The following is a 72,089-nucleotide window of genomic DNA, read 5'->3' on the forward strand; positions in this document are numbered from 1 at the left end:
TCAAATTGAGCAGGTAATTTATTACTAGTTAAAGAAGCTGTGCCTAGATGGGAACCACCCATCTGAAAGATTATCACCTCCCTCTTCCCCTGAGTCAGTCTGGGCCATGGAGGAGTAAAGACATCCAGGGAAAGCAGGAGGAGCAGGGACAAGCAGAGTGAGGAGAAGCAGGGTTCTATGAGAGGGAAAATGTATTTGTCTTGCATTTTCTCTTTAATTTTTTCAAGTTTCTTCTGGTTATCCAAATAATTTTTAAATTTCCTCTTGGAATGGTTAGAATTATATTCATCCCATAAATATCAGCAACTCTTTTACTGGGATAGACCCCCCTTCTAAGAACCTCTGCAAAACCAAAGAATTGTCCTCTGGCTAGTGCAGGACTGGAATCTCATATGTATTCCAATCCCAAATGCAACAGACAGATATTAACTGTTTTAAAAAGAGACCAGCAGGCAACATTACTGGCTTCCCATCTTTTCCAATCATCCAATGATCATGATGAGATTTTGGAGCCTATTTTTCCCATAATTATTCAAAAGTAAAATCTTGAATTTGGGTGGTTTGTTTAGATAGTATTCCAAAAGAACAGAGGGCTAGGAGGAAGAGTATTTATAATTTAGGGTCTTTTACCTGACTGTTGTGCAGCCAAGACTTTCAGCTGATCTGTTCAAATCAGGAACTACCAGACTCATCCCATTCTTATCAAAATTGCTAAAGAAATATAATTAAAAATTTCTCCCAACACAAAAATCTATTCACAAAGGTAGAAGACAAAAGAATTTTATTACTGAATAATCATAAAAGAAGAATGTGCTGTGCACTATAGAAGTCTGCTAAGAGATTACAAAGCCAGAAAGAAACCTCACCCTTTTATAAAGCTGACTGGATACAACTCATTACATACATGTTCTCAAGTTAAACAATAACTAAACCTTAAGTAAGAGGACTTGACATCATCATTTATCATAGTTTACCCTAAATTCATCCGGTAACTGGGATGAACATCTGTGTTAATTGAAGCTTCTCATATATATATGAAAGGAGGTAGTTTTGCAACTTGGAGCAAGGCACCCATAGAAGTAGTTAGGCTCCTACCCTCCTACAGAAACTGAGAAATTGGGAGTGCAAACACCCTGGAAGGGTACACTTCAAAGAGATAACTCCAAGGTTCCTTGAGAAAGATATTGTAGAGGTGTAAAACTGCCAAAAGGCTTTTTAAAAGGTTCATATTCATCCCAAAGGGATGGATAAAGCATTTACAGTTATAAGTTTACAAAAGAAAATGTTCTAAGAAAAAGAAGTGGGGGTATCTATCATTTTTTTAAAGAGAATACTAATCCTCTTTTCATTTCTATCTGCTCTTACTCTTACCACTTCTAGGTAATATTGTACTGCAGGTCTTAGGGCAACTAAGAAAGAAAATGGAGTAAGTGGCATATGATAGGAAATAAAGAGGTAATGCTATTGCTATATGCAGATAGTTTGACCTTGTAGGCAGAAAATGCTCAGGGACTCATTGAAAAATATTAGACCCAATAAATGAGCTCAGTAAAGTTAAGGATACAGGATCAATAACATAAATATCAATGGAACTTGTATACATTAGCAATGAGCAATCCAAATACAAAGTTAAGACAACAGACTCATTTGCAATAGCATCAAAAGAAAAAATTCTTAAGAGTGAATTTAACAAAAGAAGTGTAATACTTCTACAACAAAAACTGAAAGATTTGTACAAGACTTGCCCAATGAAAATGTCTTTGAAAGATTTTTGAAGATCTAGATAAATGGAAAGTTAGCTAGATGACAAAAATAAAATTCCAGCCCCCTCTCCCTACAGAAACACCAATTTTAACAACAATCCATAGATGAAAAACCAATATCTGCATTGCATTGTGGAAGTCACTGGACGAGAGAAAGAGAAAAGGGCAGACATATATTTGCATGTCAAATGGTGGAAAATCTGAAAAAATTCAGGGAAATTTTACCTTAGTGAAATTTCTAGGCATTCAGTGGTGTGGAGCATGTCAAGATATCCCTTCTATATGTTTGAAGTGACAGTGACGGATATGGATGCTGTTGCAAAGAGACACAACAGAGTGACTAACACTTTCACTTTTCACTTGGAGCAGTCCTACTTTGGCAGGACTACTTCTTGTAAGCCAGTTCCTTAAAAATCAGTTAATCTCTGGAGTTTATGCATTTTTTAAATGGGATGGGGTAACAATTTTATACATTTACAGGCAATTATACCTCTATCATTTATTAAGTTAACGTCAAAACTTTTAGTGACTTCAGTTCAGTTCAGTTCAGTTCAGTTCAGTCGCTCAGTCATGTCCGACTCTTTGCGATCCCATGAATCGCAGCACGCCAGGAACACCTCATTTATCACTGAACAATATTCCATTGTATAGATGTGCCACATTTTGCTTATCCATTTACCTACTGAAAGCTATCTTGGTTAATTCTAATTTTGGAAGTAATAAACCTGTTATATTTTTATGCTGGCTTTTGTGTTAATGTAAGCTTTTAAATAAGTTGAGTAATCACCTAGGAAAGCAATGGCTAGATTGTATAAGACTATGTTTCTTTGTAAGACATTGCCAAAGCTTGCCAAGTATCTTCAACTTTAATTTACTTAACAAATACATTAAACTCATGATCCAATACAAATGTTCATTCAACACTCATTGAGTTGAAAAACAACATGCCAGTTTTCGGCACTGGATTCATAGTAGTGTGTAAAGTAGATAAAATTCCAAGCTCTGAATGTAGTTTATATTCTATTGAGGAATACAAAATAATGAGACCACATTAAAATATTTTGTATGCTAAATGATACCTTGACAAAAAATTGAAACATTAAAGTGGGATAAAGTTAACACAAAAGGAAAAACTATGGAGACAATAAAAAGATCAGGGGTTGGGGTGGAGATGGAAGGATGAAAAGACAGCACAGAGGACTTACAGTAGTGAAAATACTCACTACATGGTACCATAATGATGGATAAATGTCATCGACACATGTCTAAACCCATATGATACACAATACCAAGAGGGACATGTAATGTAATTGATAGACTTTTATGACGTGTCAACGTAGGTTCATCAACTGTAACATATATGCCACTCTGCTGGGGGATGCTGATAACAGGAAGGTGTACGTGAGGGGGAGGAAATGGGAAATCTCTGCACTTTCCCCTCAGTTTTGCTATGAATCTAAAACTGCTCTAAAAAAATTATCTTAATTTCATTTTTAAAAGCTGCCAGAAGACTGATTCAATCTTTAGTACACATATGTACTAGTCTGCCAAGGCTGCTGCCTTGGTCCATTGGGGCTGCTATAACAAACTACTAACAGACTGGATAGCTTATAAACAACGGAACTTTATTTTACACAGTTTTGGAGGTCGGGAAGTCCAAGACCAATGCAGGAGCATGGCTGCATTCTGGTGAGAGCAGTCTTCCTGGTTAACAGATGGCACCCTCTCATTGTGTTCTCATGGGCTGGAAGGGCTGGGGAGCTCTGTGGGATCCCATTCATGAGCATTCCACTCTCCAGACATAATCACCTCCCAATGACCCCACCTTCTAACACCATCACACTGGAGATGATGTCAACATATGAATTTAGGGGTGGGAGGAGGGGACACAAACATTCAGCTGCCAAAACGAAGTACCACCACAGATGAGGTGACTTAGTGCAACTTTATTTGACTCAGTTTTGGAAACGGGAAGTCCAAGGTCAAGGTGTGGGTAGGTTTGTTTTCCCAAGGCCTCTCTCCTTGGCTTGCAGATGGCTGCCTTCTGTGTTCTTGCATGCCCTTTTCTTTATGCATACTTATCTCTGGTGTCTCTTTCTCTTCTTATAAGGATACCAGTCATGTTGGATTAGGGCCCACCCTTAAGATCTCATTTCACTTTACCATTTTAAAGGCCCTATATCCAAAACAGTCACATTGGGATAGATTTGGGGGAAAAACAATTCAGTCCATGATAATATACAACTGATTATAAATATTTTTCACAAAACACTATTTACCAGTATCTCTAATGAATTCTGATATTATGTTTTATTTCATTTCTTTAAAAATATTAGCTCTGATTCACTGATTTCACAGTTCCTTCATAGGCCAATGTGGTTGCTTAGTAATGTGTTACCTAGACTAGGCTCAACTACATTTCCGAGTTCCCTTTTCTGTATGTTTTCCATTGGGGTGGGCCATAAAAGATATTCTTGTATAAGACTTGGAGACTGTAAGTGATGTAATAGCCATTTTGTATCTTCCACATGCTGCTACTGATCTACTGACCACCTCACTGGCATGAGATGCCACTAGAACTATGACCATTCCACAAAGGTCCTTTGGCATCTCTGATGCTCGCACCAGATATGTGCGATCCCCTCACTGACTGAGGGACCCAGCTTCTGAAGGACACCATACCAAGGCCAGAGGCAATAACAACTGTCTCCAGGTTTAGCACCTCCTTGTCGGCAATACTGATGGTTGTGAGTTCTCATTTGTTTTTGCTCTCTTTCATGTCACATCCATCTCCTTTCCCTCATTGTCTGCCCTGAGCACTTTAGTCAAAATGTCTTCATCAGGCATGGAGACAAACTCATAGACACCGCTTAACCAGTTCTCACAGTTGTAGAAAGCCAAAGCCCTGTAATAAATCCCTTTAGACATACACATTCCTCTTATGGTTCTATGTCTCTAATTAAATCCTCCTGAATCACAAATGTGTACCAAATTGGGTGTTGCTTCACCAGGGTTTAATTCCTGGGTTGGGAAGATCCCCTGGAAAAGGAAATGGCAACCCACTCCAGTATTCTTGCCTGGAGAATCTCATGGACAGAAGAGCCTGGTGGGCTACAGTCCATGGGGTCGCAAGAGTCAGACATGACTTAGCAGCTAAACCACCACCAATCTGATTAGAGTCAGATTTAAAACCATTAAAGATCCTGTTTCAGTTTTAAAGGGGCACTGATAGTGCATGATGTGCAGTGGCAATACAGTTACTGAAATGATTACCTCTAGGTATCTATTATCATGTGCCTATAGAAAGCAAGTTGTTGGGAATGCAAGATTTTCTCTCCTAGGTATTTTAGTGAACCAAAGGAGTATGAAACTGGTTGTTTATTCTAAATGTGTTGGACAATGTTGGGAAACACCATGAGAAGCTCAGGAATTTAAATTCCCAGCTCAAGATCCACAAACAGACCCTAAAGCTTCAATGACAATTCTGTAAGCACCTCATCCCCTAAAGCTGCAGGGCTGAGATTTATGGAAAGAAATCCAGTGACAAATCTGTTGGGTGACCTAATTACTATGTACATTGAATTTCCAACCTTACATGGTCTCATTAAAATTAGGGCACTGATTAGTAAAGAATCCTGAAAACTGGGATGGGGAAATAACAGATTTCAGTGGAGCTGAATCTTCAATGCCTATAAATATTTTAAATATATCTATCAGGCAGTAACATTAGGTACTAGGTTCTTAGCAGATAGGCCATAGCATTAAGGTTTTAATAATCCACTGTGAAGCACCATCATTACTTCCAAGCTAAGAACAAGCTACACTGGATCATTAAACAGAGAAGTAGTGGCAATGATCACTTGTTCTCTAGATAGGTATTTACAATGGTTTCAATTGAGGTATATGGTACACTGCTGCTGCTGCTGCTGCTAAGTCACTTCAGTCGTGTCCGACTCTGTGTGACCCCATAGACGGCAGCTCACCAGGCTCCGCCGTCCCTAGGATTCTCCAGGCAAGAATACTGGAGTGGGTTGCCATTTCCTTCTCCAGTGCATGAAAGGGAAAAGGGAAAGTGAAGTCGCTCAGTCGTGTCCGACTCTTAGCGACCCCATGGACTGTAGCCTACCAGGCTCCTCCATCCATGGGATTTTCCAGGCAAGAGTCCTGGAGTGGGGTGCCATTGCCTTCTCCGATATGGTACACTAGGGTCCCCTTTTGTCAATCCAATTTGTAAGTGCCAAAAATTTAATTTTATTATTCTTTGGATCAGAGCATCCATGCTTTCTATGGGATTATGCTAAAATGAAGTCAGTGGGTGTTATGACCGTGCGAAACTTAAGACAATAGTTCTGTTGGTTAAGATGAAACATCCTATTTGTTCCTAAATGACTCAGTCTCTCTGGGTTGCTATAATAAAATACAATGGACCAGGTGACTTATAAACAACAAAAGTTTATTTCTCACAGTTCAAGAGGCTGGGAAGTCCAAGATCATGGCACTGGAAGATTCCTTGTTTGGTGAGGACTACTTCCTGTTCACAGAAGGTTGTCTTTTCCTAAGTTCCCACATGGTGGAAGAAGCAATGGAATTTTCTGGAGTCTCTATTTTAAGAGCACTAACCCCATTCATGAGGACTCTGTTCTCCTAACTGAATCACTCCCAAAAGCCCCGCCACCAAATACCATCATACTGGCAGTTAGATTTCAACATGAATTTTGGAGGGATATACATATTCAGTATAGCACTGTATTTTACATTCAATAACACCTCTAAGATTTTAGAGGGTAACATGATTAAATTTAAGGGGGTGCCCAGGTATAACTATAACTTGAGCCCCATATTAAGGCTATGAAAATTTACCAATGGTACACTTCAGCATTAAAGTTAATATTCAAGTTAATTTGGAAGGTACAAAAGCCAATCACAGCACCCTTTTATCTTTTGTTGTACAAATGATTTTAGTATATTCTGGATTTCTAATTGAGTCAAACTGTGGATATAATTTATATAATATTGTACAGAAACTACATCTCAATTTCAAAAACAAACTATGGACCTATATTTCAGTTATTTTGTTGTTTACTCTCCCCATATCTGAGTCTCTGCCTTCCTCCCTTCATTCTTTCTTTCCATTTCTTTTCTTTCTGTGGTTACTTGCTACACTTCAGGAGGGTTCTCTTTACTCTGATCAAATTTATAAATTTCTTTCTTCAGGAAAGGGCTACGGGTCTGCTCCATGGCAATGGTTGCTTCACATGGTGCAAGGATCCCAGGCTTAAGCTGCATTTGAATTAACCTCTTTGCTGCACCACAGGATAGGAGTTTTGTATTCTAACCATGAGCACAGACCTTTTTTTTGTTTGTTTGTTTAATAAAAAAGACACAACAGGTGGTGCAGCAAAAGTATGCTGGGCCCATAACCCAGAGAGGTTGGCTGACTTAACATCCTCTGTCTGCAATGGCTGTCTTTTTTTCTGCCATGCAGGTTTCTTTCTCTCTTATTTCTCTCATACAAATTTCCTCAGTTATTCTGGACTTCTAGCCATGTACATTATCCATGATGTGGACATTCTGGGTAGTTAGAAGGGAAAGTGCCACAGTCCAGCAGCCAGCCTCACAGGTAGCTCAGATACCACCTGCCAAACAGACTGAACCCCATGGCAAGTCACCCTGGGGGCACAGCCAATGAACAATTCTCTTAGAGACAAGAGCCTCTTAGAGTGGGAAGAGATAGCAACATCCAAAAAAGAACACAGAGCAGAGCAGGCCGAAGTGCAAGCCTGCCAGCAGTTGGTGGTTCCATCCCAAGCAGCCTCTGCCACATCACGGAACCTGTTAGACAAGAGCAATTAGCTAAGTGACCAGGTGACCTGTCTTAGATGGACAATCCTGTTCATGCCCAGCTGTACTAACTGCCTCCTAGTCACTCTGTTGGTGGCAGGATTCATGCCGTGGGGTAATGCAATAGCTGAACATGTGACACCTTACACTGGACAGATGAGATCTACATAAGCTTACTAGTTATGTCTATTCACAGGCCAGGGGAGAGGACACCACACACCATCCAGGGTCACACAGGTTATCATGCTTGGGAACAAAGGAAAAACCAGGGTTGTGGGAAATGGCTCTCTAGTATCCAGAGGGTGCAGTGAGGTTTCTGTGAGAAGATGGGAATGGTTTTTCAGAATAATTTTGTGGGCTGTAGGAAAGTGAAACTTGCCACTGAGGGAAAACCAAGAACTACACGTCCACCTGGTCCCCCAGATAAGGAAGGAGGACTGTCTGACTACAGTGACCTGGGGGAGAATAGGGAGGGAAACCTGCAGTTAGGCCATTAGAGGTCTTCTTAGTTTCAGATGTGAAGAGACTCTATTACATTGGGCCTTAATTTCAAGCCACAATTGCTATAAAGTATTCTGAAGATTATAAAAACAACCCAAATGTTCATTAGTGATTATTATAGATGCAGGGCAGAAACATATGTTCCTTGCTGAAACAAGATGTTATAATGAGAGGTAAGTAATTTAAGGTAATTTCAAAATAAGATAATAAGGCTTAGAAAAGCAGAAAGCTATAATGGAAAATACACCTTAGTGGTTGACAATATATGATTTATAAGAATGCATTCCCTACCCCCACAATGGAAAAACCTGGTACTGAATCATGTGAATTTCAAATTCTGTAAATATATAAGAAAGTAATATGTGGCAGGGTTGTTTATTTAACACACTCCATTTTTTTGAGCAGTTTTAGGGTTACAGAACAAATGAGCAGAAAGCACAGAGTTCCTATGTACCCCTTTACCTCTACCTCCCTCCACACTTTCCCCTTATTAATACCATGCATTAGTGTGGAACATGTTATAACTGATGAACCAATACTGATACATTTTTACAACTAAAGTCCATGGTTTACATTAGGGTTGACCCGTTGTGTTTTACACTTTGTAGGTGTGTTTTACACGTTGTAGGTTTTGACAAATGAATGACATGTATCCACCATTGTAATATCCTACAGGATGGTTTCACTGTCCTAAAAATTATCTGTAATCCACCAATTCATCCCTCTGTCCCTCACCCTGAACACCTGGAAACCACTGCTTTTTTTTAGTGTCTCCACAGTTTTGCCTTTATCAGAATCCGTTATGGCTGGAATTACACAGTATAAAACCTTTTCAGGTTGACTTGTCTCATTTAGCCATATGCATCTAAGGTTCTTCTGTATCTCTGTTACTTGATAGCTCATTTCTTTTAATCACCTGACTGAGCATCATATTTGGTAACCTTTCTGTAATTGCTATCTAGTGTCAGGGGAATATTTTGTTGCTGATTCTCTGAAATTTTCTACATAGACAATCATGTTATCTGTGAACATCAATAGTTTATCTCTTCCTTCCAAATCTGTGTACCTTTTATTTCCCTTACTTATCTTGCTGCATTAGCTGGGACTTCCTGAAGGTTGCTGAAAAGGTATGGTTACAGGGGACCTCCTTGCCTTGCTCTTTATCTTACTGGGAAAACATCTAGTTTCTCACCATTAAGTATGATGTTAGCTATAGGATTTTTATAGATATTCTTTTACCAAGTTGAGGGAACTTGGTAAAAAGTTCCTGTATTCCTCACTTACTGAGTTTTTTTATTTATCATGAATAGATGTTAAGATTTTTTGAAATGTTTTTCTGCATCTACTGATCATATAATATTTCTTCTTTAGCCTGTTGATATGATGGGCTACATTAATTATGCAATGTTGGACTAGCCTTGCATACCTGGATAAATCCCACTTGATCATGTAATTCTTTTTATACACTGTTGGATTCAATTTGCAAGCATATTGTTGAAGATTTTTATATCTATTCATGAGATCCTGGTCTGTACCTTGGCTTTCTTGTAATGTCTTTCTATGGCTTTACAACTAGGGTAATGCTGGCCTCAAAGAATAAGTAAAAGCTCTGCTTTTACATTCTGTAAGATACTGTAGGGAAGTGATACTATTTCTTCCTTAATTTGGTAGAATTCATCAGAAAAACATCTGGGCCTAATACTTTCTGCTTTGGAAGATTAAAAATTGATTCAATTTCTTGAGACATGCCTATTTAGACTTATCCTTCTGTGAGTTTTGGCAGATTGTTTCTTTGAAGGAATTGGCCCATTTCATTTAGGTTATCAAATCCGTGGGTACGGAGTTGTCCATAACATTCCTTTATAACCCTTTTGATCCCAAGGGGATCAGCAGTTATGGCTCCCTTTCATTCCTGATGTTAGCAATTTGTATCTTATCTTTTTCCAGCTAACCTGACTAGAGATTATCAATTTTATTGACCTGCTCTAAGAACCAGCTTTTGGTTTTATTGATTTTTCTCTATTGGTTTCCTGTTTTCAATTACTCTGATATCTGCCTAAGTTCTCATTATTCTTTTGTTTTTTTTTACAACTTGGACTTAATTTGCTCTTCTTTTTCTGCTGCTGCTGCTGCTGCTGCTAAGTTGCTTTAGTCGTGTCCGACTCTGTGCAACCCCATAGACGGCAGCCCATCAGGCTCCTTCGTCCCTGGGATTCTCCAGGCAAGAATATTGGAGTGGGTTGCCATTTCCTTCTCCAGTGCATGAAAGTGAAAAGTGAAAGTGAAGTAGCTCAGTCGTGTCTGACTCTTCGCGACCCCATGGGCTGTAGCCTACCAGGCTCCTCTGTCCATGGGATTTCCCAGGCAAGAGTCCTGGAGTTGGGTACCATTGCCTTCTCCCTTCTTTTTCTAGTTTCCTACAATGGAAGCTTAGACTCTGTGTATAATCTAAGATTACTAGATCTTATCATCTTAGGTCTTAATGTAATTGTTGACATAATCTGATCATGTAATTTAGTATATCACCCCTACCCTATCAATAAAAGCACTGCTCTAGTTCCATTCTGCCATGCGCCAGCCTCAGTCCTCCTCCTCGCAGAGTCAACAGTCATTAAGGGCCCAGATCTCAGGGTACATCAGACCCTTGAATTTACAGTCTCATTTATAGCCCTGAGTGTTGTCTAGTCTGAGACTTCCTTCCTGGACCCCGTCTTGGAAAGCAGCTGCTTACCCAGGGACTGGATAAACTTAGGCTGAAGGCTAGAGTATTTACATATGTATACTCAAGGCACATCATGGTCTACAATGAGCTATGGGTGAAAGAGAAGGGGCAATGGGACTAGGGCCTAGATATCCCAATGCAGAGAATACATTTTATTGAACGTTTAGTTATTTTGATTTATAAGTTTTAAAAGGTTAGACATGAGCTTTGTGGGCTTCCTTTTAAACTGCTGCTCCAGGCCTTATACATAAGGGAGATGTGCCTAATGTTATAACAACTGCTAAACTAGGAGTATCTATTTTTCTATTCACAATTATGTTATGTTCCATTTTGTGTAAGAAACATATATTTTATGTAATGTACATACCTAAGTCCTGTGAACTTAAGGGATGCTTCACTGGTGTTTAATGCTTCTCCCCTAATTGTTTAATCTATCTCTGCTTTTAAAAAGATTCATATTTAAATGGTTGCCAGGATTAGGGTAGCACAAAGGCTATGATTATTATTAATAATTAATATTTATTAACTTCCTGTGGTGAAATCCTGATTCCTTTGTAATCTTCATGTAATACAGACTCCAGATTCCTTTTTGATTTTATAACCTGTGTTGAAGGTTACTCAAATATATAAACCACAAAATTTCATAGAAATGCACAGACAAACATAAAGATTACATGTAAACACTAGTGAAATCTGAATAAAGTCTGTATCTGACTTAGTAGTAGGGTACCATCAATTTCCTGTTAGGGCTATAAATATGTTATGGTTATGTAACACTGTTATTAGAATATGTTATAGTTATGTAACTATTATTAGAAAAAGCTTTGTAAAGGGCACATCAGAATTTTATGCACTACTGCTACTGCAATTTCTCTTGAGCCTATTTTACTATTCTTTTTAGTTTTTAAAGCTTTACATTGCACAATATGCATCTATAAATTACAATCTGCTGTTTCCTAAAAATAACCATAGCATCAAAACCAAAATACAAATTTTAGCTTTTGATGTTACATTACCTCTAAAGAAAATCTTCAATCCGTAAGTCTCAAATGGACAGATTTCTCCCCTATATAAATTCTGAAATAATCTAGTATTTTTGTTAGAACTTCATAAAATCAAAATCTGTGAGGTTTTATGCCAGTACATGACATTCAGTGGAATATTGTCTCTTAACAAGACTGCCCTATACTTGTTGCAGTCTAGAAATTGGTCCTATGTCATTACTTTGGAGTAAAATAAGGCCAGTTGTGTGGATGAAGGTTACTAAACATTCAGGGTATCAACAGAGGCTTCTCCATAGTGTGAATTCTCTAAAATGGAGTAGGTGCTGAATTGTGGCTCAACATTTCTAATATTCACTTCAATCATAAGGTTTTTCTCCTATGTGTGTTCGCTGATGTACAATAAGGTTTGACTTCTGAGAAAAGGTTTTCTGACATGTGTTACATTCATAGGGCTTCTCCCCTGTGTGTGACCTCTGATGTTTAGTGAGGTCTGATTTACGGTAAAAAATTTTCCCACATTCATTACATTGACAAGACTTCTCTCCTGTGTGAGCCCTGTGATGTACTGTGAGTGATGATTTGTGACTGAAGGATTTCCCACATTCATTACATTCATAGGGCTTTTCTCCTGTATGCTTCCTCTGATGCAGAGTAAGTCCTGACTTCACACAAAAAGATTTTCCACATTCGTTACATTTATAGGGCTTTTCTTCTATATGTGTTCTTTGATGTACAATTAGAGCTGACTTATGGCAGAAAGCCTTTCCACACTCACTGCATTCATAGGGTTTCTCCCCTATGTGAATTCTCTGGTGCTGAGTGAGCTGTGACTTCTGGCAGAAGGTTTTCCCACATTCGTTGCACTCATAGGGCTTCTCCCCTGTATGTGTTCTATTATGTTTAGTTAGGTATGATTTATTATAGAATATTTTTCCACATTCATGACATTCATAGGGTTTCTCCCCTGTATGGATTCTATAGTGTTGAGATAGGGTTGACTTATGGCTGAAAAATTTCCCACACTCAGGGCACGCAAAGGGTTTCTCCCCTGTGTGAGTTCTCTGATGTACTGTGAGGTCAGCCTTCAGGCAGAAGGTTTTCCCACATTCGTAACATTCATAAGGTTTCAAACCTGTATGAATTATCTGATGCCTGGTGAGTACTGACTTGTGGTAGAAAGTTTTCCCACATGCATTACATTCATAGGGTTTATCTCCTATGTGAGTTCTCTGATGTTGTGTAAGATGTGACTTCTGACAGAAAGACTTCCCACACTCAGGACATTCAAAGGGTTTCTCGCCTGTATGAGTTCTCTGATGTACTGTAAGGTGTGAATTCATACAGAAAGATTTCCCACATTCATAACATTCATAGGGTTTTAGTCCTGTGTGTGTTCTCTGATGTTTAGTGAGGTCTGACTTCTGATAAAAAGTTTTCCCACATGCATTACACTGATAGGGTTTCTCCCCTGTATGTGTTCTCTGGTGTAATGTGAGGGCTGACTTGTGGCCGAAGGCTTTCCCACATTCACTGCATTCATACGGTTTCTCCCCTGTGTGTGACCTCTGATGTTTGGTGAGGTTTGATTTCTCCCAGAAAGTTTTTCCACACTCATTACATTGAAAATGTTTCTCTCCTGTGTGAATCCTCTGATGTCGAGTGAGGTGTGACTTCTCCCAAAAAGCTTTCCCACATTCATTACATTCAAAGTGCTTCCCTCCTTTATGAGTTTTCTGAAGCTGTGAGAGGTAGAACTTCCTCCTGAAATTATTCCCACTTTCACCATATTCACAGTGTTTCAAATATGCCCCATGATGTTTTAAAAGGGAGGACTTCACACATAAGGATTTCCCACAATCACCAAATTCACAGTGATTTTCCTTTGAGGGAGTTATCTGATGGAACAAGAAGGATGAGCTATCACAGAATCTTCTCCCATATTCATCATATGCACAGTCATTCTCTTCAGTGATCTCTGTCTTGTATGTATTGAATACTACCTTTTCATTGAAGGTTTCTTGATATATGTTATATTCAAAATTTTGCTCTAAAGTTTGAATCTTCTCAAGCTGAACAGAATCCTCATTATGACTGACAATTTTTCCACTTTTAAAAAATTCATTTTTTTCTCTAGTATGAGTTTTCTCATGTTTAATATTGAGTAGCAATTTTCCACAGGCATTAAATTCATCAGTCTTTTTTCCTACAGAGTTTTTCTTATCAATAACCAATTCTGAAATATAGTTGAAGCTCATTCCACATAAGCCACACTGACAGAGTATTTTTCTGTAAGGAAAAGAATCTGTGTCCAACTCAAGTGACTTTCCTAGTACATTACCTTGTTCTTTAGTCAGCCTTTCGTTATTGATCAATACAACTTCCCATACATGTTTAGGCTTGTTTTCTTGGATCCTTTCTTTCATGTGATCAGTTTTCCAGACTTCTAGAAACAAGAAAAATTTATCTCACCATGTGAAAATTAACACATTTCTTATGGAATGAGACCTACCTATAAATGCCCTACATTGCTGGTAGCTGAAAAAGGAAGAGTAAACTGTTCTTAGAAAGCAAACATTTGGTTTCGAGGTCTGAGGAATAAGAGCAACTCTTTAAATCTGAATCTCTCCATGAATTCTCCAAAAAACTTATGGATCAATATAAGGAGAGCAAATAAAATTACCAACAACACATTACTTGGGCACAACTACGGAATACTACTAACTTCAAATCACCATTAAGTAAATAAATAAATATTCAAATACAAAAGAAACTGAGATAGAGTTTCAATTTTCATGGGTATGCAGAAAGTCAGTCGAAGACTGACTCTTTGCATATCACATATTACCATGTGTTATAAATACATGTAAAAGACAAGACAGAGAACTCAGAGATGATTAAACACAAATATCACAGTAATCCAAGTCTATGCCCAAATCAGTAATGCTGAAGAAGCTGAAGTTGAACAGTTCTACGAAGACCTACAAGACATTCTAAAACTAACACCCAAAAAAGATGTCCTGTTCATTATAGGGGACTGGAATGCAAAAGTAGCAAGTCAAGAGATTCCTGGAGTAACAGGCAAATTTGGTCTTAGAATACAAAATGAAGCAGGGCAAAGGATAACAGAATTTTGCCAAGGGAACGCACTGGTCACAGCAAACACCCTCTTCCAACAACACAAGAGAAGACTACAAATGGACATCGCCAGATGGTCAGTACCAAAATCAGACTGATTATATTCTTTGCAGCCAAAGATGGAGAAGCTCTATACAGTCAGAAAAAGCAAGACTGGAGGGTGCCTGTGGATCAGATCATGAATTCCTTATTGCCAAATTCAGAGTTAAATTGAAGAAAGTAGGGAAAACCACTAGACCATTCAGGTATGATGTAAATCAAATCCTTTATGATTATACAGTGGAAGTGACAAATAGATTCAAAGGATTAGATCTGATAGACAGAGTGCCTGAAGAACTATGAACAGAGGTTCGTGACATTGTACAGGAGGCAGTGATCAAGACCATCCTCAAGAAAAAGAAATGCAAAAAGGCAAAATGGTTGTCTGAGGAGGCCTTACAAATAGCTGATAAGAGAAGTGAAAGGAAAAGGAGAAAAAGAAAGATATACGCACTTGCATGTAGAGTTCCAAAGAACAGCATAGAGAGACAAGAAAGCCTTCCTCAGTGATCAATGCAAAGAAATAGAAGAAAACAACAGAATGGAAAAGACTAGAGATCTCTTTGAGAAAATCAGAGATACCAAGGGAACATTTCATGCAAAGATGAGCACAATAAAGGACAGAAACAGTATGGGCCTAACAGAAGCAGAAGGTATTAAGAAGAGGTGGCAAGAATACAAAGAAGAACTATATATAAAAAAAGATAACCATGATGGTGTGATCACTCACTTAGAGCCTGATATCCTGGAGTGCAAAGTCAAGTGGGCCTTAGGAAGCATCACTACGAACAAAGATAATGGAGGTGATGGAATTCCAGATGAGCTATTTCAAATCCTAAAACATGATGCTGTGAAAGTGCTGCACTCAACATGCCAGCAAATTTGGAAAACTCAGGAACGGCCCAAGGACTGGAAAAGGTCAGTTTTCATTCCAAACACAAAGAAAGGCAGTGCCAAAGAATTTTCAAACTACTGCACAATTGCACTCATTTCAATTGCACAATTTCATTGCCGCAAAGTAATGCTCAAAATTCTGCAAGCTAGGCTTCGAAGGACCTGAACTGAGAACTTCCAGATGTTGAAGCTGGATTTAGAAGAGGCAGAGGAACCAGAGATCAAATTGCCAACATCTGCTGGATCATAGAAAAAGCAAGAGAATTCCAGAAAAACATCTACTTCTGCTTCATTGACTATGCTAAAGACTTTGACTGTGTGGATCACAACAAACTGTGGAAAATTCTTAAGGAGATGGGAATAACAGACCATCTCACCTGCTTCCTGAGAAATCTGTATGCAGGTCAAGAAGCAACAGTTAGAACCGGACATGGAACAACAGACTGGTTCCAAATTGGGAAAGGAGTACGTCAAGACTGTATATTGTCACCCTACTTATTTACCTTATAGGCAGAGTATATCATGTGAAATGCCAGGATGGATGAAGCACAAGCTGGAAACAACACTGCTGGGGGAAGTATCAATAAGCTCAGATATACCACCCTAATGGCAGAAAGCAAAGAAAAACTAAAGAGCTTCTTGATGAAGGTAAAAATGGAGAGTGAAAAAGCTGGCTTAAAACTCAACATTCAAAAAACTAAGATCATGGCATCCGGTCCCATCACTTCATGGCAAACAGATGGGGAAACAATGGAAACAGTGACAGACTTTCTTTTCTTGGGCTCCAAAATCACTGCAGATGGTGACTGCAGCCATGAAATTAAAAGATGCTTGATCCTTAGAAGAAAAACTATGGTAAACCTAGACAGTGTATTAAAAAGCAGAGACATTACTTTGCCAACAAAGGTCTGTATAGTCAAAGCTATGGTTTTTCCAGGAGTCATGTACAAATATGACAGTTGGGACCATAAAGAAGGCTGAGCACCAAATAATTGATGCTTTTGAACTGTGGTTTTGGAGAAGACTCTTGAGAGTCCCTTGGCCTGCAAGGAGATCAAACCTGTCAATTCTAAAGGAAATCAACGCTGAATATTTACTGGAGTGACTGATGCTAAAGCTGAAGCTCCGATACTTTGGCCACCTGATGTGAAGAGCCAACCCACTGGAAAAGACCATGATGCTGGGAAAGATGGAAGACAGGAGACGGAAACAACAAAGGATCACACAGTTAGACAGCATCACCAACTCATTGTACATGAGTTTGAGCAAGCTCCAGGAGATGGTGAAGGACAGGGAAACCTGGCATGCTGCAGCCCACGGGGTTGCAAATTGTGGAACACAACTGAGAGACTGAACAACAACAAAATTTTATTAAGGTATGTCTTAGGACTATTCTAGGTACGTTTTCCCAGGTTTCCACTGGTCTCTTTGAATATGTGAAATAGGTCTTCATTCACTTTTGCAGTTTTCTTAGATCAGAAGTTAAAGAAACAGAAAGACACAAATTGAACAAATTAAGTCAAAAGGCTGGTTCTTTGAAAAAATTCACAAAAAAGGCAAATCACTGACTGATCTAATCAACAAACAAGTGGGAGAAATCGCAACTACACAAAATAAGAAATGATAAGGGAGAAGCAATCATTGAAACAAGGTGTATTATCTTAAAAGGCTATTTTTGCACAACTTGCTACAAACACATTTGGAAAAGAATAATAAATAATTTCTTGGGAAAATACAACTTATCAAAATATACCCTGGTAGAGACAGAAAATATAAACAGAAAAATTTCCACATAAGCAGCAGAAAATAGCAAGTTTGTCTAAGCAGTAGAATGAGCACCTCTAAAATTTTAATCTACATTCACAAAGTGTTGAAGTTTTGTAACCATGCTTTATCTTTCTCTATATAAAGCCTTCTTAACCATTAACTATTTTAAATTCAAATATCATGACCCATTACTCCAAATATGTCAGCATTCTATCCTCTAAGAATAAAAACATGGTCACATTCAAGGAAATTATACCTGGTAATATATTATATGTTATAAAGGCCATTCAAGAAGAGCAGCATCTCTGAAAATATAACATGCTTTTCACCTATATAAATCCCTTTCTTTCACTGTAAAATTCTCCAAAGGCAGAGTGTTTAATGAAATTGGTTTAATCAAAAATTTTTCTTTAAAAAATTTCCATACATTCTGAAATTTATCGATATGTTTCTTTGACTTGTTTTTTTCACTGTTTCCTAAATTCATCCATACTGTTGCACATAGATATATATCAAAAAGACCACTGTGAAAATATACCGTAATTTACATACTGATTCCCCTATTTGATGGATAGTCTGGTTGACTATCTAGTTTTTCTGTTATTATGAACAATACAGACATTCCTCTACACATCTGGTAACTACTTGGAAGTGTCTCTAAAGCAGTGCTACTCAAAAGAGGAGAGTTGCGTATGAATGCCAGTCAATATGATGTATGTAACAACTAGATGATAAGATAAATACACAGAGGGCAACCATTTAGAAACTTTCAGCTAGTCAATTACTCTAAGAAAGCCTCTTGGGACTTAAAATTGGAGTTGTTCTGAATCTACAGATCTTTTTAATGAGAAAAACGTTAACAATATTGAGCACTTGGATAATGACCATGTATAAAAGTATATATGTCAAGACATGAGACTATCTCTCTCCATTTATTTAGGTATTAAATTGCTCTCTGCAATGGTCTATAATGTTCAGTGAGGTCTTTAACATCTTTGCTAGATAGGGCAGCAAAAAAATATTTTTCATGCTATTGCAAATAAAACTGATCTTTGTATGCTGACTTTTCTCTTGCAACCTACATGCACTTAAAAGTTCTAGCCATTTTTTTATGATTCTACATAATTATCTTTTTGTGAATAGACAGTTCTACTTCTTTTTCCACTACTGCCTCCTTTTCTTTTTCTTTCTGATTGTACTAGCCAGATTACATTATGTTATTGAGTATAAGTGGACTACTTGTCTTGTTCCTGATATTGTTTAGGAAATTATTCAGTTTTAAAATATTAAGCACAACATTATCTGGTTTTCAATAAAAGGCCTTTTGTCTTATTTTCATTTGAGAGCCTTAATCTGAAATGAAAGCTGAATTTTGTTAAATGTTTTTCCTATATCTGTTGAAATTATCATACAAGCTTTTCTTTTATTTTTTTTTTTTAACATAAGTTTCCATGTTACTCTTTCCATACATTTCACCCGATCCTCCCCTCTCCCCATGTCCATAAGTCTATTCTCTGTCTGTTTCTCCACTGTTGCCCTGTAAATAAATTCTTAAGTACCATTTTTCTAGATTCCATATATATGTGTTAGAATACAGTATTTATCTTTCTCTTTCACTTCACTCTGTATAGTAGGTTTTAGGTTCATCCACCTCATTAGAACTGACTCAAATATGTTCCTTTTTATGGCAGAGTAATATTCTATTGTGTATATATACCACAACTTCTTTATCCATTCATCTGCCAATGGACATCTAGGTTGTTTCCATGTTCTAGCTATTGTAAATAATGCTGCAATGAACAATGGGATACATGTGTCTCTTTCAATTTTGGTTTCCTCAGGGTATATGCCTAGGATTGGGATTGCTGGGTCATATGGTGGTTTTATTCCTAGTTCTTTAAGGAATCTCCAAATGGTCTTCCATAGTAGCTGTATCAATTTACATTCCCACCAACAGTGCAAGAGGGTTCCCTTTTCTCCACACCCTCTCCAACATTTATTCTTTGTCGATTTTTTGATGAGGGCCATTTTAACCAGTGTGAGGTGATTGTAGTTTTGATTTGCATTTCTCTAATAATGTGTGATGTTGAGCATTTTTCATGCATTTGTTAGCCATCTGTATCTCTTCTTTGGAGAAATGTCTGTTTAGGTCTTTTCTCCACTTTTTGATTGGGTTATTTGTTTTTCTGGTATTGACTTAGTTGTATGAGCTGCTGGTATATTTTGGAAATTAATTCTTTGTCAGTTGTTTCATTTGCTATTATTTTCTCCCATTCTTGAGGGCTGTCTTTTCACCTTGCTTATAGTTTCCTTTGCTGTGCAAAAGCTTTTAAGTTTAATCAGGTCCCACTTATTTACTTTTTTTTTTTTTAATAAAAAAAACTTTTGTTTTTATTTCCATTACTCTAGGAGGTAGGTCATAGAGGATCTTGCTGTGATTTATGTCATCGAGTGTTCTGCCTATGTTTTCCTCTAAGAGTTTTATAGTTTCTGGTCTTACATTTAGGCCTGTAATCCATTTTTAATTTATCTTTGTGTACGGTGTAAAATTCTTTTACATGTAGCTGTCCAGTTTTCCCAGCACTATTGAAGAGACTGTCTTTGCCCCATTGTATATTCTTGCCTCCTTTTTCAAAAATCAGGTACCCGTAGGTGCATGGGTTTATTTCTGGGCTTTCTATCTTGTTTCATTGGTCAATATTTCTGTTTTTGTGCTAGTACCATACTGTCTTGATGACTGTAGCTTTGTAGTATAGTCTGAAGTCAGGAAGCTTGATTCCTCCAGCTCCATTCTTCTTTCTCAAGACTGCTTTGGCTATTCAGGGTCTTTTGTGTTTCCATATGAATTGTGAAATTTTTTATTCTAGTTCTGTGAAAAATGTCATTGGTAATCTGATATGGATTGCATTAAATCTGTAGATTGCATTTGGTAGTATAGTCATTTTCACAATATTGATTCTTCCTACCCAGGAACATGGAATATCTCTCCATCTGTTTATGTCATCTTTGATTTCTTTCATTAGTGTCTTATAATTTTTTTTGCATGCACATTTCTTTCATCTCTTTAGGTAAGTTTATTCCTAGATATTTAATTCTTTTTGTTGCAATGGTCAGAGAAGGCAATGGCACCCCACTCCAGTACTCTTGCCTGGAAAATCCCACGGAAGGAGAAGCCTGGTAGGCTGCAGTCCATGGGGTCGGTAAGAGTTGGACACGACTGAGCGACTTCACTTTTCACTTTTCCCTTTCATGCACTGGAGAAGGAAATGGCAACCCACGCCAGTATTCTTGCCTGGAGAATCCCAGGGACGGTGGAGCCTGGTGGGCTGCTGTCTATGGGGTCGCACAGAGTCAGACACGACTGAAGCGACTTAGCAGCAGCAGTTGCAATGGTGAACGAACTGATTTCTTAATAGCTCTTTCTGATTTTTCACTTTTAGTATATAGAAATGCAAGTGATTTCTGTGTATTGATTTTGTATCCTGCAACTTTGCTAAATTCACTGATTAGTTCTAGTAATTTTCTGATACTATCTTTAGAGTTTTCTATGTACAGTATCATGTTATCTGCAAACAGTGAGGGCTTTACTTCTTCTTTTCTGATCTGGATTCCTTTTATTTCTTTTTCTTCTCTGATTGCTTTAACTAGGATTTCCAGAACTATGTTGAATAACAGTGGTGAAAGTGGACACCCTTGTGTTGTTCCTGATCTTAGGGGGAATACTTTCAGTTCTTCACCATTGAGAATAATGTTGGCTGTAGACTTATCATATATACGGGCTGCCCTTGTGGCTCAGCTGGTAAAGAATCTGCCTGCAATGCGGGAGACCTGGGTTTGATCCCTGGGTTGGGAAGATCCCCTGGAGAAGGGAAAGGCTACCCACTCCAGTATTCTGGACTGGAGAATTCCATGGACTGTATAGTCCATGGGGTTGCAAAGAGTCAGACATGACTGAGAGACTTTCAGTTTCACTTTCACTATCACATATATGGCGTTTACTATGTTGAGGTAGGTTCCTTCTATGCCCATTTTTTGAAGAGTTTTAATCATAAATAGGTGCTGAATTTTGTCAAAAGCCTTTTCTGCATATATTGAGATAATCATATGGTTTTTATCTTTCAATCTGTTCGTATGGTGTATTACATTGATTGACTTCTGTATATTGAAGAATCCTTGCATCCCTGGAATAAACCCAACTTGATCATGGTATATGAGCTTCTAATGTGTTGCTGAATTTTGTTTGCTAAAATTTTGTTGAGGATTTTTACATCTATGTTCATCAGTGATACTGGCCTGTAGTTTTCTTTTTTGTGTTGTGTTTGTCTGGTTTTGGAATCAGGGTGATGGTGGCCTCTTAGAATGAGTTTGGAAGTGTTCCTTCCTCTGCAATTTTTTGAATGAGTTTTAGAAGGATAGGCATTAGCTCTTCTTTAAATGTTTGATAGAATTCTCCTGTGAAGCCACCATTTGGTACTGGGCTTTTGTTTTTTGGGAGATTTTTGAGAACAGCTTCCATTTCAGTGCTTGCAATTGGGTTGTTCATAATTTCTATTTCTTCCTGGTTCAGTCTTGGAAGATTGAACCTTCCTAAGAATCTATCCATTTCTTCCAGGTTATCCATTTTATTGCCATATAATTGTTCATAATAGTCTCTTATAATCCTTTGAATTTCTGCATCGTCTGTTGTAACCTCTTTTTCATTTCTAATTTTGTTGATTTGATTCTTCTCTTTTTTCCTTAATGAGTCTGGCTAAGGGTTTGTCAATTTTGTTTAACTTCTCAAAGAACCAGCCTTTAGTTTTATTAATCTTTATTACTGCTTTTTTCATTTATTTCTGCTTGGATCTTTATGATTACTTTCCTTCTACTAATTTTGGGGTTTTCTTCTTTTTCTTTTTCCAGTTGCGTTAGGTATAATGTTAGGTTATCTATTTGATGTTTTTCTTGTTTCTTGAGGTAGGATTGTATTGCTAGAAACTTCCCTCTTAGACCTGCTTTTGCTGCATCCCAAAGGTTTTGAGTTGTTGTGCTTTCATTGTCATTTGTTTCTAGAAATCTTTTGATTTCCCTTTTGATTTCTTCAGTAAACTGTTATTTTAGAAACATGTTGTTTAATCTCCATGTGTTTGTGTTTCTTACAGTTTTTTTCTTGTAATTTATACCTAGTCTCATAGTGTTGTGGTCAGAGAAGATGCTTGATACAATTTCAATTTTCTTAAATTTACTGAGGTTTGATTCATGACCCAAGATGTGGTCTATCCTGGAGAATGTTCCATGTGCACTTGAGAAGGTGTATTCTTCTGCATTTGGATGTAATGTCCCGAAGATATCAATGAGATCCATCTCATCTAATGTATCATTAGAGATTTGTGTTTCTTTATTAATTTTATGTTTTGGTGTGAGTCGGGTGTTAAAGTCTCCTACTATTATCGTGTTACTGTCAATTTCTCCTTTTATGTCTGTTAGTGTTTTCTTATGTATTGAGGTGCTCCTATGTTGGGTGCATAGATATTTACAATTGTTATGTCTTCCTCTTGGATGATCCCTTGGTCATTTTGTAGTGTCCTTCCTTATCTCTTGTAATCTTCTTTATTTTGAGGTTTATTTTGTCTGATATGAGGATTGCTACTCCACCTTTCTTTTGCTTCCCATTTGCATGGAATATATTTTTCCATCCTCTCACCTTCGGTGTATATGTGTCTTGAGGTCTGAAGTGGGTTTCTTGTAGACAGCATATATATGGGTCTTGTTTTTGTATCCATTCAGCCCATCTATGTCTTTTGGTTGGAGCATTTAATCCATTTACATTTAAAGTAATTATTGATATATATGTTCCTGTTGCCATTTTCTAATTGTTTGGGGTTCATTTTGTAGATCTTTTTTCTTCTGGTGTATTTCTTGACTATGTAAGTAAGTCCTTTAACATTTGTTGTAAAGCTGGTTTGGTGGTACTGAATTCTTTTTTGCTTGTCTGAAAACCTTTTTATTCCTCCATCAATTTTGAATGAGGTCTTTGCTGGGTACAGTAATCTTGGTTGTAGATTTTTTCCCTTTCAGTACTTTAAATATATCCTGCCATTCCCTTTTGGCCTGGAGAGTTTCTGCTGAAAGATCAGCTGTCAAGCATATGTTACCTGTTGCTTTTCCCTTGCTGCTTTTAATAGTCTTTGTGTTTAGTCTTTGTTAGTTTGATTACTGTGTCTTGGCGTGTTTCTCCTTGGGTTTATCCTGTTTGGGACTCTTTGTGCGTCTTGTAACTTGATTGACTATCCTTTTCCATGTTGGGGAAATTTTCAACTATAATCTCTTCAAAAAATTTCTCATACCCTTTCTTCTTCTCTTCTTCTGGGACCCCTATAATTCAAATGTTGGTGCATTTGATATGGTCCCAAAGGTCTCTGTGACTGTCCTCAGCTCTTTTCATTCTTTTTTACTTTACCCTGCTCTTCAGAAGTTATTTCCACTATTTCATCTTACAGCTCACTGATTCATTCTTCCGCTTCAGACAGTCTGCTATTAATTCCTTCTAGGGTACTTTCAATTTCAGTAATTGTGCTGTTTGTCTCTGTACGTTTATTCTTTAATTATTCTAGGTCTTTGTTAATTAATTCTTGTAATTTCTCCATTTTGTTTTCAAGGTTTTCAATCGTCTTTACTATCATTATTCTGAATTCTTTTTCAGGTAGTTTGCCTATTTCTTCTTCATTTATTTGGACCTCTGTGTTTTTAGTTTGTTCCTTCATTTGTATAGTATTTCTCTACCTTTTCATTATATTTTTTTTAACTTATTGTGTTTGAGGTCTTCCTTTCCCAGGCTTCAAGGTTGAATTCTTTCTTCCTTTTGGTTTCTGCCCTCCTAAGGTTGGTCCAGAGGTTTGTGTAAGCTAGGGTGAGATTTGTGCTGATTTTTTGTTTGTTTGTTTGTTTTTCCTCTGATGGGCAAGGCTGAGTGAGGTGGTAATCCTGTCTGCTGATGATTGGGTTTGTATTTTTGTTTTGTTTGTTGTTTAGATGAGGCGTCTTGCACAGGGTGCTACTGGTGGTTGGCTGATGCTGGGTCTTGTATTCAAGTGGTTTCCGTTCTGTGAGTTCTTACTATTTGATACTCCCTAGGGTTAGTTCTCTGGTAGTCTAGGGTCTTGGGAGTCAGTGCTCCCACTCTAAAGGCTCAGGGCTTGATCTCTTTCAGGAAAACTTTATTGATCCACAAATCTGACACTTGAAAATTCATGCTGCTGTTATGGCTCACAGATGATGTCAGGCTCTGTACAACAGAATTCTCCAAATAAAAGTCTTTCTTGGCCAGTAGGAAGTAAACAATCAAGAAACAGAGATCAGCTGAGATCTGCCTCATCTGAGCTTCAGAATAAACAGCAAACACAGTACAATAGTCCTATGGTCTCTTTGATAAGCTTTCCTATCTTCACCAAGTATCTGGAAATTTCATGATACAGTGAAGGCAGTGCTCAGATGAATATTTACAGCTATTAACACCTGTGGCACAGGAGGGCTCCCCAGCTCCTACTCCCTGAATCCTTTTCCTCCTCCACCCCTCCTCTTTCTCTCTCCCTCAGTCTCTGCCAGGCGTGCGTGGTGCCAGTTGGGCCTGACCTGACCAGAAAGAGAACAGGGTGGGAGGAGGTGGTGGCGGCGGTGACCACCGGCCACCGAAATTGCTTCCTTAATTTCTCTTTTTGATAGCCTGTTGTTAGTGTATAGAAATGCAACAAATTTTTATTAATTTTGTATCCTGCAACTTTACCAAATTCCTTGACGAGCTCTAATAACTTTTTGGCAGCACCTTTAGAATTTTCTATGTATAGTATTATGTCATCTGCAAACAATGATAGTTTTACTTCTTCCTTTCCAATTTACAGTCTTTGTATTTCTTTTCTTTTGTCTGACTGCTATGACTAGGACTTCCAATACTATGTTGAATAAAAGTGGTGAGAGAGTGAGCATCCCTGTCTTGTTCCTGATCTTAGAGGAAATGCTTTTAGCTTTTTACCACTGAATAATGATGTTAGCTGTTGCTTTATCATCTATGACCCTCTATACACACTCTGCTGAGAGTTTTACTGTAAATGGATGTAGAATTTTGTCAAAAGCATTCTGCACCAAATGAAATAAACATATCTCTATAATGTTTTGCAACAGTTTGAGAAGGGTAAATGTTAACTCCTCTCTTAAACAGTTTGCAGTATTCACCTGTGAAGTCATCTGGTCCTGGACTTTTGCTTTTTAAGATTTAAAAAAAAAATACTGATTCAATTTCATTACTGGTAGGTACAAAATATTATCTAAAGTATTTATTTGTTTTTAAATTATAAGACATACAAAGAAACAGGAAATTTCCACCTATACTGGGGAAACAGCAAACAACAGAAACTGTTTGTGAGAGGATCCAGATATGGGACTTAGCAGACCTTACAGCAGCTATTATAAATATGTTCAAAAACTACCAAGCTTAAGGAAGTAAATATTAGTATGAAGGCAGATCATCACATACAGAGTTAGAATAAAGAGACAAATAAAAATTCTAGATTTTAAAATTATAATAACTGCAACCGAAATTCACTGGAAGGATTCAATAGTAGATTGATGCTTACAGGAAGAAGAATTAGTGAAAGTGAAGATAGCTCAACCAACAAAATGCAATCTAAGGAACAGAGAGAGAAAAAATAAAGAATAAAGCCTCAAATAAGTGAAGGACACCACTAACTGCATTAACATTCACAATGGAAGTACCAGAAGGAAAGGAAAAAGACCAAGGAGCAAAAAAAGTATTCAATGAAATGATGGCAAAAATTTGGCAAATGTAAAGAAAAACATTAATCTGCAAATTCAACAAGATGAACTCCAAGTGGGATAAACACAGAGATGCATCATAGCAAAAATATTTAAGAAACAAAGACAAAACTTTAAAAGCAACAAGAGAAACACAACTATTAGCATACAAGGAACTCCAATAAGATTAACACTTGACTTCTCATCTGAAACAACCGAGTCCAGGACGTGGATGACATGTTCAATGTGCTGGAGGATAATATGTTCTAGTTCTAACTTTTTAGCGGAACCTCCATACTGTTTTCCATAGTGGTTAAACCAATTTACATCTTAACCAACGGTGTACAAGTGTTCCCTTTTCTCCACATCCTCGCCAACATGTTATTATCTCTTATCTTCTTGCTGCCAGCCATTCCAACTGGTGTGATGTGATATCTCACTGTGCTTTTGATTTGCATTTCCCTGATGATTAGTGATGCTATCTTTTCAGGTACCCGTGGCATTAAAAATGCTATTTCTATAACTCATTAAGATGCATTATTTTTCCATTACTATACTCTCAGCTCTTACGAGTACAGCAGGTACTCAAAAATTATTTGAGTCAAAAAAATGAGTGTATGAAAGAATAGCTAACAGCAGCATGAATACAGAGCAATGGAGAGTGTAAGCTGAGTAACTGAAACTGCTTTGAGAATCACAGAGTAACCAAGGAAAACAACAATAAAATGAGTTGGGCGAAAATTGGATTATTGGCAAATATAAGAATGATAAATATTCAAAAGGTGAATCAAAAAAAGAACATTTTTAATAAGAGTGGTATCTGGAGACTTCATTCAAAAAATAGTATTTTAAGTCACTTCTAAGTATTAGGACCTCTAAAGTGGTATTCTTAAAAAAAAAAATTTCAAAGTTGTCAACCTCTAGACTAATCAGAGGAAGATAATAAATTCCCTGATGTTCACTTGTTCAATACACATTAACTCACCTGAGAAGCTTCGGCTTGGGAATTCTTCCTCCAATATCCATGGCTCTTCTCCTTGCTCCAGCCTGAAGATCACCTCTGGTTTGGTAATACAATACCCTGTCAAAGTGAAATAATTTATGATGTGGACTGGGTGGCTTAGATTTCAGGGCCTCTGAAACAGGAGAAAGCTTCTAGAGCTGCTCAACGAAGGTGCCATTGAACATTTCACTGGAGAAGCAAACACAAGTATCTTCCTGGTGCCCCAAAGCGTCCTAAAAACATTGAGTCTTAAATTCCAATCTTAAATATCATTAAACTTCACCTGATGTCCATAAGCTTCTTAATTAAAAGAATTTTTTTGTTACAACTTTGTGGCCAAAATGAGCCCTACAAAGAGGGTCTGATTTAATACACACATGCATGTATTATTACTTTATGCTTTAGTCCATTTGGGCTGTTGTAACAGAATACCATAGACCAGGTGGCTTTAAAAACAGAAATTTACTTCTCACAGTCTGGAAGCTGGGAACTCGGAGATCAAGGTGCCAGCATGGTCAGAATCTGGTGCAGCCTCTCTTCCTGGTTTGCAGATAGCTACCCTTTTGCTGTGTCCTCACAAGGTGGAAAACACCAAAAGATCCCTTTTCTTCTCCTGTTTTTATAAATGCATTAATCCCACCATGAGGATCTAATAATTCAATCTAACCCTACTTGAGGATTGGGGTTTAAAAGAATTTTTAAATGCCATTTAGAATTACATAATAAACCAACCTTACCCACTGAGACAAGGTTCCTGTAGTTCTCCAGCATTACATCTCTATACAAGGACCTTTGAGTTGAGTCCAGGTGCTGCCACTCCTCCTGGGTAAAGCCCACAGTCACATCCTTAAAGGATACTGATCCCTGGAATTTTTGTTCAATCTGAAATATTCAGAATTAAGATGAGATGGAAAAGATGTATGGAAGCAAATCCCTACCATGATTATTATTTACAGATTATCAAACTGGTTTGCAAAATGTTCCTTTTGCTTTATACTCTGGGAGAACAAGAGAAATCATAGTAGAAATATTCTGTAAGCCAATTTGCATTAATTATTAATTCTCAAGTTTCCACAATGGATCTAGAACTATTCTAGTTCTTGGAACTATTAAGATTAGCAAAAACCATCCTATATTCCAGAAGCATATAATCTGGTAAGAAAACATGCAGTAATATGTTACAAGTACTGTGGTTAAAGTACACACTCAATAGATTAATGTAAATAAGAAGCAAAACTACTTCTGTTTTCAGCTTCACTGAGGAAGAACAGCTATTGAATAAAGAGTAACACCATGTTCTTCATGAATATAGGGCCACTGCACAAGCAAAGGCTAGGGCCCTCTAACATCCTCAGCAAATGAGTAACAAGGCAGACAGCACAGGAGTTGAGATAAGAAAAAAGCCCACAGAGGTACTCAAGGAATGCACTATAGAGTAACTTTAGACCAGCAGACTCCAAAGTATGTGATCACTTTCCACCTTAAAGAATACTTTTGAACACTACACAAGTTTGTCTACAACCACAGAAATAAACTAACAAGAAATTTATTACAAACTTTATTCTTATTTATACTTAAGAATGTAGGTAAAATCTAGTATGCTATTTCACTACAATACATATCTTAGGTTCTAATTCTTCCATTCAGAGACAATAATTAGGATGTGCAGCAGATGACACAGGAGAAGATAGTCAACTAAATTGTTTTTGATGTCATCCAGAGTGGAAAAAAAAAAAAAGAAGAAGAAGGGCATGTCAACCTACTCCAGCAGAGAAGCCTGGCAGGCTACAGTTCACGGGATCGCAAAGAGTTAGATACGACTGAGCACCTAACACAACACGAGTGCATGTCTCTACTTTAGGCATCATTGTTGCAGAGACAGAGCTGCCAAAGGAGAGATTCAACAGTGTACTGAAAATACATGACTAAGTTTTTATTTCAGACCAATTCTGTTTTTAAAAAGGAAATGGAAAGCAAAAGGACAAAACAACCCACTTACATAAACTTGAAACTTAGATGCAAATAGTGAAGTGCAAGCCTCTCAAGTTGTGTGCAACACTTTGCAACCCCATGGACTGTACAGTCCATGGAATTCTCCAGACCAGAATACTGGAGTGGGTAGCCTTTCCCTTCTCCAGGGGATCTTCCCAACCCAGGGACTGAACCCAGGTCTCCTGTGTCTCCTGAATTGCAGGCAGATTCTTTACCATCTGAGCCACAAGGAATCTCAAAAGGTTTAGAGATTAGATGCAAGTTCAACATAACACAGAATATTAAAATTTTTAAAGGTACAACAAACAGCAGGTATGAAAAATATAAGTCTTTACAAAAAATATATGAAGGAAAATAAGAAGACCAAATAAATAGAAGGATGTAAGAAATTCCTGGATAGACAGGCTCAGTATTATAAAAATATCAATTCTCTCCATGCTGATATAAAAATTCACAGCAATTGCAAAAAAAATTCCAGACAAGCTAATTCTAAAATATGTGAAAATGCAAAGGGTAAAAATACACAAAACAATCTTAAAGAAAAATTAAGCCATAAGGAGTACCATACATCAAGTAGAATATATTATCAATGTATCATAATTAAAATATTGTGATACAGAAACAAGAATTTTCAAATGCATCAATAGAATGGAAGAGTCCAAAATCTATGTATGTCACTAGATTTTTGACAAGGGAAACAGGACAATCATTTCAATAAATAGTGTGTTTAATTATAGTGAGCATTTACTGCTATCTTAACTGTAAACATAAATCCATTTTAGACAGTATACAGATCTAAATTTGAAAAGTAAAACAATAAGAATATTAGCAAATACCATAAAAAATAACTTCATGACACTAAGAATAAGCAAAGACTTCTTAAATAGGATGCAAATCACATTAATAATTCTACAATATTAAGATCCTACCCTTACCAAAAGACAGAAAGAAAATAAAAGTAGAACACAAAGTGGAAAGTGACATTTGGAACACATATATCTGACAAAGAAGTCCTATCTCTAATACAGAAAGACTTTTTTTTAATTAAAGAGGACAAAAATGCAGGCCATCTTGGTAACAAACCTGACAGCAAATCTCTCAATAGAAACTATGAAAGTGAGAAGACACTGGATAAAAATTTGAATGGGCAACTTGCAAATAAGAAAATAAAAATGGAATGTCATTTTAAAAGAGCTAGGAAAAATGTCACCAGAAAATTCTAAATCCAGAAATAATATTCTTCTAAAATGAATATATTTTCCACATAAAGGTTGAAAAAATTATCAGTAATACACACAAGTCAAGAAATACTACAGTAAGGAAAATGATATCTGATGGAAACACAAAACTTCAGGAAGAAATAAAGAAAACTGAAAATGGAATTTAAAGTAACAAATAATGTCTTTTGGAATCTATGAAAAACACTGAAAGTAAAATACATCAAAACACTAGTAACAGGATAATTAAAGTTAAACTGCTTAAAGATTCTGGTACTGTCTGTTGAAGAGGTAAAGCACTAACTTAAGGTAAATGAAAGTAAGAATTTTGTAAAGGAAAAGTTCAACTCCTCTGTTTTACTCTACTTAGATCACCAAATTAGTGGGAGCTTTTCCCATCCCAAGCAATTAACTCAATTCTGACACTACAGCATCAGGTTCCAGGCTCAGTTCCATGTGACACCATTCCTACTTCAGAAACCAACTGCAAACCCAGTGTATCTAACCACTGGATAAAAATCAAGGCTCCCACACCCTCTTTGTTCAGTTCAACAATCTGACAGAGTGGCTCACAAAACACAGAAAAATAATTTACTTACTAGATTAATGGGTTAATATAAAAGGATACAACTCAGAAACATCCAGATGCAAGAGATACACAAAGCAAGGATGGGTAAAAGGGTACAAAACTTTCATGCTCTCTCAGAGTTCACTACCTTCCCAATAATACCTCCACATGTTCAACAACCTAGAAGCTCTCTGAATCCCGTAAGTTCACAGATTTTTATATGGAGATTACATTACATATGCAAGACTGATCAAATCAGTGGTCAACGGTGGCTAATTCAGCCTCCAGCCACTCACTCCTCCTCAGAGGTTGGGAGGTGGGGCTGAGAATTCCAACCCTCTAATCATATGGTTGGTTCTCCTGGTACTCAGTACCTCATTCTTAGAGACATTTCAAAAGTCATTTCATAAACATAAACTCAGGTATGTTTGAAACAAACAACACCATCTTAATTATTCTGGAGCTATTTTAGGAACTAGGAAGAAAATATTATAACAACAGATTTCCCTATAGCTTGTATCACTTAAGATACTATTAGTTTTAGGAGCTAAGTTAAGAAACCCTGTAGGAGAATCAACATACATATTTATTATAATAACAATATCACAAATGAAAATTGTAGTATCTAGAGTAAAAACTAAAAAAATATGAAACTATATAACTTAAAAGCTACTAGATGCAAAAAGAAAAATGCCTATCAAAAGGAGAATGGGGAAGATGGCAGAGGAGTAAGATGGGGACATCACCAGCCTCCCCACAAATACATCAAAAACTCATCAAGATGTGGAACAACTCCTACAAAGCATCCTCTAGGTGACAGCAGAAGAGCCCAGTCTCACAGAGGGACAGGCTAAGCTCCCTGAAATGAGGTAGAAGAAAGGATGGAGACATAAAAAGGGAAAAGACCGGGACCTCCCTCGTGGCCCAGTGACTAAGATGCTGTGCTCCCAATGCAGGGGGCCCGGGTTCCAATCCCTGGTCCAGGAACTAGATCCCACATGCTGCAATTAAAATATCCCTCGAGCAGTCAAATAAATAACAATAATTTTTTTTTTTTTAAAGGAAAAGACAGAGAACTTCTGGGCAGGAGCTTATGCCCCTAGGGAGGGAGGGAGCCCTGAAACAGCAAAGTCCCGGTGCACAGGGAAACATCCCTCATAGGGGGGCCCAAGGGCAAGCTTCAAAGTTTGGGAAAACTAGGCAAAGCAGGGACTTAGAAGGCAGTAAACAGAGAAAACTGCTCTTCTCAGCCTGTTAACAGCTCATTGACTGTGGCCCCAAACAGACAGCAAGCTTGGGGAACCGAGGGTGGTGCGGCATACAAGCCCAGCCAGCACACAGCCCTTGCAGCACAGAGGGCTGGCTCACATAGCTGAGTATGATGAGATGGACAAACTCAGCCAGTGCACACAGCCCTTGAAGCAGAGGGCGGGCCCACATGGCCTAGTGTGACGTGGCAGACAAACACAGCTGGCGCAGAGTGGGACCAGGGCACCGATAGATGGGAGGAATACAAACTTCGGCAAGTGTACACAACCCTCCTGTCACAGCTGAAAGGACACATAACACTCGTGACAGAGAGGGCAAGGGGGTGAGATGAAACAAGTGCACATAAAACCCCGCAACGCAGGGTACACCCACGGGAACTGAGACAAGTGCACACAAGGAAGCAAAGGGCAGGCCTGGGGAGCCAAAACAAGTGCACACAAGCCCCGTGACACAGATGGTAAGCTCAGGGGCCGGAGGGAAGCCCACACAAGTCACCGTGATGTAGAAGGCACAAGAAAAGATCCACACAAGCACCTACCTAGCAAGCTTAACCAGCAACGCAGGGCAGGACAGGGGAACAGAAGCACCATTTCATGATCTCAGGGACAGGTAAGGGGCTGGTGACACTGCATATATGCTGAGAGGGTCACTTTGAAGCAGCTGCAGAAATACACGCACCTAACACCATGAAAGCTAGAACGACTGCCCAAAGGCATACTGAACCCACAGACACTCCAAAACCTACTACTGGACACTTCAGAGAGATGAGATCCAGCTCCATCAATTGTAACATAAGCACAAGCTTCCCCAACCAGGAAAACATCACAGGACACTAACCCAACCCCATCCAGAGGGCCAGACTCCATAACCAAGAACTACAACCTTGAGAACCTTTTTAAAATGTTTCTTTTTTCTTTTTCTCTTATAAATCACACTGTTTATTCTCCCAACGTATCTCCACCATCATACTAGCCTTTAGCAGTGCTGTGGAGTTTTCCTCTCTTTTTCTTGTTATAGAAATGAAAAAAATCATTTTAAGATTCTTCCTTTTTATAAACCACAGTGTTTATTCCCCATCATATTTCTACCTTCACATTAGCCTTTTGCGGTGCTGTGGAGTTTTCCTTGTTACAGAAAAAAATTCATTTAAAGATTTTTTTCTTTTTTTCTTATAAATCACACAGTTTATTCCCCCTACATATTTCTACCTCCAAAAGATAAATATTGGTTGGGTGGTTTGGAGCTTTCCTCTTTGTGTTTGTCAAAAAAAAGAAAGAAAAAAATTCATTTTAAGATCTTTTTTTTCTTTTTCTCCTCTTTCACTTTTTTTTTTTATTGATAAGTGTTTTGGATTTTGTTTTTTATATATTCCACTGTTTTTCCTATAGTTCTATACCAGCTATAACTATTCCTGAATATATATAAATCTTTTCCACATATGTCTATTCATCTTTCTTTTCTATTTTTCTTTTCTCTCTTTTTTAAATCTCATTTCCACCTCCTTCTTTTCTCTTTTCCCTTTCTTCTATTTTTTCTCTCTTTTTTTCTTATTCTCCCTTTTTTCCTTCCCTCTCTCTTCTTTCACGAAGTAAGTTACATTGTTGAGCTCTCTATGCTATATTCCCCTGTGCTCATGCTCAGATTTCCAGATTGAGCACTAGCTAACTCTGCTTTCAATTGGATGATATCACCTCTGGTTTCCCTTGCTCACCAAGTCAATCTCCTGTACTCTTCTTTAGAACACTTCGGTTATAACTGTATGTGTGGAAGTGTGTGTGTATATGTCCCAGTATTTCTGTAATTGCCTGCTTGATTTCCTCCTACTAGAACACAGGCACAAATCATCCCTAACAAGAAATTGACACAAACCACCCAACCAACATTTCCCTCTGAGGGCAAAAATCAAAAGAAAGAAGTAATACAATCCTAAAGCCTCGGAAAAGGAGACCTCAAGTGGAGCAAGTTAGAAGGAAAAAAAAAAAGATGAAAAGACAGAGAAACACAGCACAAATGAAAGAGCAAGGTAGAAACTCATAAGACCAAATAAACAAAGAGCAAATAAGTAATCTCCCTGAAAGAGAATTCAGAATAATGATAGTAAAGATGCTCCAAGGACTTGAAAATATAATGGAGAAAATGCAAGAAGCATTCAACAGTTAATAGAATCACCAAGGACATAGAAGAAATAAAGAATAAGCAAACAGAGATGAATAACACAATTACTGAAATTAAAAGTACTCTAGAAGGAACTAATAGCAGAATAACTGAGGCAGAGGAACAGATAAGTAAGCTGGAAGATAAAATGGTGGAAAAAACTTCTGAAGAGCAGAATAAAGGGAAAGGAATGAAAAGAATTGAGGATAGCCTCAGAGACCTTTGGGACAATATTAACTACACCAACATTCGAGTTATAGGGGTCCCAGAGGAAGAAGAGAAAAAGAAAGGCACTGAGAAAATTCTTGAAGAAATTATAGTTGAAAATGTCCCCAACATGGGAAAGGAAATAGTCAATCAAGTCCAAGAAGCCCAGAGAGTCCCTTACAGGTTAAATCCAAGGAGAAACACATCGAGACACATATTAATCAAGCTAACAGAGATTAAGCACAAAGAAAGAATATTAAAAGCAGCAAGGGAAAAGCAACAAGTGACATACAAGGGAAAACCCGTCCGATTAACAGCACATCTTTCAGCAGAAACTCTACAGGTCAGAAGGGAATGGCAAGATATATTTAAAGTACTGAAAGAGAAAACCTACAACCAAGATTACTATACCCAGCAAAGACCTCATTCAAAATTGATGGAGAAATCAAACTCTTTATGGAAAAGCAGAAGTTAAGAGAATTCAGCACCAACAAACCAGCCTTGCCAACAAATGCTAAAGGGACCTACATAGGCAGTAAACATAAGAGAAAGGAATGACCTACAAAAACAAACCCAATACAATCAAGAAAATGCCAATAGGAAGGTATGTATCAATAATTACCTTAAATGTAAACAGATTAAATGCACCAACCAAAAGACACAGATTGACTGAACAGATAAAAAAACAAGACCCATATATATGCCGCCTACAGGAGACCCACTTCAGACCTAGAGACACATACAGACTGAAAGTGAAAGGATGGAAAAAGATATTCCATGTGAATGGAAAACAAAAGAAAGCTGGAGTGGCAATCCTTATTTCAGACAAAATAGACTTTAAAATAAAGAATATTGTAAGAGACAAAGAATTGAGAGGGTAACAGGCAGGAAGGCCAGGGGTCTCCAAATGGAGGAAATAGGCTGCAAGTGTCAGACATTTTTATCTCTCCCTTAAGCAGCAGGAAGAAACAAACTACGAGTGTCAGAATTTTTTCTTCTCTATACAAAATTCAAAGGTTTCTCTTAAAATTCTGTGTTGCCATAATGACAGCCGGTTCCACCTGAACTTTTCTCAAAACTTGAGCTAACCAATGAGTTTTTCTTATGGAAATGTTTTTCTTAAGTTTATGTTAATGAAACTATATATTTGCTTTGGAATTTGCCTTTCTTCAAAATGGTTCCACCTACGACTAACAGACTAACTTTTTATCTTTTCTCAAACCCTGGGCTGATAATAGCTCAACAAACCGGTATTCATATCAATTGTTTTATGGCTGTGGGATGACATACCTCATTCTATCCTATCTCGAAAAAGCATACTGTGGGAAAGGAGCCTGATGAAACTCCCTTAGCCTTGAGGCGTCTCTCTTATCTAATTAATAGCTTTCTAACAGACATGAAACAGCTTGCTAAAAAACTAGCAAAGGGGCACTCTTTCTGCATTCTTCTGATGTCTGTGTCAGAAGCTTTGTCTATCTCTTTTGTACTTTAATGAAACTTTATTACACAAAAGCTCTGAGCAATCAAGCCTCGTCACTGGCCTCGAATTGATTTCCTCTCCTTCGGAGGCCAAGAATCCCAGCATCTTTCACAGATCAACAACCTTTCAGAAGGACACTACATAATGATCAAGGGATCAATCCAAGAAGAAGATGTAACAATTGTAAATGTCTATGCACCCAACATAGGAGCACCTCAATACATAAGCAAACGCTAACAGTCATAACAGGAGAAATCAACAGCAACACAATAATAGTAGGAGGCTTTAACACCCCACTTTCACCAATGGACAGATCATGAAAACAGAGAAATCAATAAGGAAACACAAAGCTTAAATGAAACAATAGACCAAATGGACCTAATTGGTATCTTCAGAGCTTTCCATCCAAATGAGGAAGAATACACTTTCTTCTCAAGTGCACATAGAACATTCTCCATAATAGACCACATCCTGGGCCATGATCAAGCCTCAGTAAATTTAAGAAAATTGAAATTGTATCAAGTATTTTCTCTGACCACAATGCTATGAGACTAGATACTAACTACAGGAAAAAAACAGCAAAAAACACAAACTCATGGAGATTAAACAATACATTACTAAATAACAAAGAGGTTACTGAAGAAATAAGAAAGGTAATCAAAAGATTCCTAGAAACAAATGACAATGAAAACACGATGACCCAAAACCTATGGGATTCAGCAAAAGCAGTTCGAAGAGAGAAGTTTACACTGATACAATCATACCTCAAGAAACAAGAAAAGCATCAAATAGACAGTCTAACTCAACATCTAAAGCAGCTGGAAAAAGAAGAACCAAAACCCCCCAAAGTCATCAGAAGGAAGGAGACTGTAAAAATCAGAGCAGAAATAAATGAAAAAGAAATGAAGGAAACAATACCAAAGATTAATAAAATTAAAAGCTAATTCTCTGAGACGATAAACAAAATTGACAAACCCTTAGCCAGACTCATCAGGAATAAAAGGGAAAAAAATAAAATCAACAGAATTATAACTGAAAAAGGAGAGGTTACAACAGACAACCCAGAAATACAAAGGATCATAAGAGAATATTATGAGCAACTATATGCTAATAAAACAGACAACCTAGAGGAAATGACCAGATACTTAGAAAAGATCAGCCTTCCAAGACTGAACCAGGAAGAAATAGAAATTATGAACAACCTAATTACAAGCACTGAAATCAAAACAGTGATCAAAAATCTCCCAAAAAACAAAAGCCCAGGACCCGATGGCTTCACAGAGGAATTCTATCAAACATTTAGAGAAGAGCTAATGCCTATTTTTCTGAAACTCTTTCAAAAAATTGCAGAGGAAGGAACACTTCCAAACTCATTCCATGAGTCCACAATCACCCTCCTACCAAAACCAGGCAAGACAGCATGAAAAAAGAAAATTACAGGCCAGTATGGACCTAACAGAAGCAGAAGATATTAAGAAGAGGTGGCAAGAATACACAGAAGAACTGTACAAAAAAGATCTTCACGACCCAGATAATCATGATGGTGTGATCACTCACCTAGAGCCACACATCCTGGAATGTGAAGTCAAGTGGACCTTAGAAAGCATCACTATGAACAAAGCTAGTGGAGGTGATGGAATTCCAGTTGAGCTATTGCAAATCCTCAAAGATGATGCTGTGAAAGTGCTGCATTCGATATGCCAGCAAATCTGGAAAACTCAGCAGTGGCCACGGGACTGGAAAAGGTCAGTTTTCATGCCAATCCCAAAGAAAGGCAATGCCAAAGAATGCTCAAACTACTGCACAATTGCACTCATCTCACACTCTAGTAAAGTAATGCTCAAAATTCTCCAAGCCAGGCTTCAACAATACATGAACCATGAACTTTCAGATGTTCAAGCTGGTTTTAGAAAAGGCAGAGGAACCAGTGATCAAATTGCCAACATCCGCTGGATCATCGAGAAAGCAAGAGAGTTCCAGAAAAACATCTATTTCTGTTTTATTGACTATGCCAAAGCCTTTGACTGTGTGGATCACAATAAACTGTGGAAAATTCTGAAAGAGATGGGAATAACAGACCATCTGATCTGTCTCTTGAGAAACCTGTATGCAGGTCAGGAAGCAACAGTTAGAACTAGACATGGAACAACAGACTGGTTCCAAATAGGAAAAGGAGTACATCAAGGCTGTATATTGTCACCCTGCTGGTTTAACTTATATGCAGAATACATCATGAGAAACACTAGGCTGGAAGAAACACAAGCTGGAATCAAGATTGCTGGGAGAAATATCAATCACCTCAGATATGCAGATGACACCACCCTTATGGCAGAAAGTGAAGAAGAATTAAAGAGCCTCTTGATGAAATTGAAAGAGGAGAGTGAAAAAGTTGGCTTAAAGCTCAACATTCAGAAAACTAAGATCATGGCATCTGGTCCCATCACTTCCTGGGAAATAGATGGGGAAACAGTAGAAACAGTGTCAGACTTTATTTTTTTGGGCTCCAAAATCACTGCTGATGGTGATTGCAGCCATGAAATTAAAAGATACTTACTCCTTGGAAGGAAGGTTATGACCAACCTAGAGAGCATATTTAAAAGCACAGACATTACTTTGCCAACAAAGGTCCGTCTACTCAAGGCTATGGTTTTTCCAGTGGTCATGTATGGATGTGAGAGTTGGACGATGAAGAAAGCAGAGCACCGAAGAATTGATGCTTTTGAACTGTGGTGTTGGAGAAGACTCTTGAGAGTCCCTTGGACTGCAAGGAGATTCAACCAGTCCATCCTAAAGGAGATCAGTCCTGGGTGTTCATTGGAAGGACTGATGTTGAAGCTAAAACTCCAATACTTGGGCCACCTCATGCGAAGAGTTGACTCACTGGAAAAGACCCTAATGCTGGGAAGGATTGGGGGCAGGAGGAGAAGGGGACGACAGAGGATGAGATGGTTGGATGGCATCACTGACTCGATGGACATGGGTTTGGGTAAACTCCGAGAGTTGGTGATGGACAGAGAGGCCTGGCGTGCTGCAATTCATGGGGTCGCAAGGAGTCGGACACGACTGAGTGACTGAACTGAACTGACTGATCACTGATGAACATAGATGCAAAAATCTTCAACAAAATTCTAGCAAACAGAATCCAACAACACATTAAAAAGCTCACACACCATGATCAAGTCAGGTTTATTTCAGAGATGCAAGGATTCTTCTATATATGCAAATTAATCAACGTGATATACCATATCAACAAATTGAAAGATAAAAACCATATGATCATCTCAATAGATTGCAGGAAAAGCCTTCGACAAAATTCAGCATCCATTTATGATAAAAAGACTTCAAAAAATGGGCACAGAAGGAACCTAACTCAACATAATAAAGTCCATATATGAAAAGCCCATAGCAAACATTATTCTCAATGGTAAGAAACTAAAAGCATTCCCTCTAAGATCAGGAATAAGACAAGCATGTCCAGTCTCACCACTGTTATTCAACATAGTTTTGGTAGTCCTAGCTACAGCAATTAGAGAAGAAAAAGAAATAAAAGGAATCCAGATCAGAAAACAAGAAGTAAAACTCTCACTGCTTGCAGATGACATGATACTATACATAGGAAACCCAAAAGAAACTATCAGAAAATTACTAGGGCTAATCAGTGAATTCAGCAAAGTTGCAGGATACAAGGAAAATAAACAGAAATCACCTGCACTCCTATACACTAACAATGAAAAATCAGAAAGAGCAATTAAGGAACAAATGCCACTCACCACTGCAACAAAAAGAATTAAATATCTAGGAATAAACCTACCTAAGGAGTCAAAAGACCTGTATACGGAAAACTATAAGACACTGATGAAAGAAATCAAAGACGACATAAACAGATGGAGAGATATTCCATGTTCCGGGGTAGGAAGAATCAATATTATGAAAATGACTATACTACCAAATGCAATCTACAGATTCAATGTAATCCCTGTCAAATTACCAATGGCATTTTTCACAGAAGTAGAAGAAAAAATTTCACAATTCATATGGAGACACGAAAGACCCTGAATAGCCAAAGCAGTCTTGAGAAAGAAGAATGGAGCTGGAGGAATCAAGCTTCCTGACTTCAGACTATACTACAAAGCTACAGTCATCAAGACAGTATGGTACTAGCACAAAACCAGAAATATAGACCAATGGAACAAGATAGAGAACCCAGAGATAAACCCACGTACCTATGGGTACCTTATTTTTGACAAAGGAGGCAAAAATACAAGATGGGGCAAAGACAGTCTCTTCAATAAATGGTGCTGGGAAAACTGGACAGCTATGCGCAGAAGAATGAAATTAGATCACTACCTAATGCCATACACAAAGATAAACTCAAAATGGATTACAGATCTAAATGTAAGACCAGAAACTGTTAAACTCTTAGAGGAGAACATAGGCAAAAAAATCGATGACATAAATCAAAGCAAGATCTTCTATGACCCATCTCCTAAAGTAATGGAAATAAAAACAGAAATAAACAAGTAGGACCTAATTAAATGTAAAAGCTTTTGCACACCAAAGGAAACCACAAGCAAGGTGAAAAGACAACCCTCAAAATGGGAGAAAATAATAGCAAATGAAAAAACTGATGAAAATTAATCTCCAAAACATACAAGCAGCTCATACAACTCAATACCAGAAAAGCAAACCCAATCAGATTGGGAAACGGACCTGAAGAGACATTTCTCCAAAGAAGACATACAGATGGCTAACAAGCACATTAAAAGATGCTCAACATCACTCATTATTAGAGAAATGCAAATCACAACTACAATGAGATACCACCTCACACCAGTCAGAATGGCCATCATGAAAAATACAAACAATATATGCCGGAGAGGGTGTGGAAAAAAGGGAACACTCTTGCAGTGCTGGTGGGAATGTAAACTGACACAGCCACTATGGAAGACAGTATGGAGATTCCTTAAAAAGCTAGGAATAAAACCACATATGACCCAGCAATCCCACTCCTAGCCATACTCCCTGAGGAAAGCAAAACTGAAAAAGACACATGTACCCCAATGTTCACTGCAGCACTATTTACAATAGCTAGAACATGGAAGCAACCTAGATGTCCATCAACAGATGAATAGATAAAGAAGTTGTGGTACATATACACAATGGAATACTACTCAGTCATGAAAAGGAACACATTTGAATCTGTTCTAATGAGGTGGACGAAACTAGAGCCTATTATACAGACTGAAGTAACTCATAAAGAGAAATATAAATATTGTATGCTCACACATATATATGGAATCTGAAGAGATGGCACTGATGATTTTCAGGGCAGCAATGGAGAAACAGACATAGAGAACAGACCTATGGACACAGTGGGAGGAGGAGGGAGAAGGGGAGATGTATGGAGAAAGTAACATAGAAATTTACAATACCATATGTAAAATAGCCAGCCAATGGGAATTTGCTGTGTGACTCGGGGAACTCAAACAGGGGCTCTGCGACAGGCTGAAGGATGGGCTGGGGAGGGAGATGAGAGGGAGGTCTGGGAGGGAGGCCACATGGGTGCACCTATGGCTGATTCTTGTTGATGTATGACAGAAAACCACAAAATTCTGTAAAGCAATTATCCTTAATTAAAAAAGAAAAAAAAAGACAAAAAAAAAAAAAGCAGAGACATTAGTTTGCCAACAAAGGTCTGTCTAGTCAAAGCTATGGTTTTTCCAGTAATCATGTATGGATGTGACAGCTGGACCATAAAGAAGGGTGAGCACCAAAGAATTGGTGCTTTTGAACTGAGGTGTTGAAGAAGACTCTTGGGAGTCCCTCGGACTGCAAGGAGATCCAACCAGTCTATCCTAAAGTCCTGACTATTCACTGGAAAGACTGATGCTCAAGCTGAAGCTCCAATACTTTGGCCACCTGATGCAAAGAACTGACTCACTGGAAAAGACCCTGATGAAGGCAGGAGGAGAAAGGGATGACAGAGGATGAGATGGTTGGATGGCATTACTAACTCGATGGACATCAGTTTGGGCAAGCTCTGGGAATTGGTGACGGACAGGGAAGTCTGGCATACTGCAGTCCATGGGGTCTCAAGGAGTCGGACATGACTAAGCAACTGAACTGAACTGAAATATATCTAGTCAGTGTTTTTAAACTTCTTTTACAATTTCTTTTACATTTTAGGTAAAAGATCAAAATACACAAATCTTAATGTATTATGTGATGAGTTTTGATAAATGGATACATTAATTTATTCCTAGATATTTTATTTTTTGATGCAATTATAAATGGGGTTGTTTTCTTAATTTCTCTGGGAGATCATTTTTTGTGTATAGAAACACTACAGATTTTATGTGTTAATTTGTATTCTGCAGCTTTAATGTATTCATTTATTCTATTTTTTGGTGGCATCTATAGGATTTTTTGTGTGCTGTGTGCTAAGTTGCTTAAATTGTGTGGGTCTCTTTGCAACCCCATGGACTGTAGCTTGTCAGGCTCCTCTGTCCATGGGATTCTCCAGGCAAGAATACTGGAGTGGGTTGCCATTTCTTCCTCCAGGGGATCTTCTGGACCCAGGGATTGAACTCCCTCTCTTATGTCTCCTACATTGGCAGGCAGATTCTTTACCATGAGCACCACTTGGGAAGCCCATATGGTTTTTTATATATGGTATAATGACATATGCAAATTATGAAAGTTTTCTTTTTTCCTTTCCAATTTGGATTTCTTTTCATCTTCTCTAATTGCTGTGACTAAGACTTCCAATAATATGTTGAATAAAAGTGACAAGAAAAGAAAAAAAAAAGGAGAATGGATAAGTAAATTGTAGTCTTTTCATGTAGTGGAATACTATGCAGCAATACAAGAAATAAGCTACTGGTACATGCAGCAACATGGGTGAATCTAACGTATACTGAATGAAAAAACTCTCATATAAAAATGTACACACAAATTCTATACATCTATGTTTCAATAACAGGCAAAATTAATAAATAATGATAGATAAGCGCCACAAAGGGTAAGGAAAGTTGTTCTTAAAGACTGGAAAAGTCATGAAGGAACCTTAAGGGGTGGTGGAAATATTAAGTATGTTGACCTAGTTGGTAGTTACTAGGATTTATATATGTGTCTTTAAAAAAAGGCTGTATACACTTATATTGAATGCATCTTACACACTTTATTGTATCATGATACAGCACAAAACAAAATTTAAAAATCAGAATTCAAAAAAGGGGAAAGTGGAATATATGAAACAGTGAATGAGTTTATAAAATCAGCAGTAAATATCTGCCAGTAAGTTGACAGCCAGTAGCTACAGGGGTTAGCAACAAGGTAATTTATAGCTTCTGAAAGGAAAGGTTTGAAAATGTGATATTTTCTTAAGTTGCTAAGAGAGAATATGTTGATAAAAATCTTTGTATCTGTTGCTGCTGCTGCCAAGTCGCTTCAGTCGTGTCTGACTCTGTGTGACCCCATAGACGGCAGCCCACCAGGCTCCCAGGTCCCTGGGATTCTCCAGGCAAGAATACTGGAGTGGGTTGCCATTTCCTTCTCCAATGCATGAAAGTGAAAAGTGAAAGTGAAGTCGCTCAGTCGTGTCTGACTTTTCGCAACCCCATGGACTGTAGCCTACCAGGCTCCTCCATCCACGGGATTTTCCAGGCTAGGGTACTGGAGTGGGGTGCCATCACCTTCTCCGTGTATCTGTTGATATAGCTACATATCATGAGTACCAAGGCTGAGACTGCTTAAATATCTGAAGAGGGAGAGTATGCTGATTGAGAAGTAAAGTAAGGTAAGTTGGTAAGGTGGAGAAGTAAGGTAAGGTGGAGAAACACAGTATCACTTAGGGATCCTATGTTAAAATAGAATATTGCATTGTAAGATGACTCAGTGTCAAAAAAACAAAGCAAAATAAAATAAATCAGTAAAATATGTATGAACAACTAACAAGAAAGCACAGCAAGTAAATACATTGTGGGACAGAGGGCCTAAAACCAAACAACAATAAAATAGATTAAATCACCCAACATAAAAAACAGTAATCTTAAGCTTAAAAGGTCCACTTCTTAATTTTTGACTAGAAAAAACAATCCTAAGGAAAACAAAACAGGATTTTATTTATATCTCTATCATAGTCAAAGTGTTAGTCACTCTGTTATGTCTGACTCTTTGTGACTTCATGGACTGTAGCTCGCCAGGCCCCTCTGTCCATGGAATTCTCCAGGCAAGAATACTGGAGTGGGTTGCCATGCCCTTCTCCAGGGGGTCTTCCCGACTCAGGGATCGAACCCAGGTCTCCTGCATTACAGGCAGATTCATTACCATTTGAGCTACTGGGAAGCCCCCCTTGATAGGGATACAAGTGTCTATCATAAGATTTGTAATCATATAAAAACTAAACACCTTACATAATTCTAAGAATTTCTACTTATAAAAACTATATATATCTCATTCTAGGACACATAATAAATATTCACAAATGGTTGCTGAATGGATGAATTAAGAACCAATTCAGTTACATTAAGTGAATACTAATTACAGTGAAAGGGAGACTCAGGTGTGATAAAAATAGTTGCAGTAAAGTGGAAAAGAGAGCCTAAACATAAACCCACACCACACTTAACACAGTTAATTGATTTTTGAGTGGGTGCCAATTAACACACAATGTGAAAAGGATAATCTCTTTAGTAACTGGTGTTGAGGAAACTGGATATCAACCTGCAAACGAATAAAACTGGACCCTGATCTTATATCACTCAGAACAATTAACTTGAAATAGATTAAAGACTTAAACATAAGACCCTAGAAGAAAACACACGGAAGGAACTCCTTGACATTATTCCTGGCAATGATTCTTGGATAAGATACCAAAAGCACAGGCAAAAAAAGCTAAAGTAAACAAGGCTACATCAAATGTAAGAGCTTCTGGGGACTTCCCTGGTGGTCCAGTGGTTAAGACTCTAAGCTACTGTAGGAGATGCAGGTTCAATCCCCTGGTCTGGGAACTAGGATCCCACAATGCCACGTGATGTGGTGAAAACAAATAAAAACGTTAGAGCTTATGCACAGCCAAAGAAACAATCAAAGAAATTGAAAAGGCAACCTATAGGAAAATATTCCCAAGACATGTTTCTGATAATATACAAAATACATAAAGAACTCATATAACTCAAAAGAAAGCAAATAATCCAATTTAAAAATGGTCAAAGGACATCAATCAACATTTTTCTAAAGACATACAAATGGCCAAAGGTGCTCAAAATCACTAATCAAATGTAAACAAAATCACAACGAGATATCATCTCACACCTGTTAAAATGGCTATTATCAAAAAAGACAGGAGATAACAAATGTTGTCAAGGATTCAGAGAAAAGGGAAGCCTTGTGCACTGTTGGTGGGAATGTAAACTGGTGTAGCAATTATGGAAACACTATGGAGGCTCCTGAAAAAATTTAAAATAGAACTATTTTATGATCCAGCAATTCCACTCTTGGGTATAAACCCCAAAGAAACAAAACCACTATCCTAAAAAGATAACTGCACCCTTATGTTCACTGTAGCATTACTTGCAATAGCCAAGGGATGGAAACATTCAAGAATGAATGAATGTTCAAGAAGAATGAATAAAGGAAATGTAATGGATATATACAATGGAATACTATTTGGCTATAAAAAAGAAGGAAATCCTGACATTGGGATAAATGTAAATGGACCTTGAGAGCACTATGCTAAGTGAAATAAGTCAGACAATGAAAGATATACTATTGGTATCACTTACATGTGGAATCTAAAAACACCACCACCACCACCACCACCAATAAAAGCCAATTTCACAGAAAGAGAATGAAATGTGGGTTGACAAAGGCTAGGAGAAAGGGGAAACAGAATGATGTAAATCAAAAGGTATAAATGTTCAGTTATTATAAGAATAATTTTGCTCAGCCATAAAAAGGAATGAAATTGGGTCATTTGTAGAAATGTGGGTGGACCTAGAGTCTGTCATAACAGAGTGAAGTAAGTCAGAAAGAGAAAAATAAACATCGTATATTAACGCATATGTACGGAATCTAGAAAAATGGTATAGATGAACCTATTTCCAGTGCAAAAATAGAGAAGCAGATGTAGGGAACGGACATGTGGACATGGGAGGACGGGGAGGGTGGGATGAATTGGGAGATTAGTATTAACATATACCTATACTACCATGTGTAAAACAGATAGCTAGTGGGAATCTGCTATAAAGCACAGAAAGCTCAGCTCAGTGCTCTGTGATGACCTAGATGGGTGGGATGGGGGTGGGGTGGGAAGGAGGTTCAAGAGGGAGGGGATATATGTATATATAAAACTGTTTCACTTCATGGTAAATGAACTGTAATGCAATTATACTCCAATAAAAAAAAAGATAAAAAAATAATTTAGGAGGATCTAATGTACAGTATGTTGACTATTCTTAACTATACGGTATTATATAGCTGAAACTTGCTTAAGCATTCTCCAATATCAAAAAAACAAGCCCAATCAAAAAATGGGCAGAAGATCTAAACAGACATTTCTCTAAAGAAGATAGATAGCCAAGAGGCACATGAAAAGATGTTCAACATCACTAATTAATAGAGAAATGCAAATCAAAACTACAATGAAGTATCACCTCACACCGGTCGGTCAGAATGGCCATCATCAAAAAGCCTACAAACAATAAATGCTGGAAGAGGGGGTGGAGAAAAGGGAACCCTCTTGTACTGTTGGTGGGAATGTAAATAAAATCCACATGCCTCTCAATGGATACTTTGTGAACATGACAAAATCTACCCAGTCTAAGCCAGCAGCTTTCATAATGAAGAAATGTGGCAGGTACTCCTACTCAGATCTGTTTTGCTAGTGCTTGGTCAGGAAATATTATCCTTTTATTGTGCTCTTTATTTTTTACAGATGGATAACATAAAATTAGGTCTTTTAATCTGGTTTACAGTACTAAATATTTAAAAAAAAAAACATGCTTGGCATTTTTAGACAAAATAAAAATTTCATGAGGCCCCTGGGGTAAGGAAAACAAGAATAAAAAACAGAAAGCACAAAAGGATTGTATCACAATATAAACGTTTCAGAAAATACACTATTAAATGAAAAGACAAAAAGCATACTGAGAAAAGATAATTAGTAACAGTTATAACAAAAAGATTACCATTTAAAATGCATAGGGACTGCATACAAAACTCAGGGCAAAACCTGAAAAGCCATACACTTATGAAAGTTGCACAACCACAATCATCAGTCACAAAATTAAAGTTGAGTTTTTCACCTATTATGGAGGAAGTAATTTTTATATCTGGAGAGATGGGAGGGAAAATAGTCTTGATTTTCTTATCCTATAACTCAAACCTATTAATCACAGAACTCTAGCGCAGTGATTCTTAAACTTAGCAAGCATCTGCATCACATGAATACCCTGTTAAAACAGACCGCTGAGCCTACCCCTCCATTTCTCTGCCAGCAGGTTTGAGATAGGGCATGAGCATCTGCAATTTCACACACGTTTCCGGGTGATGCTGCTGCTTCCAGCCAAAGAACCTCACTTTGAGAAGCACTGCTCTAGAGTCTGAGACCCACCTGTATTTGTGCAGAGTGACAAGGATATTCATAGTAGCACAGTTTATATTACTAAAAAACAGAAACTACCTAAATGTCTACCAATAGAATACTGAAAATGGAAAAATATGGCATTAAAAGGAATAAAACTATGTATCAATAGATTTCAAATTATTAGTGAACCAGGAAAAAGCTGTATCACAGATACATTAAAATATTTATATTTAAAAAGCACCCCAACAAAATACAGTATTGTTCAACTATCTACATATTTTTCCAATATGGGGGTAAAATGAGAAGTCTAGTAGAAGCTGGAACTAAACTCAGAACCAATCTCTGGGGCACAATGAGAAGTACCCCAAGAAAAAGCCATCAGAAGAGTGTTTTCAGAAGAGAACAAGGGAGACCTTCCAGGAGAGAGCAGTCAGTAATGCAGCAGTTGTTCAAGGAAGACAACTACAATTAAGTCATTGGTGACTTTTACCTGAATAGATTCTAAAGTGGAGAAGAACCAAGACAGAATGCTATGGGATGAAATCTGACTGAAGAACTCAGAAACATCTACCAGAGAATTTAACTTTGAACCATCTACTTCAGGACTTCTACCCACAGTTTGACTAAGATAAAATAGCTTTGTAACAGACATGCAGGCCATTTATTCCTCTAAACATACTCTAAAAATAAGTAAGACTCATAAAATTCATTATTTGAACCATCTCTTCAACTCTTTTACCCTCAGTAAGGAATGTCTTGAGGCACTCATTTCAGGGCTGTCCCTGGAAATTACTTAGTACATGTTCCTAGGTTAAGAGCAAAAAGGGTATCTTCCAGTAAGACTTTGTTGTGTCTTGAAAGGAATCTTTTTGTATCCAAAATACAGTGTCTTCCTTTCTGCCATGGTTATCAGAAACCTATTTATTTGCAGGTTAACTTAGAAACTCTGTTATATAAATGATCAGTATATATAAGCCAACTTGATTCTGCTCTTGATTTGCTATCTTTACATTTTCTGTGAAGTTCAATTTTTATCTATTACTGATTTCCCATCTTAATGTATGGACTCTTACAAATCTCACAAAGTCCGCTGTTAAACAAAGGAATGAATGAACAAACTCACCTGGGATTTATTCATTTTTGGCTGTTCTTGGAAAAATGTAGACAACTCTGAAGATACACTGGGTTAGAAGAAGAGGACTGGAGTCATGAAAGATCTGGCCTGCGTGGCAGCTCCTGAATTCTCCTTTCCTATAAAGCTAAACACACCACTAGATAAGGAAAAAACTGTCAATGTCCCTTTGACCTTCAAAGACAGGGATATATATTGTTGATGACCACCTACTAATACAACTCTAATATTACCATGTAGCTCTTGGGTATAAATTTTTTCAGAGTTAAGTATTTACTGCCTACGGATATTTTATAACAGTTTAAATCTCCCTTGGTGTTCACAAAATTTTTTAAATTATAAAATTGATTAAAATAAATAAAAATACACACAATGAAGGAATATTAATTACACCAAAACTGTTGTTAAAAAAGAATACTTAGGACTAAAGAAGAAAGAAAAAGAAGAAGCTCAGGACTAGGCTGTTTAACTTCCCTACTAACGTTACTAAACCTTTGCTTAGTGACTCCACAGAAAGCTATAAAAAGCAGTACTTTAAGGAAAGACCCATGTTTTATCATTGTTGCCATTTCACAGAAGACTTTTATAAAACACTTGCTTTTAGTTGTATGGAAAAGTATAAACAATACTGGCTTATGAGTCAGATCTTTTGGTCTTTGCCACTAACTCATCTGAACAAAGCACTAATCTTCAGAAACAAAGAGAAATTCTATCCAAAGAGACAAAAAAAAAAAAACCCAGATAATTCTTGAATATCTTTCCTAAATGCTAAGGCAAGCAGAAGAGAGAAACAACATACACAAACATGAAGTAACGGACATGACTGGTGAGCAATTTGGAATCCAAAAAGGATAAATGGAGAACCAAAGGAACGGAGCCTGTGTACGAAGCTAAGCTAACTGATCAGCCCCGACTGGTGGCTGGCTCTTCTTCCAAGACCACACGCCCCGCACCACTCGCCCATCCCCAGCAAGCGTTCTCCCAGCAGCCCCGCCCCCGCCCCGCACCACCAGCTCGCTGCCCGCATCTTGCATGTGTATTAAGCCCCTCCTCCTGAGCCCTTAGAAACAGGGCCTCTCGCACAGCGGCGCCAGCTCGGGGCTGGGGCTAGTCTGTCGGGGACTTCGGCCCACTCTTCCCAAAGGAGACGCCCCCTTCTCAGCGTCCCAGGGGTGTACGGAGCTCCTCCCCACCACGGGTACTGACCTTTTCCCTCCTACTCCCTAAACTGCACGGAACCTCTTCGGTCCTCAACCAGCCATCCCGAGCTCATTCGCCTCTCCGTCTCCGAATGGCACTGGCCCCAGAAGAGTGCATAGACTCAGCAGCCCCGGAACCGCTTCCCACGCACGGCTGGAGAAAAACAAGAAGCAAAGGCGGAAATGCATAGAGGGAAAAGGCGGAACTAGGCATGCGCAGATGGCCCACACGCAGGGCCAGACAGTCTACGCTGACCACTAGAACTCGGTTTCCCTTTAGTCTCGCCGACCAGCTAGTTGAGATTGGCTGAGAGTCCAGCCTACCTGGCAGTGGAAGATTTGGACCTGAGGTATTTGAAGCAGCTAGAGCAGGTCAGGGACCTTCCCCAAAGTTATGGATTACAGCCGAGTTCTCTGTGCAGCCAGGATGCAGAGTTACATACAGTCAAGTAAAGGAAAACTGTACGTCAATTTCACTTTTTTTTTTTTTTTAAATACTGGGAAATGAGGACTTACTTGGTGGTTCAGTGGTTAAGATTACACACTTCCAACAGGGAGCCTGGATCCCACATGCCACTACTGAGTTCACTTGCCACAACTAAAGATCCAGCTGCCAAAAGGAAGATCGAAGATCTGGCGACCCAGCACAGTCAAATGAAATAAATAAATAAATACTAGGAAGTAAATCCCATTAATACAATAAAAGAGTTATATCATCAGGGAAAGCTGGCGGCGGGTGGCGGTGGTGGTGGTGTCAGACAAGAAAGCAAGTTCATTAAAATCATGAAAGCGATAAATGAAAATTGTAGATAAATTAAGTAGACACAATCCAAAAGAAAATAGTCTTCCTCTCTATATAAACATCTTGGAGAAGGGCCTGGCAACTCACTCCAGTATTCTCGCCTGGAGAATCCCATGGACAGAAGAACCTGGCGGGCTACAATCCACAGGGTACAAAGAGTCAGAGGCGACTGAAGAGACATAGCACGCATATATAAATATATTCTTTCATTTGTGACATTAAAATTAGTTCAGAAAAAGGGAGATAAATCCTTTCATAGATAGATTCAATATTTTTGACAAAATTCCAGTAAGAATCTCAACTAATTTTTGCATGTACTCCTTTTCTCTTTGATTTTTAAAATATTGTGTACATTACAAAAGCATTCTCAACTTCATCTGGAATAAAATTAAATCTAAATTAAGCAGCTAGATGTTCTTAGAGTGCTGCATTCAATATGTCAGCAAATTTGGAAAACTCAGCAGTGACCACTGGACTGGAAAAGGTCAGTTTTCATTCCAATTCCAAAGAAGGGCAGTTCCAAAGAATATTCAAATTACTGTACAACTGTGCTCATTTCACATGCTAGTAAGGTTATGTTCAAAATCCTTCATGCTAGACTTTGGCAGTATGTGAACCGAAAACTTCCAATGTATAAGTTGGGTTTAGAAAAGGCAGAAGAACCAGAGATCAAATTGCCAACATTCATTGAATCAAAGAGAAAGCAAGGGAATTTCAGAAAAACATCTACTTCTGTTTCACTGACTATGCTAAAGCCTTTGACCATGTGGATCAAAACAAACTGTGGAAAATTCTTCAAGAGATGAGAATACCAGACCACCTTACCTGTCTCCTGAGAAGCCTGTATGCCAGTCAAGAAGCAACAGTTAGAACTAGACACGGAACAACAGACTGGTTCAAAATTGGGAAAGGAATACATCAAGGCTGTATATTGTCACCCTGCTTATTTAACTTCTCTGCAGAGGACATCATGTGAAATGCCAACCTGGATGAATCACAAGCTGGAATCAAGATTGCCAGGAGAAATATCAACAACCTCAGATATGCAGATGATACCACTCTAATGCCAGAAACTGAAGAGGAACTAAAAAGCCTCGTGATGAGGGTGAAAGAGGAGAGTGAAAAAGCTGGCTTAAAACTGAATATTAAAAAAAAACTAAGATTATGGTGTCTGGTCCCATCACTTCATGGCAAATAGGAGGGGAAAAAGTGAAAGCAGTGCCAGATTTTATTTTCTTGGGCTCCAAAATCACTGCAGATGGTGACTGCAGCCATGAAATTAAAAGACATGTGCTCCTTGGAAGGAGAGCTGTGACAAACCTAGACACCATATTAAAAAACAGAGACATCACTTTGCCGACCACGATCCATATAGTCAAAGATATGGTTTTTCCAGTAATCATACACAGATGTGAGAGGTGGACCATAAAGAAGGCTGAGCAACAAAGAATTGATGCTTTTGAACTCTGGTGCTGGAGAAGATTCTTAGAGTCCCTTGGACAGCAAGGAGATCAAACCAGTTAATCCTAAAGGAAATCAACCCTAAATATTCATTGGAAGTATTGATGCTGAAGCTGAAGCTCCGATACATTGGCCACCTGATGCAAAGAGCCGACTCACTGGAAAAGACCCTGATGTTGGGAGACTAAAGCAAAAGGAGAAGGGAGTGGCAGAGGATGAAGTGGTTACACAGCATCACCGACTCAATGGACATCAATCTGAGCAAATTCTGGGAGACAGTGAAGGACAGAGGAATCTGTCATGCTCTAGTCCATAAGTCACAAAGAGTCGGACATGACCTAGCAACTGAACAACAAACAGCCAGAAAGCATTTCAAAAAGGAGAAAATTGTCTAAGAGAAATCTCAATATGTATAGTATTGCTCAGTTATTTAAAATAGTTTGGCATCTGCTTCATGGTAATACAATAACCATGATTAAGAGTATTTTTTAAATGTAGTATAATAAATATAGCATTTCAAAACAATGAGGGAAGGAAAGGAATATTCCAAACAGCAAGTCATTCCCAACAAAGATCACATGTGATATAGGTTCATATGGATTCAAGGTCTGAAATGCTTATAAAGTAAACCACTAAGTTAGTAAAGGAAAATAAATAGAGATGAGAAGTTGTGACATCAAGAAACCTACACATTTAATATGAAACATTTTATAATAAAAAAATAGCAAACAATTCAGCTCTAGTTTTTAAAAGACATTAAAAGCAAATAACCAGGAAATTATATTTTTACTACTTGAAAGAAAAGAAGAATTAATAAGATCTTTAAAGCAATAAAAGGAAAAAACTTAAAATGGGCTATAGAACTGAGCAGCAGTGTAATAAAAAGAAAAATTCAAAAAAACACGTTTGAAAAAGTTGACTAGGAGAATGGAAAGAAATGCAAATGTTTAAGTAAAAACATGCAAGATATCACTTACTGAGATTTAAATTTTTACTTTATATATATATATATATATATATATATATATATATATACACACGCGCGGAGAAGGCAATGGCACCCCACTCCAGTACTCTTGCCTGGAAAATCCCAGGGACGGAGGAGCCTGGTAGGCTGCAGTCCACGGGGTTGCAAAGAGTCGGACACAACTGAGCAACTTCACTTTCACGCACTGGAGAAGTAAATGGCAACCCACTCCAGTGTTTTTGCCTGGAGAATCCCAGGGATGGGGGAGCCTGGTAGACTGCCGACTATGGGGTCGCAAGAGTCGGACATGACTGAAGCAACTTAGCAGCAGCAGCAGCAGCAGCATAGACACACAAAAGTGCACTTCATTTTGTCCACTTTTATGAGTTTTGACAAGTGCATAGATTTGTGTAGCCACCACTGCACTCAAAATACAGAACTGCTGCCCCCCAAATTACTTCATACTATCCTTTTGAAATAAAAACCTCTCACCACTCTAAACTTCTGGCAGCCACTACGTATTCTTCATGCTTATATGCTTGTTTTTTCTAAAAAGTATTTTTACAAACACATATAACAAATATTATACTTAATGGTGAAATATAGAAAGTATTCAACTGAAAAGTCAGACAAAGATAAGGATGCATACTATCTGCAACTTTATTTGGCATTTTTTCTGAAGTTCATAGGGTAAAATAGCAAAATAATCATGTACACAGAATATTCAAATGAAATTATCCAAAATAAAAGTTTTATAAATTTGATACAAGTTCAATATAACAAATTTCAGAAAATTAAATATTTTAAAGGTACCAATAGGGACAGAATACACAGAAGAACTGTACAAAAAAGATCTTCACGACCCAGATAATCACAATGGTGTGCTCACTCACCTAGAGCCAGACATCCTGGAATGTGAAGTCAAGTGGGCCTTAGAAAGCATCATTATGAACAAAGCTAGTGGAGGTGATGGAATTCCAGTTGAGCTATTTCAAATCCTGAAAGATGCTGCTGTGAAAGTGCTGCACTCAATATGCCAGCAAATTTGGAAAACTCAGCAGTGGTCACAGGACTGGAAAAGGTCAGTTTTCATTCCAATCCCAAAGAAAGGCAATGCCAAAGAATTCTCAAACTACCGCACAAGTGCACTCATTGCACATGCTAGTAAATGCTTAAAATTCTACAAGCCAGGCTTCAGCAATACGTGGACTGTGAACTTCCAGATGTTCAACCTGGTTTTAGAAAAGGCAGAGGAACCACAGATCAAATTGCCAACATCCGATGGATCATCAAAAAAGCAAAAGACTACCAGAAAAATATCTATTTCTGCTTTACTGACTATGCCAAAGCCTTTGACTGTGTGGATCACAATAAACTGTGGAAAATTCTGAAAGAGATGGGAATACCAGACCACCTGACCTGCCTCTTGAGAAACCTGTTTGCAGGTCAGGAAGCAACAGTTAGAACTGGTCATGGAACAACAGACTGGTTCCAAATGGGAAAAGGAGTATATCAAGGCTTGAACACCCAAGACTGATCTCCCCTAGGATGGACTGGTTGGATCTCCTTGCAGTCAAAGGGACTCTCAAGAGTCCCTTTAGCTGTGTGCCTTTAGCTGACTTTATTTTTCTGGGCTCCAAAATCACTGCAGATGGTGATTGCAGCCATGAAATTAAAAGACGCTTACTCCTTGGAAGGAAAGTTATGACCAACCTAGACAGCATATTGAAAAGCAGAGACATTACTTTGTCAACAAAGGTCCGTCTAGTCAAGGCTATGGTTTTTCCAGTGGTCATGTATGGATGTGACAGTTGGACTATAAAGAAAGCTGAGCACTGAAGAATTGATGCTTTTGAATTGTGGTGTTGGAGAAGACTCTTGAGAGTCCCTTGGACTGCAAGGAGATCCAACCAGTCCATCCTAGGGGAGATCAGTCCTGGGTGTTCATTGGAAGGACTGATGTTGAAGCTGAAACTCCAATACTTTGGCCACCTGATGCAAAGAGCTGACTCATTGGAAAAGACCCTGATGCTGGGAAGGATTGATTCAGGAGGATAAGGGGACGGCAGAGGATGAGATGGCTGGATGGCATCACTGACTCAATGGACACAGGTTTGGGTGGACTCCGGGAGTTGGTGATGGAAAGGGAGGCCTGGCGTGCTGCCATTCACGGAGTCGCAAAGAGTCGTACACGACTGAGCGACTGAAGTGAACTGAACTGAATAGGGACAGAATAAAGAAACAAAGTAGGTGATTAAATAGTTAACCCCAATAGGGGATTGTAAGTAGAAAAAAAAATACAGCAGACCCCTGTAAGTTAATGATCACTTAGAAAGCAGGTTTGCTTAACCACAAAACCAAGCAGGCTTGTGTGCCTGCTAATAAACCATGCAGCACAGCATGAGACATGCCCTCAAATAATAAAACAATGGTGGTGTGAGACCCACATCCTGCCCGGTACGCTAAGTTAATGACCCCCAGGACTTGCTTTCTGCTCACACACAAAACAATAATTTATGGAAAGGTGACATTTCAAAGTAAAGATCCTTATTGTACTGAGACCTGAAATAATTTTTCCATAGTTCCATGACCTGAAGAACTATGGACGGAAGTTCATAACATTGTACAGGAGGTGGTGATCAAAACCATCCCCCAAAGAAGAAATGCAAAAAGGCAAAATGGTTGTCTGAGGAGGCCTTACAAATAGCTGAGGAAAAAAGAGAAGCTAAAGGCAAAGGAGAAAAGGAAATATATACACATCTGAATGCAGAGTTCCAAAGAATAGCCAAGAAGTATAAGAAAGCTTTCCTAGGTGAACAATGCAAAGAAATAGAGGAAATCAACAGAATGCGAAAGTCTAGAGATCTATCCAAGAAAATCAGAGATACAAAGGGAACATTTCATGCAAAGATGGGCACAATAAAGGACAGAAACAGCATGAACCTAACAGAAGCAGAAGATATTAAGAAGAGGTGGCAAGAATACACAGAAGAACCATACAAAAAGATTTTAGTTACCCAGATAACCACAGTGGTGTGGTCACTCACCTAGAGCCTGACATCCTGGAATGTGAAGTCAAGTGGGCCTTAAGAAGCATCACTATGAACAAAGCTAGTAGAGGTGATGCAATTCCAGTTGAGCTATTTCAAATGCTACCAGATGATGCTGTGAAAGTGCTGCACTCAATATGCCAGCAAATTTGGAAAACTCAGCAACGGCCACAGGACTGGAAAAGGTCAGTTTTGATCACAATCCCAAAGAAAGGCAATGCCAAAGAATGTTCAAACTACTGCTCAATTGCACTCATCTCACATGCTAGCAAAATAATGCTCAAAATTCTCCAAGCCAGGCTTCAGAAGTACCTGAACTGAGAACTTCCAGATGTTCAAGCTGGATTCAGAAAAGGCAGAGGAACAAGAGATCAAATTGCCAATGTCTATTGGATCATAGAAAAAGCAAGAGAATTCCAGAAAAACATCTATTTCTGCTTCACTGACTATGCTAAAGCCTTTGATTGTGTGACAACAAACTGTGGAAAATTCCTAAGGAGATGGGAATACCAGACCAGACCACCTTAGTGGCCTCCTGAGAAATCTGAATGCAGGTCAAGAAGCAACAGTTAGAACCGGACATGGAACAATGGACTGGTTCCAAACTGGTCAAGGTTGTCTATTGTCACCTTACTTACTGAAGTTATATGCAGAGTACATCATAGTACATCATGTGAAGTACCAGGCTGGATAAAGCACAAGCTGGAATCAAGACTGCCAGGAGAAATATCAATAACCTCAGATATGCAGATGACACCAACCTTATGGCAGAAAGTGAAGAGGAACTGAAGAGCCTCTTGATGAAGGTGAAAGAGGGGAGTGTAAAAGCTAGCTTAAAATTCAACATTCAAAACCTAAGATCATGGCATCCAGTCCCATCATTTCATGGCAAATAAATGGGAAAACAATAGAAACAGTGACAGACTTAATTTTCTTGGGCTCCAAAATTACTGCGGACAGTGACTACAGCCATGAAATTAAAAGATACTTGCTCCTTGGAAGAAAAGCTATGACAAACCTAGACAGCATATTAAAAAGCAGAGACCAGGTTCTTTAGAGCTCTCCAAAACACCATCTAACAGTTTCAGTACAACAAACTATAGTATGAAAATACAAAAATCTTTACAGAAACTACAAAATATAATGAGGGAAAATTTTTTGTTTGTTTTTCTGGGAGATCGTGAAGGACAGGGAAGCCTGGCGTGCTGTGGTCCATAGGGTCGCAAAGAGTTGGACATGACTGAGCAACTGAACAACAACAACAAATTTCTCAGTGGAAATTCTATAGACCAGGAGAGAATGAAATGTCATATTCAGAAGACTGAAAGGAAAAATATGCCTGCGAAGTTATCTTTCACATATGAAGGAAAAATACTTTCCCAGACAAACAAAAGCTGAGGGGTTTCATTACCACTCAACACGCCTTGAAGAAATGCTGAAAGAAGTTCTTCAAGCTGAAATGAAAAGACACTAATGAGAAACATGAAAACATAAAGTATACAACACATTGGTGAAAATAAATATACAATCAGACTTAGAAAACTCTAATTCTATAATAAAATGGTATGTTAAACCACTTACCTAAAGTATAATGGCTAAAGGAAAAGAGTATTAAAATAATTATAGTTATTATGTGATAATGAATATATAATATAGAGAGGTAAAAAGTGATATGAAAAATATAAAAGAGGGAGTGAAAGTACGAAGCTTTTGTAGGCTATCAAAGTTAACTTACTACCAGCTTTAAGTGGACTTTATTAGCTATGAGATGTCTCATGTAAACCTCACATTAACCACAATGTAAAAAACCTAGAATAAATTCACAAAAGAAAAGAAGAAATGAGAAATAGGATACCACCACAAAAAAATCACAAATTTACAAAGGAAGGCAAGAATAGAGGGGAAAAGAATATGTGGAGATACAAAATAAGCAGGAAGCAATTAATAAGATGACTAGTACACGAATTGATTTCACCAATCAAAAGGCTGAGTGGCTGGATTGATAAGAGAAACAAGGCTCAAGGTATATGCAGTCTACAAAAGACTCATATCAGCTTTAAGGACCTACAGTCTCTAAGTGAAGGAATAGAAAGGCAAATCCTATGCAGGCTGACATCAGAAGAAAGCAGGGATAGCTATACTTTATCAAAGAGAATAGACTGTATGCCAAAAATGGTAACAAGACAAAGAATGTCACTATATAATGATAAAGGGGTCAATTCATGATGAAGATACAACTGTAAATATATATTCACTCAATATCAGAACACCTAAACATATTAAGCAAATACTAATAGATCTAAAGGGAGAAATATACAACAATGCAATAATAGTAGGGGACTTCTAATATAGTCTATTGCTGAAAATAGCCTATTTTCAACAAGGCTAGATCATCTAGACAGAAAATTAAGAAAAGCTGGACTTGAACCATACATTAGGCCAAATGGACTTAACATATTTATAGAACATTCCATTCAACAGGAAGGAAATTAAAAAATATATTGAAACAAATGAAATGGAAACACAACAAACAAAACCTCTGAGATACTGTAAAACTAGTTTTTAGAGGGAATTTTACAGCAATAAATGCATATATTAAGAATTTAAAAAGCACTCAAGCAAACCACCTAACTTTACATATTAAGGAACTAAAAGGAAGAGGAAGAAACTAAGCCCAAAGTTAGCAGAAGAAAGGAATTAACAAAAATCAGACCTGACACAAATGAGACCACAAAGAACAGTAGAAGAAAATCAACAAATCTTAGATTTCAAAAGCCTAGGTTTTAAAAAAAAACTAACACAAAATTGACAAATCTTTAATTAGACTCACTAAGAAAAAGAGAGAGGACTCATATAAATGAAATAAAAAATGAAATAACTGACACTACAGGAATACATAGAATCATAAGAGACTACTATGAACAATTATATGTGAATTTATTGGAAAACCTGGAAGAAATGGGTAAAGTCCTAGACACCTAAAACCTACCAAGATTGAATCATGAAGAAATAGAAAATCTGAAAAGATCAATAACAAGTAAGTAAAGTGAATCAGAATCAAAACCCTCTCAACACAGATAACCCCAGGACCAAATGGTTTTGTAGGTGAATTCTACCAAATATTTAAAGAAGAGTTAAAGCCAATTCTTCTCAAACTCTTTCCCAAAATTGAAGGGGATGGAGCACTTCCAAAATCATTCTATGAGGCTAGTGTTATTAAATACCATGATACCCTGATACCAAAGCTAGATGTGGACACTACAAAAAAGAAAAGGATAGAATATATCCTTGATGAATATAAATGCAAAAACTCCCAACAGAACATTAGCAAACCAAATCACAACACAAAAAGATTATACACCATGACCAAGTGGTACTCACCCCTGAGATGCAAGAATGGTTCAACAAACATAAATCAATCAAAGTGAGATACCATATCAATAGAATGAAAGATAAATATCACAAGATTACCTCAATAGATGCAGAAAAAAACATTTCATAAAATATAATATCTTTTCATGATTAAAAAAAATCTGAATAAGATATCAGGAACTACCATAATCCTGAAGGTTTGCGTGGTGTTGGAAAAGAAAAACAGAGGGTTTGAAAAGATCAGAAATGTCAACTCTCTGCTTTGGAAATTTTATCAGAGGATACACCACCACAATTAGCCAAGAAGGGTGTGTTGAACTATCAGATTTGACTAAAACCTGGAGAAATACATTCCTGAGGCCCATTCTAAAAAAAAAAAAAAAAAATGTTAAAAGACGTTGGAGAAAACATAAATCAGAAAAACTAATATTGTTAAAATGTCCATACTAAGTTCCGTTCAAGATGGCAATGTAGGACGCTCCTGAATTCTCCTCCTCCCATGGACACACTGAACTCAGTCACTCCCTTCTCCCTGTAAGACTGCCACAGCTCCTCTTCCTCTCAATACTATGGCAGTTCCAGCCCAGGAACAAAATCCCAGAGACCAGGATCATCAGCTCACAAGTAAACATGGGCACCATTTATGGTTGCCAATCCCAGCTTCCTTTACTGTTTCAGTGAATGTGACTCAGAGACCCATGTGTGGGGAAGAAGCATGAGGCCTGAGTACATAGTTACCAGGAGTCCTCTGAGCTCTGAATACATGGGCTTTCTCTTGGTAAGGTTCTCAGAACCAGTTTAATTTTCAACTAAGTCTGTGTTTTAATTAATAGCTTAACATTATCAGCTAAATTAAATCAGTAAAACTGTATGATTTATTTATTAAGTACAAACTGTTTTATTCTTTGGAAATAAGTCTAAACTTAGAAAATTTGCAAGAATAGTATAAATAAACATTTTTTTTTCTCTGAACCATTGAAAGTAGGTTGCCAACATGATGCTCTATCATTCCCAAATACTTTAGTAACAAGAATACTCTACATAGTTATATTTCAACCATCAAAACCAGGAAACTAGCACTGTTGCTTACCACCTTTTGACCCCAATTGAGTTTCACCTATCTTCTAAATAATTTTCTGTAGAGCAAAATGACTCAATCCAGGATCACACACTGTGATTTAATATCTCTTTAGTCTCTTTCAAAGTGGAACACTTTCTCAGTTTCTTTTCTTAACTTGCAACATCTGAAGGACTTCCCTGGTGGCTCAGCGGTAAAGGATCCGCTTGCCAATACAGGAGAAGTGGGTTTAATCTCTGGTCCGGGAGGATACTACATGCTGTGGAGCAACTAAGCTGGTGCACCACAACTACTGACCCTGTGCTCTAGGGCCCAGGTGCCACAACTATTGAGCCCATGTGCCATAACTACTGAAGCCTGCACACCACAGAGCCTGTGCTCTGCAACAGGAGAGGCAATCACAATAGGAATCTCACACACCGCAACTAGAGAGTAACCCCTGCTCTCCAAAACTAGAGAAAAGCCTGCACAGCAATGAAGATCCTGCACAGCCAAAAAATAAATCAAAATTTTAAAAATTAGAAGATTAAAAGCCCGTATAATCTTTGAACAATATTCCTCAATTTGGGTTTGTCTGATGTTTCTCCTGCTTAGACTTAGTTATGCATTTTAGCCATGTTCTTCTCATTGCATCCTATCAGATGATATGTGTGCTCAGTCACTCAGTCATGTCTGACTCTTTGTGACCCCAAGGACTGTAGCCTCCCAGGCTCCTCTGTCCATGGAACTTCCCAGGCAAGAATACTGGAGTGGGCTGCCTTTTCCTGCTTCAGGGGATCTTCCTGACCCAGGGATTGAACCTGTGTCCTTTGTGTCTCCTGCACTGGCAGGTAGATTCTCTACCACTGCATCACCTGGGACTCAATTTGTTTCAATATTACTTATGTTAACTTTAGTCACATGACCATGTTGAGTCAGTCCACTTTTTCCATTGTAGAGTTCCTTTTTTCCCATTGTAACTACATTTCTGTCCATCCTGCCACGGTTTGTCAATAGTATACGCTTGAGGAAGACAACAAGGATGTTTCTTCCTGTTTATTTCTTGGGGTCTTCCCATCTGCTTCACATGCTGTCAGTGTCACCGCAGCAATAAGACTTCAACTAGGCAGGCACAGTGCCTCCTCAGAGGCTGCTGTGCTAAAACCAGCTGAAGTTTTCTAACACTTGCAAACCAGCATCATCACACCTCATGAAAGACACCAGTGGCAGTCAGCCACCACTTGCTCCGTGGCCAACAGAGATCCCATTCTCATGAGCCCCCTCCTCTGGGACCAGAGATACTTAAATCAGCAATCTTTTCAGAGGTCTGCACTTCAACTCAGATGGAGGTCTATTCAGTTACCTTCATTTTGTCAGCCAAGGGTTGATGGCTGCTGTCTGCTGCTAGCTCAGTGATAATTTGTCTTCTGTGTTTTACCCTTTTGGATACTTGCTACCTTCGTACTATCTCACTCTAGCTGGAAAATAACTAGAACTGGGTCCACTGTGGTCTCTAGAACTGGAGGAAGACGACACTCTGGCGACAGCTGGTGACAAAGCACAATGGGATAGCGCCCTGGCTCAGGCTGGCTTACCTCTGGAACTGATGGTGTTAAGGATACTGGCTGAAGTTGTAGAGGAGGTTTCTGTGATGATTCTGGCTCTGCAGATGAAGGGAGAGGTCCTTAAGAACCTTCTCTGGACCCAGAATCGAAAACTGTGCAGATGCTTTTTCTCCATTATGAGCTTAAAGAGAGCTAAGGCATGAGTATGCTCTGGCTCTGGAGCTGTGGTGGGCAGTAGAGGTATAGTTGGTTCCAAATCTGGAGATGTTTCCAGAGCTTGTTCTGGAGCTTGTACTATAGCCCCAAGAAGAGAAAATATCATCAATAAGACTGCTTTTCCATGTGTCTCCCAAAGACAGGAAACGTCTCACTGTCAATAACTGAAGTCTCAGTCCAAGACGCCATCCACCACGAGGAAGTCCTCCCAGGCTTCAGTCCAGGGGAATAATGATCTGAGCCTCCTCAATGCTCCTGGCCCAGTTTCAGGCTCAGGAAGCTCTGCTTTGTGTGGCCCAGCCCCCTCCCTTCCTTATTTGCCCCTGTACTCCTCATCCACCCCGAGTCCTCCTCACCATGCCCCTCTGCCTCAGTGGGCTCCAGGGTCTCCAGCTGTGCCACGACATGGCAAGCTCGCTGCTCCAGGTCCAAGGCAGGCATGTTGAGCTCTATGTAAGCGAGGAGCACCTTGAGGCAGGGAAATTCTGGGGGCTGCTGGAAATCCTCAGGGTAAAGGTGCAGCCAGGTGCTCAGGATGGAGGACATGGCCCTGCGGGGAGTCACGTGGGCAGCAGAGTCAGAGACCTGGCCTTCCCGCCACACTGCACTCCAGGGCCGCCCTGTGGGGACCTGGGCCTCTGCGCCTTCTGCCCCTGCCCATCCAGAGGTCAGTTCTCCTCCACGGCCCATCTCACCTGGCAGACCAGGCAGAGGAGGCCTGGACACAGGGGCGGGGACCCCAACGAGCCTGCTCAAGTGCCAGCCCTTGATCCACGGTGTGACCATCTGTCCACTTCCTGAGGGCATCCTGGCCCAGCACACTGTCCCTCTCCCTGCCCCTCCCCCTGGTGTCACCACTGCGAGGGCAGGCAGGGCGTCTACTCTGGTCACTGTATACTCTAGGGAACGTGTAGGGGCTCCATGAATATCTGACCCAGGAGGGAACACACAGGCTTTGTCTCTGGCCCAGTCTTCCTGAGGGCCTCCTAGCTCCTCAGATTTACCTCCTGCACCCACAGGCTGCCTAATCCTTTAGAGAGCTGCCTGGCTCTCCTCCTGCCACTGAAACTCATCCTTCACCAGCGAGGGCTCAGCTGTCTCCTAAGTGTCACTGGGTCCCCTGAGCACCAGCTGAGCACCCCTGCTGAGATTCCACCAGACAGTAAGCACACTACAAAATGTGTTCTGTGTCCCAGGATGGGAGGTGGCGGCAGGGCTATCATGGACAGGGGATGGGTATGGACTCTCATGAGGGCTAACTCTGAGCTTTCGCCTCCCAGATGCTTCTCACAGCACCCCAGCCCCGTCCACAGCTCTCTTGGACTCCTTTCTTCTTTTCCAGGAGAAGCTGCCAGATCTCTGCCTTTAGTAGGAACCAGAAGCTATGTGGGATCGAGGATGCTGCCAGCCCTGCCCATCCATGAACTCCACTTCTTCAGGCAGTCCTTCAGAAAACAGAGTCCCTCCCCTTTTGAATCAAAGCACCTCAGGAAGTCTATTTCCCCACTGTGAGGCTGTCCTCAGGGGTGACCGCCTGAGGGCCTTGGATCCACACTGGCACAGAGAAGAGCACCTCAGGGATCCTCTTTCCCCACTGCCAGCCTGTCCTCAGGTGTGATGGTGATGGGACCACCAGGTCACCACGTGACCACCAACCTACTCCTGCCCAGAGGGAGAACCTCCCCTCAAGTCCCACTTCCCCACACCTGGAGATGAGGGCAGCTGGAGCTGCCCAGGGAGGGCTCCCGGTGGCGGCCAGGCCTGGTGTGGCCAGCTCTAGGTTGCCTGGTGTTACCTTTAGGGACCTCCTGGTAAAGGACCAGAGGCATCCAGGTTGAGCACTGAACCGCCTGAAACATCTGAAAACCCTCTCCCTCCATGGTTTCCTGAAGCAGAAGCCCTGGTCAGTTGAGACACAGCAGGAGAACATCCTTCTGGATGAAGTCTCTCCAGCCAAGTGAGCCCCACTGGCTGTGGCACTGTTGCTAGAACGTGGCTGCCTGGTTACAGGGTTCCGAGTTCTGTTAGGGTCTGCTGACAAGGAAGTGACTTCACCTCCTGGGGGCCCCTTCCTTGAATTGACAGTTGACACCTCTGCATGTAGTCCTCGGGATACTGACCACTCATGCCTGATCCATGCAGCCCCGGGTCTCACCCAGTTGCAACACACAGCCCTCCACACATCTCCTGGGCATGGTCTGTGTGCACCTCTCGGGAGACAGACCTGGGTCCAGACTCACCTCCTGATTCCTACCTCATCTCCATCCTAGATGAGTCCTTGTGTCTCTCAAGGCCTGTCCGTGTCCCCACGTGCACACGAGGATGATGCCCGCATTGACTTCTAGGGATGTCCTCAGACAGAGGTGGGAAAAAACCTGGAACATGTGGGAGTTGTGTCCCATGCAGGCAGTGCCTCCAGTCTCTTTTCTTATACTCCAGTTACATCCCCCATGTTTGTTCCTCTTCTGTTCTCATCCCACTGCTGCTGCTGCTGCTACGTCACTTCAATCGTGTCCGACTGTGGGCGACCCCATAGACGGCAGCCCACCAGACTCCCCCGTCCCTGGGATTCTCCAGGCAAGCACACTGGAGTGGGTTGCCATTTCCTTCTCCAATGCATGAAAGTGAAAAGTGAAAGTGAAGTCACACAGTCGTGTCCGACTCTTTGCGACCCCATGGACTATACCCTACCATGCTCCTCCATCCATGGGATTTCCCAGGCAAGAGTACTGGAGTGGGTTGCCATTGCCTTCTCCGGATTTCATCCCACAGTCCTTATTAAATGTCAGTGTGAGTGTGCGTGTGTGTGTGGAACACAGTGCTCACTCTGGTAGGCCAGAAGAAAACTGCCGTGTAAGGAGGGATAGGCAACAGCTTCCTAAGATCTGAGAGTTTCTAATTTCCAAAGCAAACCTGATGAGAGGGGTTTCAGCTTTGGCCAAGGAGATCAAGACCCTGTGACACAAGGCCTTAAAGGTGGCAGGGGCTGCAGCTGGGATGACAGACTCACATAGTCTGGCCCCACTGTCCATACCCGTAATTACCACAGAGCAGGTCGTGATGACACAGCTGCCTTCACGGGGCTCACAGCCCAGCAGGCTCAGCATCTCAGACTGGACACACAGAGGCCCAGGGACAAACTGGTGCTCGCAGCCTGTCATCTGCCACACAGACTTGACCGTCTCATCTGTTGTGGCCTTTATGTTCCTGTCCTTAAATAACTCGGTCAGTTTTGAGATTGCACCCAAGTACAGCATTTCAGACTCTTCGGTTGACTATGAGGGCTACTCCATTTCTTCTAAGGGATTCTTGCCCACAGTAGTAGATGTAATGTTCATTTGAAGTAAATTCACCCATTCCAGTCCATTGTAGTTCACTGATTCCTAAAATGTCAACATCCACTCTTGCCATCTCCTGTTTGACCACTTCCAATTTACCTTGATTCATGGACCTAACATTCCAGGTTCTCATGCAATATTGTTCTTTATAACATCGGACTTTACTCCCATCACCAGTCACATCCAGAACTGGGCGTTGTTTTAGCTTTGGCTCCATCTCTTCATTCTCTCTGGAGTTATTTCTCCATTCTTCTCCAGTGGCATACTGAGCACTTAGCTACCTTGGAGTTCATCTTTCCGTATCATATCTTTTTGCCTTTCATACTGTTCATGGGATTCTCAAGGCAAGAACACTCAAGCGGTTTGCCATTCCCTTCTCCACCAACAAACAAGCCAAAAATATAAAAGGTAGGTAAGGACAGGCTCTGCAATCAATGATGCTGGCAAAACTGGACACTTATGTGCAAAGCCATCAAACTGGACCACTCTTTTCCAATATACAGAGAACTGAACTCAAAATGCATTAAACCTTGAGTAGAAGACCTGAAATCAAAGAACTACAAAAAAATCAGGTAGAAAACTCTTTACAGCCATCTCAGAAATGATTTTTGGATCTGATCCTAAAAACAAAAGAAATGGAAGCAAAAAGTAACAAGTGGAATTATAGCAGAGGTCAACAAAATAAAACAGAGAAATGAAATGAAATGAAATGGGAGAAAATATTTGCAATTCATATATTTTCTAAGTGGTTAATATCTAAAATATATAAAGAATTCATACCACTGAATAGCAAACAAAAAACTAACTTCATTTAAAAAAGGGCCAAAGGTCTCAATAGCCATTTTTTCCAAAGAAGACATACAGATGGCAAAGAGGCACAGGAAAAGATGCTCTACATTTGTAATCATCAAAGAAATGCAAATCCACACCAACAGAAGTTACCCCCTTACATCTCCCAAAATAGCCATCATCAAGAAGAACACAAATAAATGTTGGCAAGGATGTGAAGAAAAAGAAACACTTCAACACTGTTGGTGGGAATGTAAATTGGTGTAGCCAGTATGGAAAACAGTATGAAGGCTCTTCAAAAAATGAGACTACCTCATGATCCAGCAACCCCACTCCTGGACATATATTGGGAGAAAGCTGTACATTGAAAAGATAATGCACTACTAGTTATAATGCCTAAGCTGTAGAAGCAACCTAAATGTCCACTGTCTGTATATTGTGAAATCTTTACATAATTCTGTTTTATACAGTTTTTCTCGTTTTATTCATAATACACTAATTTTTTTATTGGCTTCACAGGGTTCATTTATTTCCATATAGAAAAATAATACTTTTCTTTTCTAAAACCCAGCATTTAGTTGTATCAATAAAGCACAGTATGTACTTTCCAATTGGTTAGTTTAGGTGTTCCATGTTTAATTCATCCTTCATTTCCAATGTGTAAACTTTTTGCTTCTATTCCTAGGTTGAATGATTGCTCTGTGGAACTTCAATCTTGCTAAATAAATAAAAAATTCAAGTTTTTATTGGGAAAACAAAGTGAAGCACAGCCGCCATAAAGAAAAAAGGAAACCAATCAGGTGATAGTGACAGATGTGAGAATAGATTTTCAACCTATGAAGACAGATAAAAATCAATGACATATATAAAAGTACCTCAAATAGCAGTTGGTCCTCACTTAGCCCCTGCACTGCGCTTTCCCCATACTCATGGTGATGTTGGGGGATTCGTGTGTTCTTGTCCACCTAGCCGTACTTTGTGACAACAGGGGGGGGATACCTTGTTGTCTAATCTTGTTGTGAATATTGCTCACACATTTTTATTTTAACATCTTATTGCTCTGTCTGTCTTACTGTGGGGATTCTGAAACACAAGACCTATGCTTGTCTTCTATGCAAGATTCTATGCTTCCAAGACCACTGCCACCTTCCCTGGATTCTTTTTTTAAAAGTATATGGTAAAGAAAAACAATGGTGGGGCATAATTATTTTTTACGTGGTGTGCGTGCTAAGTTGCTTCAGTCATGTCCAACTCTGGATGACTCTATGGATTATAGCCTGCCAGGCTCCTCTGTCCATCGGGTTCTCCAGGTAAGAATACTGGAGTGGGTTGCTGTGCCCTCCTCCAGGGAATCTTCCCAACCCAGGGACTGAACCTGCGTCTCCTACCTCTACCTGCATTGGCAGGAGGGTTCTTTACCACTCGAGCCACTGGGGAAGTCCATTTTTTATGTATAGAAAGCATTTGTTTCTTAACTACATAAAAAAATAAAAAAACACAAAAGACTATTGTCTGCTTAGGCTCTAGGTACGTTCTCATTGTTGACAAGGCAGACGGCAGCCACTAGGAAGGTGATAGCTCCTGGTCCAGGCAAGATGCAGACCAGACAGTCCAAACACCCTTGTGCTCAAACACCCAATGGCCTGGCCCAGCTCAGAAGAGAGAATGGGAAAGGCTCCAGGAGTGAAAACCAAGTGCAAGCTTGGGATCCAGGGTTTCAGCTGCCAGAGTGGGGTCCTGCAATTGGTCCATGGAGCCAGGTGAGGGACTGAGTTTCACTGCCTTTTGGTGGCAGAGGGAGCCAAGCTTAGGGATGGAGACATAAAAACATAGAGCCAGGTGTATTGGTGGACTGTGCCCCTGATAGACAGTTGACTAAAAATATTCTACTCGCTGAGGAAGCTTCATTGTCTGGGTTCGGAATAATGAAGAGACTCCTATGAGTGGAAATGAATACTGGGCCTGCACTGTGGATTGAATATTTCTGTCCACCAAATTCATATGCTGAAATCTTAACCTCTAAGGTGATGGTAATAGGAGGTGGGGCCTGTGGATGTGATTAAGGCAGAAGGCAGAGCCCTCATGGATGAAGAGGGCGCTTGTAAAACAGGCCTGGGTGAACGCCTCACCCCTCTGACAGGTGAGAGTGCACTGAAAACAATCCTCGTACGAACCAGAAAGTCGTTCCTCACTACTCATGGAATCTGCATTCACCTTGATCTTGGACTTCTCAGCATCTACGACTGTTAAGAAGTAAATTTCTGCTGTTGCTATGCTACTCGATCTATGGCATTTCTTACAGCAGCTCAGATGCAAAAAACAGCCTCTGATTCAGGCAGCCAGTGTCTGATTATAATTGCTACGGATATAACTAAGCAAAGGAAGAGGGTGAAGACAGGGAGTGGGGGATGTTTTATTTTAACTGGAGTGATAAGTGATGTCTTTGTGTTGGGAGGAACATGAAGGAAATGATACTTAAGAAGAATTCTAAACGTTCATCTCCATAGGCCCTGGAATGCATTTGAGAAAATTCAAAATCCTTTCCTGATTAAAAACCAAAAGAACACTTCACAAAAATGGCAACAGATAGAAATTTTTAGGTCCATAAAATGAGCAAAAACAACAACAACAAAACATATTTATATACATATCAAACCCTACAAACCAGCAAGGATCCACTATCAGCAAAACATGCCCTGATGGCGCACCATGAACGACGGTCCGCAGAGACTACAATGGGAGGATTAGACCTCAACTGCTTCATGAAATAGAATAATCTGACAATCTTGTAAAAGAAATTCCTGTAAATCTGTTAAAGTCCTACAAGACACTATTGCAACCATCAATGAATAAGACACTATGAAACACACCCATAATGGAGAACAGTATGGAGGTTCCTCAAACCTCACCCTGCAGTAATGGACTGTGGAATAGTAAAGACAATGGGAGACCTGATCACAGGGCGGGGAAGGCAGCCCAAGGGAGACCCAACAGGAGACCAGTCACCACTCACAACCGATGGGGTGACACAAGGGAAAAACAGCTTCAGATGCCAAGGGAAACACCACAGAAACGGTCTGTAGATTGTTCACTCTGAACTATCACTCAAGAATAAAGCAAGATAAGAACATTTTCAGACTATGAGCATTTGCATCTCTCAGGCTCTGAGAGTGAGGAAGGATGTAGTTTGAGCGAACCCCAGAAGGAGGGAGTGCAGTGTGAGACACGGAGGCAGGAGATGGGCAGATGCAGGTCTAAGTCAGATAGTCATTGACTGTGTGAAACAACACCCATGGATCAGTAGTAATAGTAACCAGGAGTAATTAGAAGCATAAACTGCTGTGGTCCAGTGCTGTGTCCTGGCCACCTGCCACCTGACCCGGGGTTAGGAAGCCAGAGCTGAAGTTGTGAGCATATATATGTATATATAAAATCATTTATATCTATTCATATAATCAGAATTATACACCATGCACAAGCGGGATTTTTCCTGGAATGCAAGAAGGCTTCATCATAGTAAAAGGCATTGGTGTAATGCACCACATTGGAGAAGGAAATGGCAACCAACTCCAGCGTTCATGCCTAGAGAATCCCGTGGACAGAGGAGCCTGGTGGGCTGTTGTCCATCGGGTCGCACAGAGTTGGACACGACTGAAGTGCCGTAGCAACCAAGCAAGCAAGCAATGCACCACATTCACATAATGCAGGGGAAAACAATGATCATCTCAATTAATGCAGAAAAAGCAATTTAAAAACTTCAACAGCTTTTCATGATTTAAAAAAAAAAAAAAACACTTGACAGATAATATTTGAAGGAAACTACCACCATAAAGTTAAAGTCCCCGATGGGTCAGCAGTAAAGTATGTGCCTGCAAAGGAGGAGATGCAAGAGACACAGGTTTAATCCCTGGGTCAGGAAGATCCCCTAGAGGACGAAACAGCAACCCACTCCAGTACTCTTGCCTAGAGGGTCCCATGGACATAGGAGTCTCATGGGCTACAGCACAAAAGGTCGTGAAGAGTTGGACACAACTGACTACACACACACATGGAAAACTCACAGCCAACATCACAGTCAGTGATGAAGACTGAAAATTTTTCCTCTGAGATCACGAAACACATAAGAATGCTAGGTTTTGCCACTTCTATGCAACACAACACTGAGAGTCTTAGACACAGCAGTCAGGAAAGATAGACATACAGACAGATAGATACATCAGTGACATTTAAATCTGAAGAGGTAGAAATCTCTCTGTCCACTCATGACATGATCTCATATGTAGAAATTTTAAGTATGCCACAGAAAATAATGTTATAAATAATAAATTAATTCAGCAAAGTAACAAGGCACAAAGTCAATGCTGAAAATCAGTGGTATCTCTGTACACTAATAATCAAAGTGAAAATGAAATTAAGAAAATCATTTTGTTTACAATTATTTCAGAAATTATAAACTACTTACAGATTCACTTAACAAAAAAAGTGAAGTGTCAAACTTTGTGACGATATCAAATGACACAAATGCTGTTTTCATGCAGTGAAAGACTTATAGCTAAGATCTCAATACTAACCATTGCAATTTACAATTCCAATGCAATCCTGATCAAAACTCCACCCTAAACCAAAATGCCTCTCTTAAAATACTTTACAACTAATAGACCCCGAAATAGCCAAACAATTATAAGAAAAAAAGTAATATGGGAGAACACTGCTACTGATTTCAAAATTTACTGCAAAGCTATAGTAATCAAAACAGTTTGGTACTGGCATGGATCACAGCCTTGTAGTGACGAATGGTTTTTCACAACTCAGTGAAGCCATCAGCCTTGGGTAGGCAGCATCACCCAAGATGGATGGGTCATAATGAAGAGTGCTGACAAAACATGGTCCATTAGGGGACGAAATGGCAACCAACTTCAGTATTCTTGTCTGGAGAACACCAGAAACAGTAAGAAAAGGCAAAAAGATACAACACTGCGAGATGAGCCCCTCAGGTCAGAAGGCATTCAGTATGCTAAACTGGGGAAGAGTGGAGGGCAACTACTAATAGCTCCAGAGAGAAGGAAGTGGCTGGGCCAAAGCAGAACTCATGCTCAGCTGTGGATGTGTCTGGTGGTGAAAGTCAAGTCCCATGCATTAAAGAACAATAGTGCATAGGAAACTGAAATTTTAGGTCTATGAATCAAGGAAAGTTGGATGTGGTCAAGCAGG

At 39.1% G+C, this 72,089-nt stretch overlaps 1 protein-coding gene and 1 long non-coding RNA gene across 2 annotated transcripts; both read right to left on the reverse strand.

Moving 5' to 3' along the window:
- Positions 1 to 764: 764 nt before the first annotated feature.
- On the reverse strand, positions 765 to 5,355 carry LOC145538028 (uncharacterized). The gene is made up of 2 exons (XR_014076590.1): positions 5,019 to 5,355; positions 765 to 4,825 (listed from the first exon to the last, which is right to left on the reverse strand). It is a non-coding gene; the product is annotated as an uncharacterized LOC145538028 (long non-coding RNA).
- Positions 5,356 to 10,178: 4,823 nt separating this feature from the next.
- LOC145538005 (uncharacterized) lies at positions 10,179 to 50,394 on the reverse strand. Its single transcript, XM_081569206.1, is given in 6 exon segments — positions 10,179 to 12,201; positions 12,203 to 13,478; positions 27,429 to 27,534; positions 28,194 to 28,338; positions 49,054 to 49,189; positions 50,269 to 50,394. Coding segments are annotated over 5 exon segments (1,653 nt in total). The 5' UTR covers positions 49,069 to 49,189; positions 50,269 to 50,394; the 3' UTR covers positions 10,179 to 12,090.
- Positions 50,395 to 72,089: the final 21,695 nt, after the last annotated feature.

This window comes from Giraffa tippelskirchi, chromosome 2 (assembly GCF_054371585.1).
Source record: "Giraffa tippelskirchi isolate mGirTip1 chromosome 2, T2T-mGirTip1v1.2.pri, whole genome shotgun sequence".
In the NCBI taxonomy this organism is placed as follows: Eukaryota; Metazoa; Chordata; class Mammalia; order Artiodactyla; family Giraffidae; genus Giraffa; species Giraffa tippelskirchi.